The 72,089-nt window shown below is 44.7% G+C and overlaps 1 protein-coding gene and 3 pseudogenes across 1 annotated transcript; 2 read left to right on the top strand and 2 right to left on the bottom strand.

Annotated features, from left to right (window-relative positions):
• Positions 1–5,054: 5,054 nt before the first annotated feature.
• On the top strand, positions 5,055–6,291 carry LOC123347321 (annotated as a pseudogene).
• A 13,501-nt stretch (positions 6,292–19,792) lies between these two features.
• LOC123348572 lies at positions 19,793–20,729 on the bottom strand (annotated as a pseudogene).
• A 34,073-nt stretch (positions 20,730–54,802) lies between these two features.
• LOC123347320 (olfactory receptor 14A16-like) lies at positions 54,803–55,387 on the top strand. Its single transcript, XM_044984739.1, has one exon. The coding sequence runs from the start codon at positions 54,803–54,805 to the stop codon at positions 55,385–55,387; it is 585 nt and encodes a 194-aa protein (XP_044840674.1).
• Positions 55,388–61,891: 6,504 nt separating this feature from the next.
• LOC123348864 lies at positions 61,892–62,826 on the bottom strand (annotated as a pseudogene).
• Between the last annotated feature and the right edge of the window lie 9,263 nt (positions 62,827–72,089).

The raw sequence follows: 72,089 nt of genomic DNA, 5'->3' as shown, positions 1-72,089 counted from the left end.
GGCACCTGACCAGAAGGACCAATGAGGAAAGAAGATACTTTCAAATCTGGGGGGGAAGGTTTTGTTTGTGCTCTCTCTTTGTTGTTCCCTCTCCGGACGGAGGGAGAGACCAAGCAAGAAATTGATTGTGTGTTTTAAATATTTTTATTTATCCTGTAAAGTTACCTTCCATCCTGATTTTGCAGGGGTGCTTCTTTTACTTTTATTTCTAAATAAAGTTCTTCTTTTATGAACCTGATTGATTTTCAGTGTCCTGAAGACAAAGGGTCTGGTCTGTGCTCATATTGCTAACCAATTGGTTGGCATATTATTCTCAAACCTCCCCAGGAAAAGGGGTGAAGGGGCTTGGGGGGATATTTTGGGGGAATAGGGGATTCCAAGTGACCCTTCCCTGAATTTTTGTGTAAATCACTTGGTGGTGGCAGCAATACCGTCCAAGGACAAGGAAAGAAATGTGTGCCTTAGGGAAGTTTTTAACCTAAGCTGGTTAAAAGCTTATATTCTACCAGCTTAGGTTAAAAACTTTCATGTGGGTCCCCACATCTGTACCCCAGAGTTCAGAGTGGGAGGGAACCCTGACAGAGGTTCTAAGTAACGATTATCAGAAATACTGGAACAAGCATGAAATTAGGCATCATGGAACAGATACTCAGGTCACGTGAACTCGATAGCTCCATAGCACTATCGAATTTACACAATGTGGGGATCTGGCCTCATTGACTCTAACTGTACCATGGCAGGTCTACACAAGTTGGGGATTTGGATTTGACCCCTGTGATAAATGAAGTGGGTGGGAGCTCCTTTTATGAACCCAGCCAGCCAGTTAGCTATAAAATCCCTCTTAGTAGCTGTTCTCTATGTGCTTTACCTGTAAAGAGTTAAAAATCTCACTGTGCTGCATAGGTAAAAGGAAGGGAGTTGGCACCTAGCCAAAAGAGCCAATGGGACGGCTAGAACTTTTTACAATTGAAACAAGACTCCCCTTTTGTCTGTCTGTTGTTGTTCTCAGGGAGAGGCAGACATGGCTGCAACTATGATGTAAGAAACTTGGGGCCAGGTATGAAAAATCATCGGTATCATACCTAGAAACCACTCATTTGAAACTCCCAGATATGTAAGTAGATCAGGAAATGTCTAGGAAGACGTGATCAGGTTTATCTCCTTTTATTTCTTTATGGCTTGTGGACTCCGCTGTGCTAACCCCAAATGCTTTTGTTTTGCTTGTAACATTTAAGCTGGACCACAAGAAAGTTATTCTTGATGCTTAATCCTTTTTTTTTAAGTCTAGCAATAGTCTGAGTTTCCAGATGCATTTTCTTTCTTTTTTGTTTTTAATAACATTTACCTTTTTTAAGAACAGGATTGGATTTTTGTGTACTAAAATATTTGTGCACATATTGTTTAATTGGCTGGTGGCAACCGCTGATTTCCTTTGTTTTTCTTTCTCAGCTCTTCCCCAGAGTGGGGATGAAAGGGCTTGAGGGTACCCCACATGAAGGAATTCCCAAGTGCGCCTTCCTGGGTCCTCAAAGGGGTTTTGCACTTGGGTGGTGGCAGCATCTTCACTCAAAGAGAAGCTGTAACCTTGGGAGTTTAATACAAGCCTGGAGTGGCCAGTATTAATTGTTAGAATCCTTGTGGGCCCCACCTTCTGCACTCAAAGTGCCAAAGGGGGAATCAGCCTTGACAACCCAATTGACTCCAATGGAGCTACAACTGATTTGCACCAGATGGGGATCTGACCCTTCATATATGTTCAGTCTCTCTGACATATCTACAACTAGTATGAATTAAACAGCTGGAAGATATCATGTGGCATGGCACCTGCAGCCTCATGAGCCTTTTATTTTATTGTTGTCTGCAGGAAGAAAACTTATAATGGCTGAGAAAGAAAGAAAGAAAGAAAGAAAGAAAGAAAGAAAGAAAGACAGAAAGTTGGTCCATTCATCCCAGTAGAAGTTGAAAATCAGATACAGAAAATCTCTGCAACACTGAATTCCTCCAACGTTCTGTCCCCAGTGGGAATGAATGTCTCTGTAGACATTAAAAGTTACACTCTTGCAATCAATCCCATTGGGCAAATTACTAAGTTTGGAACTTTTGTCTCATCTTCAGTTCAGATTCAGAGGCAAAGAATATGGATTAGAAACTGTGCAATGGACCAGATCCCCAGCTGGTGTAAATCAGACATAGCTCCATTGGAGTTAATGAGGCCAGTTGTCCAGCTGGTCAAAACTGATGTAGCTCCAAGGCAGTCTTGGGGTCAGAGCCTCAGCTAATGTAAATTAGAATAGCGCCAATGAAATCAAAGGGGCAAGTATCCACATGGCGTAAACAGCACGAACTACTCGGAACTCAATGGAACTGTATCAATTTACACCAGTTTAGGAGGTTGCACTGAGATTTTAGTGTTTCCCTCTGGGTACCTCTTAGTGACCAACATCAAACAGCCAGGCAGCCTGAGCTGTGGGTTCCTCTGGTGGCTGCATCCCAAGAGCTGCTGATGTAACACAGGGGAAAAACATCTCTGCTCTCTCAGAGTTGATTATGTGGCGTTAATGAAGAAACCAGCTCTGGTGGCACTGGATTCCATGTCTGTGCTACAAATATATAGTTCATTCTGCAGTTTCCTTTACACAGAGTTTGGGCATCAGTCCTGCCTTGTTTTTAGCCACAGATCCATCCATAGTTGCTGCCATTGTGTGCAACAATGGCAGATGCTGTTTTCCCACTGTAGGATTGGGCTCAGCTTGGGCAGGTGTCAGGGTGGTTTGCTCCAGAGCTGAGATCAGAGCTGGGCTCACAGCCCTGGAGATGGAATTCAGCTATTTAGCCCCAGGGCAGATACATCCTGAGCTGTGACCCTGTCTTGAAGCCTGCAGAAGCCAGGATACATTTCAGAGCTGGGAGTGGCTTTCTGCCTCAATCCTATTTAGTCCTTCACCTCTCACCAAGCCTGCCTGAAGAAGGGAGCAGGGAGTGTCCATCTCTGGAGTGGATCCCTGCCTGCAAGGAACTGCAGAGAGACCCAGCAACTCAGGAAATATGATGAAGAGGCAGGGAAATGGATGTTGGATAATACAGAGATGGGGGCATTATTGACAGATCTATAGATAGATAATGACTGAAGAATCCTGGCAGTGGACTGTCAAATGCACCACAGACTGGAAACATTCCACAAAGACCAGCTTTGTAAGTTTGCAATTTCAGTTAAATATTTGTGGGTATTATGATGTTGCAGAAATTTAATTCTAAAACTACGAATTACAATTGAAACTCTTAAAGTCTTTTACTATCATTTAATCAAATATTTAGAGCTCCTCTTTTTTTTTCTGACAGGTTGCAGAGTAGCAGCCGTGTTAGTCTGTATCCGCAAAAAGAACAGGAGTACTTGTGGCACCTTAGAGACTAACTATGCTCAAATAAATTTGTTAGTCTCAAAGGTGCCACAAGTACTCCTCGTTCTTTTTTTTCTGCAGCAGAAAAAAAATCAATTTTTGTAGAAATTGCGAAACCAAACATTTTTTGTTTGTGTTAACTGAGAACCAAACAATTGCTGGTAAAAACTGTGTAAATCTGGAAATTTTTCACTGAAGTAATTGAATTTTTTTTTCTTCCCAATACATATGTTATTTTTAAGGATAGAAGAGACGTCCTATGAAAATGTCTTCAGTTCAAATCCCAGTTTTCTTTTGAAATAATTTAAACCAAAATATCTGAATACCCCAGATTGGAAATTTAGAATTAAGCCAGGGTGGGAACATTAATATTGTCCAATAACACCACTCTTCTGAACCCATTCACTCTATTGCAATCCCTTTTACGGCTGTTTCGAAGGGATACTTGCAGGATAGTAAAACTGAGTAAACAGCATAAGCTGATACCCACAGGATATGCTTTATACATACAGGGGCCTTTAAACTGAAGCACAGAGAGCTGAAGCCCCCAGCCAAAGCTTGTCTCTAACCAAGGACATAGAGGAGGGCAATGGAACTAGACCCCAGCTCTCCTGCTCTAGCACCATATCCTTTGTCCCACGCTGATACCTGCTAAACAGAAATGCTCTTAACAGGTGGACAGAGCAAACACACAGTAAGACACAGTCTATGCCCCAGAGAGTTTATAATCGAAGAAGACAAGATAGAGAAAGGGAGGGAGGGGAAACAGAGGCTCAGGGAGGGGAAGTGACTGGCCCAAGGTCACACAGCAGGTCAGTGGCAGAATCAAGAATAGAAACCAAAGCTCCTGACAGCCACTGGCTGTGGCTGTCAGGAGCTTTGGTTTCTATTCTTGATTCTGCCACTGACCCGCACAGCACAGACATAAAGTCAGAGGGAAATGACACAACATAGAATTAGCTGAGCGATGCTATTAGTCGCTCATCACCCAGAGATGAAATGCAGCTGGGATTTGGGTCCATCAATCAGTTTTGGAAACAGGTAGCAGGCCGTCTGTGTGGTGTTGCAGTGGAATCCTTACAAATGAGCTGTCATATTGGATGCTTTGTGTGCCCATGTCATATTTCCCTGGAAAGTAGAAATCAGGCAGCACTAGCTTTTTAGTATTTTAGCTTCATAACTAAGTTTGCAGCCTGCTGTCTGGAGCAATAGGGGAGTTATCTTGACTGGATCATTGGGGTTGGATGTGCTTTGCTCCATCTTTCATACTGTATTTTATCAAGCCACATCCTGAGCCAGATCTTCAGATAGTGCAAACTGATGCAGTTCCATTGACTTTAAGGGACCTGTGCCAATTTACACGTGTGTTAACGTTCCACTCCTTGTTAATGGCAATGGTGAGTGATGGGCACAATTGACACTTTTATTGAGAGATATTAATGAGGGGAATCAGGGCCATTCCCTCTGTAGCTCTAATCCTGACCATTGTCTTTCTCCTTCCTTCTGCAGCCATCACACAATGAACTGAGAAAGAAAATGTCCAATCGAACCACCCTGACCGAGTTCCTTCTCCTGGGATTCTCTGATGTTCGGGAGTTGCAGATTTTGCACTTTATGGTGTTTTTAGTGATTTACCTGTCAGCCCTGATGGGGAATCTTCTCATCATCACAGCCGTAGCCCTTGACTCCCATCTTCACACCCCCATGTACTTCTTCCTGGTGAATCTGTCCATCCTAGACCTTGGCTCCGTCTTCATCATCATCCCCAAGTCCATGGCCAATTCCCTCATGAACACCAGGGTGATAAGTGCTGTTCATCGTTGACACTCACATCATGAGATATTTCAGCGTGGAATCAGTGGCACTCCCTCTCTCACTGTAATCCCCACCACTATCTTAGTGCTTCTCTCCACAGCCGTCATACAATGAAATGAGAAAGAAAATGTCCAACCGAACCACCCTGACCGAGTTCCTTCTCCTGGGATTCTCTGACACTCGGGAGCTGCAGATTTTGCACTTTGTGGTATTTCTAGTGATTTATCTGGTAGGCCTGATGGGGAATCTTCTCATCATCACAGTCGTAGCCCTTGACCACCATCTTCACACCCCCATGTACTTCTTCCTGATGAATCTGTCCATTATAGACCTCGGCTCCATCTCTGTCACCATCCCGAAATCCATGATCAATTCCCTCATGAACACCAGGTTGATTTCTTATACTGGATGTGTTGCCCAAGTCTTTCTCTTTGTAGTATTCATTGCAGCTGATTTTGCCTTACTCACTATCATGGCGTACGACCGATACGTCGCCATCTGCCAACCACTGCACTATGAGAGAGTGATGAATGGGAGATCTTGTGTCCAAATGGCAGCCAGTGCCTGGATTACTGGTATTGTCTACTCTGCAATGCACACCGGGAACACCTTCAAGTTACCCTTCTGCCAGTCCAATGTCATCAACCAGTTCTTCTGTGAAATCCCCCAGCTACTCAAGATCACCTGCTCTGATTCGTACCTCAGTGAAGTTGGGCTTCTTGCCTTTAGCGTGTTTTTAGGTTTAAACTGTTTTGTTTTTATTATTGTTTCTTATGTTCACATCTTCAAAGCAGTGCTGAGAATCCGCTCTGAGCAGGGCCGGCGTAAAGCCTTCTCCACCTGTCTTCCTCACCTCATTGTGGTCTGTTTGTCACTTTGCACTGGCTCCTTTGAGTACATGAAACCCTCCTCCAGCTCAGCATCAGGTCTGGATCTCATGGTGGCTGTTCTCTATTCTGTGGTACCTCCAGTGATGAATCCAATCATCTACAGCATGAGGAACAAGGAGATCAAATCTGCATTAAAGAAACTGATTGTGTGGAGATAATTCACCAACAAAAAAAATGTCCGTCATTGATCTTTGACTGTGATTTCATTCTGGGCTTCTTTATAGTAATAACCAATTGATGACAAAGTTGTTCCCTTGAGAAAATAAGGTGCAATCTGTTTATGATGTCATAAAATATGCACTAACTCCATGGAAGTCAAATTAGTAAAATTAGGATTACACCATGTAAATAATATCAGAATCTATATGTCTATCCATAAATCTACATAGACGTGTATCTATTTGCCTTAGGGATTTATACTGCAACCATCACCATACTATCTGAGCGTGCTGCACAGAATATCTATAGCTATTGCTAAATCACTAGTGGACTTTGTGATCTCTCTTCCTCTTTTTTTGGGATAAAAATTGTGCTTTGGTTTGAGAGGTTTGGCTTGTGTGTTTGATTGATTGCTTCTTTTTCATGTTGCTGATTCATTGGTTGACTTTGTTTCTTTGTTCCAAGTGGTTTTTGGGGTAGGAATTTGCAGGGTGGAACATGTTGGATGAAATGGGGTGAGTGTGATAAATGAGAGGGTGAGAGGTAGCTCCCTTTTGTGGACACCCAACCAGCCAGTTAGCTATAGAATCGCTCTTGGTAGATGTTCTCGACTTGTTTTACCTGTAAAGGGTTAAAAAGTCTGACTGAATGCATAGGTAAAGGGAAGTGATTGGGCACCTGACCAAAAGAGCCAATGGGAGAGGTTAGAACTTTTTAAAATTGGGAAAAAAATCTTTCCCGTTGTCTGTTTGTTCTTGTTCTCTGGAGATAGGAGACACTGTTATAAGATGCTTTAAGCCAGGTATGGAAAATCATCAGATCATACCTAGAACTACTTATTTGAATCCCATATATGTAAGTAAATCAGGGAATGTCTAGGAAGATGTGATTAGGATTATTTCTTTTATTTCTTATTGGCTTGTGGACTCCTCTGTGCTAACCCCAAATATTTTTGTTTTACTTGTAACCTTTAAGCTGAACCTCAAGAGAGCTATCTTGATGCTTAATTGTTTTTTTTTTTAAGATCTAGCAAAAAGCCTAAATTCCAGATGCATTTTTTTCTTTTTGTTTTTAATAAAATTAACCCTTTTTTAAGAACAGCATTGGATTTTTTGTGTCCTAAAAGGTTTGTGCATATGTTGTTTAATAAGTTGGTGGCAATAGCTGATTTCCTTTGTTTTGGTTCTCAGCTCTTCCCCAGAGGTAGGGGTTAAAGGGCTTAATGGTACCCCACAGGAAGGAATTCCCAAGTGCTCCTTCCTGGTTTCTCAAAAAGTGTGTGTGTGGGTGGGGGGGGGGTTGCACTTGTGTGGTGGCAGCATCTACCCATCCAAGGTCAGAGAAAAGTTTAATGCCAACCTGGAGTGGCCAGTATTAATTTTTAGAATCTTTGCAGGCCCCCACCTTCTGCACTTGAAGTGACAGAGTGGGGAATCAGCCTTGACAGGGGATATCAGTTCATTTTGTCACTTATTCAAGGTGTCAATGTCATAATCTCTTTAAAGGGGGTTTCTGAGAGACATGAAGTTTTTCTTTCCCAAATGATAAAGAATTGAAAAAAAGTTTTTTTTCAGGTGTCTGAATATCTGAGTTTTTCTTCAAATGATTATTTTAATGCTAATGGGATTTTCTTGTCTTATTTATGATGTGGTAGGGCATATAGGGCCTTATATAGTTATATGTAGTATTATTTTTTATTTTTTTTAAAAATAATTACCTGCTATGGTGGAAAGTTATTTTGGAAGAGAAAGCTATTGCAATGTTTCAAAAAGACAAACTGAGTTTGAGTAATAAACCCAACTTTTTATCCCGCCAAATTACTGCAGTGATGGATCTAGAACTGCTCATATTTTCTTTTATGTTATGCTTTGTTCCTATAGTGATAAATAAATCATACTTGGTATGGTGAAGTCTGGCTAGTCACTCAACTTACTATGGGTCACAACTTCTGTGAGAAGACCTGCAGGTACCAAACATGGTTGGAGAACTCATTTGTTTGTGCACAAGTTGCTATATCCTGGGACCCAGTTGGAGGGTGGGAGAATCACACGATTCCACCCTAAGAGAGAGACAGGCACAAAGCTGCGACCTGAGGGTTTGCACTAAGAGACCAGACCAAGGAGAAGAGGTTCAGCTAACCTTATATTCATAACAACTGAGATATAGCCATTTACTTCAAAGGTGGATTTGGCCAATGGTCTCTCATCCACACAAGGATCCAAATGTATCTAGATCACAGAAGTTGGCTGTTGTCATTATTATTATTATTATTATTATTATTAACCATGTTTGTGCATGGTTGTGTATACTACATACAATAGATAAAAGAAGAGCAGGTAGATAGATAGATAGATCATGAATAATCAACGCCAATTTATTTTGCCTCTTTTTCTGTCTATGACTCTTGATTTCCAAATCATGATTTCCCTGAGAGTACTTATTATTCATTGATATTTCTGTGAATATTTCTTACTCCATAGCTTTTTAACAAGAACTTCATCATCTGCATTGTCTGTGAGCTTTGAGCCATTTTGACTAGCTATATTTTAATGGGCTCTGATTCTTTTGCCTTATTGGATACATTGGATTATTATAATGGGAGTTTTCTTAAAAACAAAGGTACAGCTCCTCATATGGTCTAAATCATCATTGCTCCTTGTCCAAACACTCGGTGATTATGAATTAAATCTCAATTCCTTTGAATATTCTGAACTGAGGCACTGATCTGGAAAAAACAAATAAGCCAGAAGTCCCATTGAAGTTTTACAGCTGAATTTATGCTTAAGTGATTCCCCATCAGACACACACACACACTTTGAGTTAGGGAGGAAGGATGTGATTTTCAGCTGGACCTACAGCAATTAGTCATTCAACTCTTATTGACTTTCAGTGAGAGTTGAGTGCCCAAATCCCTTGGGCCCCTTTTGTAAAAATCCTATCCCAGTTGGTTCAAGTTTACCGTTACCATGTATTTGACTAGGAGGGTGGTGAAGCACTGGAATGAGTTACCTAGGGAGGTGGTAGAATCAGGGGCGGCTCTAGGAATCCCGCCGCCGCCAAGCAGAGCGGCGTGCCGCAGGGCATGCTGCCGGTTGCCGGTCCCGCGGCTCCTGGGGACCTCTGGCAGACATGCCTGTGGAGGTTCCGCTGGTCCCGCGGCTCCGGTGTAGCATCCGCTGGCATGCCTGCGGGAGGTCCACCCGAGCCGCGGGACCAGCAAACCCTCCGCAGTCATGCCTGCGGGAGGTCCACTGGTCCCGCGCCTCTGGTCGACCTCCCGCAGGCATGACTGCGGAAGGTCCGCCGGAGCCGGCTGCTGCCCTGCCGGCAAAATGCCGCCCCAAGCGCGCGCTTGGCGCGCTGGGGTCTGGAGCCGGCCCTGGGTAGAATCTCCATCCTTTGCATCTTTTAAGGCCTGGCTTGACAAAGCCCTGGCTGGGATGATTTAGTTGAGGCTGGTCCTGCTTTGAGCAGGGGGTTGGACTAGATGACCTCTTGAGGTCTCTTCCAACCCATATCTTCTATGATTATATGATAACCCACCACAATATTTGATTGGCAACAATTGCCCATTTTGATGGATTCATTATCTCCATGGAAAGAACATGAAGTGACTGGCACTGGGAGATAGAACTACCTTCGCCCACTTCTGAGGTGGTCCCTTCAGATCAGGGATGGTCCCTGGTCTCTGCTGAGGCTATTCACATGGGTTTGACTGGTTCCAATTTGGATGTTTGGTATGTCTGTTGAGTGCTCATGACATGTCCAAGGAGTTGAGGCACAACACCAATAATTGTACTTGTATTTCTAATTCTTCCTTTTTATTCCCCATACCTCTTGCATTAAGAAACATACATCTAAGATCCTGTCTCACCACACAGTTTTGTCAACAAAAGTCAGGTTTCATTGACAAAACAGTGGAGGTGTACACACTACAATTATCCTTCGGCTGACTGCTTTGCTGACAAAATAAAACCACCTCAACAAGAGGTGTAGAGCTTTTGGCGGTAAAAGTTATATTGATAAAGTGTTATTATAGACACCGTGCTTGGATATGTTACTGTTAATGGCCTCCAGGATGTGTCCCACAATGCCCATCTTGAGCGTTCCGGTCAGCAGTTTGAACTCTGCTTCCCTGCAGCCAGGTAAACAGACATCTGCCCATTCCCCTTTAAAGGCCAGGGAATTTTTGAATCTCCAATTCCTGTTTTCTCAGTGTGGAGAGCTCACATCGCATCTTCCCAGCTGACCATGGTGGCTCTGCGCAGCAAACGATCTCTTGCTTGGAGCTCACCTGAGTTGTTGGATCTGCTGGGACTGTTGGGTGAGGAGGCTGTCCAGTCCCAGCTCCATTCCAGCCGTAGGAACTTCAGTACCTACAGTTATATTTTTTGTGGCTTGTTGGAGAAGGGTTACAAACAGGACACGCAGCAGAGCTGAGCTAAGATAGGCATACCATAAGGCAAGGGAGGCACACCGTTGCTCTGGTGCAGCGCCAAAGAGCTGCTTCTTCTACAAGGATCTGGACAGTATCCTCAGTGTAACGGGTCAGACTCACCCCCGTGGCGCCTCCTGCTGGTGACTCCTGAGAATTAGCTCTGTTCCAGCGTTCAGAGCACCCTCTGCAGGCTGGTGATCCACCTGTCTTCAGGCCCCCATGTCCCTCCCTGGACCCGGTGCCCTTTTACATGGGGTGCTGCCCCCTAGCAGTAACCCCGTTCTCTCTGGGTCTCCCCTTCTGTCTCAGGGAACCCCCACCCTCTATCCCTACCTTGCCTCAGTATTTGGCTACTGCCAGTCATTGTCTAGCCCCACACTCTGGGGCAGACTGTAGTATCAGCCTACTCATCACTGGCAAGGAGGGTTTGGACCTGCTGCCTTGGCCTACCCCTGGGCTGCCCTCTGCAACCCCCAGTACCTGTTGGCCCTTTGCTAGGCCGCAGCCTGGGGCTTTCTAGGCTGGAGCTCCCCAGCTCCTCAGCCTTCCCCAGCCCTGCTTCACTCAGGTATCCAGTCTCAAGCTCCTAAGCAGCCAGGCCCATCTCTCTCTATAGCCAGAGAGAGACTGTCTGGCTTCTGGCTTCCCTGGCCTTTTTCTAAGGCCTGGGGCTCAGTTTGGGGCAGGGCCTCACCTGCAGCCACTTCCCCAATCAGCCCAGGCTAAAGGCTGTCTTCTCAAGCCCTGCCAGGCCACTTTTTAAACCCCTCCGGGCCGGAGCGGGGTCCACCCCGCTACATACCCCCCACCTCAAGAACCCCTCCACCGGGGGGCAGGTGGGGTGCTCTACCGGCCCAGCTTTCTCCTCAACTGGGCCCGCAGAGAATCTCTTTCTTCTCGCAGGCTCTCCAGCACTTGGAGCAGCCTGCTTCCTTCCTCCAGGGTTTGGGTTCCCATGGTAGCCTTTTCAGCTCCTCCATGGGATCCCCGGTTTGTCTGGGGCCTCTCTGCCCCTGCCAGGCCCCTCTTTTGGGTCTTGGCCATCACAGCCCCCTCCTTTGGGGCAGTCTTGGACCTGGCCTGGTCCTCTGGCCGCCTCCAACTTCTCTGGGGACTAGGCTTCTTGTGCCCCTTGTGGCAGAAGCAGCACCTCCAGTGCCTACCCCTAACCACCTCAGGGCTAGTCTGGGCCCTGTGAGTCCCCTGAGGACATTCCCTCTTCCTGTGCCCTGGTTCCCCACAGGCCCAACACATTTTGAGCCCCCCTGTTGACTTCACAGGGGGCACTCGAGTCTGTCCACGGTCTGTCTCCAGTGCAGCCCTTCCTCCAGGACTCGCCTGTGCCCTGTGAGTCCTATACCGGCACTCCCTCTTCTGGTGCCCCAGCCGCCCACAGGCCCAACAAGTCTGGGCCCCCCCTGTTACCCTCACAGGGGGTGCCTCTTCTGGGCAGGGCCTCCTTGCACTCTCCTGATGGGGGCACTCTCTTTTCAAGTGCCCTTGTTGCACACAGGCAAAACAGTCTTTAAGTCCAGGCCCTGGTCTCTCGCCCCCAGCACCTGGTCTCATACAAGGGCCGGGTGCCCACACCCGTAGCAGCCAGAGCAATGTCCTTTGCCGCTCGGCTAGATGGGCTGCCCAGGCCCTCCAGTAACTGCTCCTCTTCTCCACCATTGTGAACTCAGCTCTTCTTCTGGGCAACTGTCCCACAGTCCTTGCCCTGGCCCCTTGTATCAGGGGCGGACCGCAACTGCTCGCATTCTCCACCACGTGTAATGGGTCGGACTCACCCCCGCGGCGCCTCCTGCTGGTGACTCCTGAGAATTAGCTATGTTCCAGCGTTTGGAGCGCCCTCTGCAGGCTGGTGATCCACCTGTCTTCAGGCCCCCGTGTCTCTCCCTGGACCCGGTGCCCTTTTACATGGGGTGCTGCCCCCTAGCAGTAACCCCGTTCTCTCTGGGTCTCCCCTTCTGTCTCAGGGAACCCCCACCCTCTATCCCTACCTTGCCTCAGTATTTGGCTACTGCCAGTCATTGTCTAGCCCCACACTCTGGGGCAGACTGCAGTATCAGCCTACTCATCACTGGCAAGGAGGGTTTGGACCTGCTGCCTTGGCCTACCCCTGGGCTGCCCTCTGCAACCCCCAGTACCTGTTGGCCCTTTGCTAGGCCGCAGCCTGGGGCTTTCTAGGCTGGAGCTCCCCAGCTCCTCAGCCTTCCCCAGCCCTGCTTCACTCAGGTATCCAGTCTCAAGCTCCTAAGCAGCCAGGCCCATCTCTCTCTATAGCCAGAGAGAGACTGTCTGGCTTCTGGCTTCCCTGGCCTTTTTATAAGGCCTGGGGCTCAGTTTGGGGCGTGGCCTCACCTGCAGCCACTTCCCCAATCAGCCCAGGCTAAAGGCTGTCTTCTCAAGCCCTGCCAGGCCACTTTTTAAACCCCTCCGGGCCGGAGCGGGGTCCACCCCGCTACACTCAGCAACAATGTCACCTCCACTGCCAAGAGCTCTCTGAATACTTTGGTGGGACTGGTGGCGACAGACAGGGGACACGACCCCGAGGACAAAACTGTGGATGAGGAGGTCGAGTTGGAGGATGGTGCGGACACATGTCAGTGTCATCTAGTGGCGAGGTGAGTCAGGAGCTCTTTTTCATTGTGGAGTGGTCTAGCCAGTCCTAAAAGCCTATCGCTGGCGCGCATGATGCAGGCAAGGAGTAAGTGATCTTTTTGAGTTGATGCTGCTTTGTGATATGAGGTAGAGCTCTCCTTCGCTCTGTATATTGTAGAAGTGGGCAAAGGGATAGACATTTATAAGGCTAGCTTTGTTTGCATGTATTCCACATTTTCTTGTGAAGCTAAGCCATTCAGTGAAATAGTGTGTTAATGCACACTGAGATTTCATGAGAATCCTCTAGAGAGATCTCTAGGAAACTTTCCTGGAGGTACTCGCCAATCCTCTGCTGAAGGTTCCTTGGCAGAGCTGCTCTGTTCCTTCCCCCACTGCAGGAAACTTACTGAATGAGGGAAGCAACCTAGTCACAGAGGATGTGGAAAAAGCTAATGTACTCAATGATTCTTTTGCCTCTGTCTCCAGCTCCCAGACTGCTGCAATGGGCAGCACAGCCTGGGGAGGAAGTGACGAACCCTCTGTGGAGAAAGAAGTGGTTCATGACTATTTAGAAAAGCTGGACAAGCACAAGTCCATGGGGCCGGATGCATTGCATCTGAGGGTACTAAAGGAGTTGGTGGATGTGATTGCAGAGCCATTGGCCATTATCTTTGAAAACTCATGGCAACTGAGGGAGATCCCGGATGACTGGAAAAACGCTAATGTAGTGCCCATCTTTTAAAAAGGGAAGAAGGAGGATCTGGGAACTGCAGGCTAGTCAGCCTCACCTCAGTCCCAGGAAAAGTCATAGAGCAGGTCCACAAGGAAACAATTCTGAAGCACTTGGAGGACAGGGAAGTGATCAGGAACAGTCAATATGGATTCACCAAGGGCAAGTTATGCCTGACTATCCTAATTGCCTTCTGTGAGGAGATAACTGGCTCCATAGATGAGGAGAAAGCAGTGAATGTGTTATTCCTTGACTTTAGCAAAGCTTTTGATACAGTCTCCCACAGTATTCTTGCCGCCAAGTTAAAGAAGTGTGGGTTGGATAAATGGACTATAAGGTGGATAGAAAGCTGGCTAGATTGTCGGGCTCAACTGATAGTGATCAATGGCTCCATGTCTAGCTGGTAGCCGGTTTCAAGCAGAGTACCCAAGGGTCGGTCCTGGGGCCAGTTTTGTTCAATATCTTCATTAATGATCTGGAGGATGGCGTGGACTGCACCATCAGCAAGTTTGCAGATGCCAATAAACTTGGAGGAGTGGAAGATATGCTGTAGGGTAGGGATAGGATACAGAGGTACCTAGATTAGAGGATTGGTCCAAAATAAATCTGATGACGTTCAACAAGGGGAAGTGCAGAGTTCTGCGCTTAGGATGGAAGAATCCCATGCACTGCTACAGACTAGGGACCGAATGGCTAGGCAGCAGTTTTGCAGAAAAGGACCTGGGGTTACAGTGGATGGGAAACTGGATATGAGTCGACAGTGTGCCCTTGTTGCCAAGAAGGCTAATGCCATTTTGGGCTGTATAAGTAGGGGCATTGCAAGCAGATCAAGGGGTGTGATCATTCCCTCTATTTGACATTGGTGAGACCTCATCTGGAGTACTGTGTCCAGTTTTGGGCCCCACACTATAAGAAGGATGTGGAAAAATTGGAAGAGTCCAGAAGAGGACAACAAAAATGATTAGGGGCTGGAACACATGATTTATGAGAGGCTGAGGGAACTGGGATTGTTTAGTCTGCAGAAGAGAAGAATGAGGGGAGATTTGATAGCTGTTTTCAACTACCTGAAAGGGGGTTCCAAATAGGTTGGATCTAGACTGTTCTCAATGGTCTAGATGACTTCATGACTTTTCCTGGGACTGAGGTGAGGCTGACTAGCTTACAAGAAGTGGAAGATTGGACAAATAACCAGGGAGGAGTATAAAAGTATTGTTCAGGCATGCAGGTGTGAAATCAGGAAGGCCAAATCACACTTGGAGTTGCAGCTAGCCGGAGATGTTAGGAGTAACAAGAAGGGTTTCTTTAGGTATGTTAGCAACAGGAAGAAAGTCAAGGAAAGTGTGGGCCCCTTGCTGAATGAGGGAGGGAACCTAGTGACAGAGGATGTGGAGAAAGCTAGTGTACTCAATGCTTTTTTTGCCTCTGTCTTCACAGACAAGGTCAGCTCCCAGACAGCTGCACTCTGCAGCACGGTATGGGGAGGAGGTGACCAGCTCTCTGTGGAGAAAGAAGTAGTTCGGGGCTATTTAGGAAAGCTGGACGAGCACAAGTCCATGGGGCCAGATGCGCTGCATCCGAGGGTGCTAAAGGAGTTGGCCGATGAGATTGCAGAGCCATTGGCCATTATCTTTGAAAAATCATGGCGATCGGGGGAGGTCCCGGATGACTGGAAAAAAGCTAATGTAGTGCCCATCTTTAAAAAAGGGAAGAAGGAAGATCCAGGGAACTACAGGCCAGTCAGTCTCACCTCAGTCCCTGGAAAAATCATGGAACAGGTCCTCAAGGAATCAATCCTGAACCACTTAAAGGAGGGGAAAGTGATCAGGAACAGTCAGCATGGATTCACCAAGGGCAAATCATGCCTGACTAACCTAATTGCCTTCTATGACAAGATAACTGGCTCTGTGGATGAGGGGAAAGCAGTGGATGTACTATTTCTGGACTTTAGCAAAGCTTTTGATACAGTCTCCCACAGTATTCTTGCCAGCAAGTTAAAGAAGTCTGGGCTGGATGAATGGACGGTAAGGTGGATAGAAAACTGGCTAGATGGTCGGGCTCAACGGGTAGTGATCAATGGGTCCATGTCTAGTTGGCAGCCAGTATCAGGTGGAGTGCCCCAAGGGTCGGTGCTGGGGCCGGTTTTGTTCAATATCTTCATTAACGATCTGGAGGATGGTGTGGACTGCACCCTTAGCAAGTTTGCAGATGACACTAAACTGGGAGGAGTGGTTGATACGCTGGAGGGTAGGGATAGAATACAGAGGGACCTAGACAAATTAGAGGATTGGGACAAAAGAAATATAATGAGGTTCAACAAGGACAAGTGCAGAGTCCTGCACTTAGGACGGAAGAATCCCATGCACTGTTACAGACTAGGGACCGAATGGCTGGGCAGCAGTTCTGCAGAAAAGGAACTAGGGGTTACGGTGGACGAAAAGCTGAATATGAGTCAACAGTGTGCCCTTGTTGCCAAGAAGGCTAATGGCATTTTGGTTTGTATAAGAAGGGGCACTTCCAGCAGATCAAGGGATGTGATCATTCCCCTCTACTCAGCACTGGTGAGGCCTCATTTGGAGTACTGTGTCCAGTTTTGGCCCCCACACTACAAGAAGGATGTGGATAAATTGGAGAGAGTCCAGCGGAGGGCAACAAAAATGATTAGGGGGCTGGAGCACATGACTTATGAGGCGAGGCTGAGGGAACTGGGATTGTTTAGTCTGCAGAAGAGAAGAATAAGGCGGGATTTGATAGCTGCTTTCAACTACCTGAAAGGGGGTTCCAAAGAGGATGGATCTAGACTGTTCTCAGTGGTAGAAGATGACAGAACAAGGAGTAATGGTCTCAAGTTGCAGAGGGGGAGGTTTAGGTTGGATATTAGGAAAAACTTTTTCACTAGTAGGGTGGTGAAGAACTGGAATGGGTTACCTAGGGAGGTAGTGGAATCTCCTTCCTTAGAGGTTTTTAAGGTCAGGCTTGACAAAGCCCTGGCTGGGATGATTTAGTTGGTGTTGGTCCTGCTTTGAGCAGGGGGTTGCACTAGATGACCTCCTGAGGTCCCTTCCAACCCTGAGATTCTATGATTCTATGATTCTATGTAGCAGATGACAGAACAAGGAGTAATGGTCTCAAGTTGCATTGGGGGAGGTTTAGGTTGGATATTAGGAAAAACTTTTTCAGTAGGAGGGTGGTGAAGCACTGGAAGGGGTTACCTAGGTAGGTGGTGGAATCTCCTTCCTTAGAGGTTTTTAAGGTCAGGCTTGACAAAGCCCTGGCTGGAATAATTTAGTTGGGAATTGGTCCTCCTTTCAGAAGGGGGTTGAACTAGATTACCTTCTGAGGTCCCTTCCAAACCAGATAGTCAATGATTCGGTGATTCTATGCTCCCTCAGCAGTACCCAGGGTAGTAAGTGGAGGCAAGGTATGAGGCCCTGAGATATAAATCTTGGTATTAGAGGCCCGGTATGAGGCCTAAGGCCTGAACTAAAGTAATGGTCAAGACTTTGCTAACATCAAGCAAAGTTAAGCTATGAGCCAGAGGCAGATCCTGTTCACAGAAGCTGGCAAAAAAAAGGCTGATGTTGCATAAACATATACATACAATGTATTGGTTACTAGAGATATAAACGTATGGTACCAGAACACTCTGATACTTGCACATTCCACACTGATAACAGGGAACATGCTGACCCATCCTAAAGTCAGGGTCAAAAGGATAATATGATGGATAGAGTTGTTTTGTTTGAAGCAACATGTACAAGGTGAGAGGCGGCACCTTATTGCATAGGGGGTTGTACCTTGCTACATAGAAGGGTTGCACCTCAATACGTCAGGAGTGATGTGTAACTTGTTTGTACCTGTGTATAAGAATGCATCCCTGGGGCGGTATCTTTGTCTGGCCTAGGGGGCAATGGGAAGTCCCGCCACTGACTGAGCCGGTCCATTGTCAGGGAGCACATATGTGCTAGTTAGCAGAACCTTGGATATCTAACCTGGGGAGCTAGAGACTGTGTTTCTCTTCAACAATAAACCTGGACCGGGTGCCTTCGTACCTCATCGGAATCTTTGGTTATTGGGGGTTCTCTCGGGGTCTGCTGTGCCAGCGATCTGCAGAGCTGGGGCAGCACACAGAGGGAACACACACATGCAGCAGACTGATATCAACACTGAGCAGAGCAGAGCACCACACCGGTGGCCATCTGATGACACCCAGAAGTCACCTATTAGAGGATAGGCCCAACAAGGAAAATAACAGAACACCACTGGCCATCACATACAACCCCCAGCTAAGACCTCTCCAGCGCATCATCAACGATCTACAACCTATCCTGGAAAACGATCCCCCACTCTCATGGGCCTTGGGAGGCAGGCCAGTCCTCCCTTACAGATAGCCCCCCCACCTGAAGCAAATACTCTCCAGCAACTACACACCACGCCACAGAAACACTAACCCAGGAACCAATCCTGTAACAAACCCCGTTGCTTTTACTGTCCCCATATCTACTCTAGGACCATCATAGGACCCAACCACACCATCAGGGGCTCATTCACCTGCATATCTACTAACGTGATCTATGTCATCATGTGCCAGCAATGCCCATCTGCCATGTACATTGGCCAAACTGGACAGTCTCTACGTAAAAGGATAAATGGACACAAATCAGACATCAGGAATGGTAACATACAAAAGTCAGTAGGAGAACATTTCAATCTTCCTGGACACTCAATAACAGATTTAAAAATAGCCATTCTTCAACAAAATAACTTCAAAAACAGATTTCAAGGAGAGACTGTTGAGCTACAATTCTTTTGCAAACTTAACACCATCGATTTGGGCTTGAATAGGGACTGGGAGTGGCTGGCTCATGTACAAAACAATTTTCCCTCACTTGGTATTGACACCTCCTCATCAATTATTGGGAGTGGAAAACATCCATCCTGACTAAATTGGCCCTCATCATTGTTTCGCCACTTGTAAGGTAACTCCCTTCTCTTCATGTGCCAATATATATTTATGCCTGTATCTGTAATTTTCACTCCATGCATCTGAAGAAGTGTATTTTGTTACCCACGAAAGCTTATGCTCAAATACATCTGTTAGTCTTTAATGTGCCACTGGACTCCTCATTGTTTTTGTGAAAAAGAAATAAAGACAATAATTAACCATGCAGTCTTTAAGTGGCATGAATTTAGCACTAGACAATTGACCCATGACCAAAATTCCTTCCATGTTTTAACATAACTAATACAAGCAATGATCATTTCCTGAGTATTAATTATTATTAACCAGGACTGGCACCATATTCAGATATAAAATAGAATGAGCTAATTTCTTTTCTCAGTTATAGCAGTGTAAACTCTTGAGTTACTCCATAGATATTCCACAGATCCTCTATTGATATTACACATTCATGATATAGTTACTCCATAGAAAGTACGGTGTAAACCAATGCACTCCATAGAGTGGCTGCATTTAACCACAGGCTCCTTTCACAGCTACTGTAGACTTACTCATGCGAGTTACTACATAGATGCTACAGATTTACTAATTACTCAACAGATTGTACAGGGATTTCAATATATACTACAGACATATTCCATAGATACTACAGATTTACTATAAAGTTATTTAACAGATTCAAGTTGCTCAATAGATACTACAGCATAACTACAGAGTTTCTCCAGTGTATCTAAAAGCAAAATGGAGCCCTGCACATAGAAAATTATTCACAGTTTGATACTAGTTTATTCTGGCTTCCATTTACTTCCCACCCCAATGGCTGTATCTGATCATCAGTCTCTTCATGGCACTGATGATCTCCTTGTTCCTGAGTGTGTAGATCATGGGGTTCAGTAGTGGGAAGACCACGGTGTGGAACAGGGACACCACCTTGTCCAGGGGGAAGCTGCGGAAGGGGCGGGCATAGATGTAGAGGGCGGGGACAAACATGATGAAGACCACGATGATGTGAGTGACACAGGTGGAGGCTGCTTTGTTCTTCCCGCATAGGGACTGAATCCTGAGCTTGACCAGCAGGATGGTGTAGGAGATGAGGAGGAGGACAAAACACACCAAGGTGACCAAGCCGCTGTTGGAGAACATCAGCACCTCCACCACGTAGGTGTCGGTGCAGGCCAGCTTGATCACCTGAGGCACATCGCAGAAGAAGTTGTCCAGCTTGTTGGGGCCGCAGAAGGGCAACCTGATGGTCAAAGCCACCTGGAATATGGAGTGCATGAAGCCCCCCACCCAGGCAGCCCCAACCAGGGCACAGCAGACCCCCCCTGCTCACAATGCTGGCATAGTGCAAAGGTTTACAGATGGCCACATAACGATCATAGGCCATAATAATCAGCAGGAAGATCTCAGCTGCTCCCAGGAAGTGGATGAAGAAGAGCTGGGCCATGCAGCCCCCGTAGGAGATGGTCTTGCGGTGGGAGAAGAAGTCAGCCACCATCTTTGGGGGAGTAACAGAGCAGTAGCAAATGTCTAGGAAGGCCAGGTTGGCCAGAAGGAAGTACATGGGGGAGCCCAGGCAGGGGTCACTTCGGATGGTGAGGATGATTAGGACATTGCCTGGGAGGATGACTATGTAGAAAAGCAGGAAGAGGAAGAAGAGGAAAAGCTGGACCCTGTAGGCCTCGGATAGCCCCAGCAGCATGAATTCCGTCACCCATGTGAGGTTCCCATGCTCCATCCCATCAGTGTGGATCCCTGTAGCACACACAGGATGGAGAGAGAGGAGGAGATTATAGTGGCCACCGTGAACGATCACTTCCACATACAATAGCACAGTGCGCCGAGCCGAGACATGTCGGCCAGGCACAGAGGATCCTCATTATGAGGATGGGAGGAGAATGGAGCCTCCACTGAGGTAACTTACACACTGAGGGCTAGACTCTGCATGCAGGTGCATGGCTGCAGGTTCTGCTGATTTCCTCAAATGCAGATCTGCAATATAGACGGCCACACTTAGCTGAATGGAGTGCTGACAATTCACACCAGCGGTGAATCTGACTCATTGACTCCAATGATGCTACTGTCAGTTGATGCCAGTTGGGGATCTGGCACTGAGCATATAAATAGACTTATGGAGTTGGTGGTAGAACATCTATACTCATGGTAGCATTCAGATTTTCACTTAAAACATGGAGTTTTGCACTGTGTGAAGAATATAGTGTAATCTCCCCAAATTCACAGCATGTAATTGATGAATAAAGACTGAATTTCAGATTCTCTCATTTTCTAGTCCAGATTGTAAATCAAGTGATTACAAATTGGCCCCTTCTAAAATTTGAAATGTAGAAGGTGTGTGGATTTGGGGGGGGGGCACCCCCTAGCAAATTTTTTACTGATTTTTTATATTAGCAAAATCATTCACCTTTGGTGATTTCATCATAGGCAACTTTTGAAGTTTCATAATCTGTCACTTTTAAGACTGGTTGAAAATTAGCCATCAAATCTCTCTCTCCCTCTCTCTTTTTTCTAGAGAGAATTTGGTTTCTGATTTTTTTTTTAAATGTGGGAAGGGTTTTCTTTCCAATTTTTTTTTAAATTAAGTTAGAAGACTGGATATCAAAAATATTTCAAGCTTCTGATATTTTTGTCGGTGGTTCTTTTTAGCAGTTTTTGGCCATTTTTTGGTTTGTTAGTGGCTGATTGTGTTTGATTTTTTTTAAAGGTTTAATTGGCCAAAAAGAAAAAAATATATTTTGTTTCTTGACAAAAACCTCAAGTTTTCACACCCCCGCCAAAAAACAAACAAAAACCAACAAACAAAAAACAAAAAACAAAGAAACTCACAAAAAGAACAGAAAAAAATCTGACCAGCTCTAGTCATTTAAAATATATATTCACAATTATATAGAATAACATTCTGTGCTAAAAGAAAGTTCTTTATGTTTTAAAGCCAAGCACTTAAAATTTCAGGATAGCAATAGCTCTTTTTTTCCCTCACAGTGTCACACTGGGAGCTCATGTTCAGCTGATTATCCACCATGACCCCCCCCCAATTTTTTTCTAAGTCATTGCTTCCCAGGGTAAAGGCCCCCATCCTGTGAGTATGGTGTACATTCTTTGTTCCTAGATATGTGCATTTACATTTAGCTGTATTAAAATGTGTATTGTTTGCTTTTGCCCAGTTTACCAAGCAACCCAGGGCCAAAACATAGGAACAAAAACTGATCCCCGTGGGACTCATAGGCGTAGTTTGACTTCCAATGGGACCATGCTGGGGGTGGGGGATTCCATGTATGCCCAAGGCTTGCAGTTGGGGGGTGGGCAATGCTCCCCGCTCATTCTCCAAACTACACTCATGGTGTAGAATCACACCCGCTCAATAATGATTCCCTATTTGCATACAGTTTGGGTATAGATACACTGCAATTGGGATATCTGATTGCAATTTAGACATACATTTTGAGACCTAGACAGTTTTAAAATAATTTAATTTGTCATGTTAATTTTGCATCTTTCTAATTTCTTAATAAAAATATGGTATGGTTCCTTCTGTCCTGTCCTCTCTGCATTAGAAAGGCAAGGTGGGTGAGCTGATAACTTTTATTGGACTAACTTCTGTTGCTCAAAGAGACAAGCTTTCAAGCTACACAGAGCTCCTCTTCAGGTCCTTGGACTAATACAACTATAACAATACTGCAAACAATTCTTAGGCATTGATATTATGATACAGTGTAATTACGTGATCATAAACTATATTTTCCTGCTTTATTCAGTGCACAGGATGGAGAGGAATATAAATCCCTCTGCTCAGAGCTCTTGTTCCCAGTGTTTAAAATTAATGAAATTCCTCTTTTTTCTCAGCTGTTCAGCCAGGCTCCAGTGGTTCCTCGTGATTGTCTAGGACACAGAAGAAAAACCCAGATGTCGAGCTGCTCAGAAAATGGGATTTCCATCCCGTGGAAAATTCCAAAATGTCGACAATAGCTTCCATCATGAATTGGGATGAAAAGTGAAAAGGAAAAGCTCAGAAAGATTTAAATTCAGAAAGGTCAAAACAAAACATTTCCCATCACAATACAACGTTGAAATATTGAAGCAATAGTGCAGATTTGTTTAAGTACTTGTGCGTGTGTTTAAGAGAGTATCATTGGAAATCAAGAGATTTCATTTGGAATCAATTGCTGGCTGAAAATGTGGATTCAAAATGAAACATGCCATTTCAAATATCATTCGGTACATTTGTTGTTTCAATTTTCATGACAGAAAATCAAAAATGGAATTGAAATCAGCAATGTTAACAATTTCTAGAAAGAAAGAAAGAAAGAAAGAAAGAAAGAAAGAAAGAAAGAAAGAAAGAAAGAAAGAAAGGAGAGGGATGGAAAATGAAAAGAAGATTTAAGGAGGAAAGGAAGCACCTAACTGCAGACAGAAGGAAGGAAGGAAGGAGAGTACATCAGCTTGGGTTTCCTCCCTGTAAAGCAGCTTCTGTCTCCGTTGCTCAGATAGGTTGGCCAAGAGGGGCAGAGAGCAACTTACTGGATGGGATCCCTGCTGCGCCAGCAGTAGCTGAAAATTGCCCCTGTATGATGAGGCTATGGTATGTCTCCATCCAATACCCAGCTGCTCCCATGACACTGAAAGCACCACCTCAGTTGTCAGCCTCAGCTGAGAAGTGAATGCGCTCCCTTTCCTGCCTTGGCAGGCAGGGCCAGGCTGATGTTAATGTGAATACAGCTATGCCATGAAACTAGGACATCTGCCTCCTGGCACTCAGTTCACCCCAACACATGGCACCTAGCCCAGCCAAGACTCTGGCCCTGTCACCCACCTTCAGAGGAGCAGGGAGGTTATCTCAGCAAGGGCCCATCTCTGCTCAGCCGCCTCCCAGTGAGGTGCTGGGAACGCTGTCCATGTGATTGTGGGGAGCCAGGGGATGAGATGCCTAGCTCAGAGCCAAGGGCCTTTGTTATAGGTAGTGCAGATCCAGTCCCTAAGGGGTGCGGCAGCAGCTGGGGGAGGTGCCAGACAGTCGCTTGGCAGGAGAGAAGGGGTAGTGATGGACAGGCTGAGAGGGTTACTGTAGAACAATATTTCTCACAGCAGGTGTGATGCCAGTCACAGTGCTTCAATGCATGAATCCAGAGATCCAAAGACCACTAAAAAAGGGGGAAAGGTGAGTCTGACTGTGACAGTGTACCCCATAAGGCTTTATGGGGGGGTGCTTATAAATGTATGTATGATATAACTGAAATAGGGCTTTGCTACATATGCCATGTAACATATCTATGTAAAGGTTATGATCTGCTGGTTATGTTCATCCTAGTTGTATGCAGGCACCATTTGTGTGTTCAAAGTTATGAACATTGGCTGTATACTTGCTTGATTTCTAAGTAGCCTTAGTTAGAACATTTGGTCATTTCTTGGAAAAGGCATGTGCAAGTTAAGCTCTCAATCAGGAAGCACTTAACAGACAAAAGAGCTTGGAAGATTCCAATCCACATAAGAAGTCTATCTCAGGACATTCAAAGTAGCATGTGGGTAATGGCTGCTACCTGCAAGTCCTGAGTCATGCATGGGCATGTGACTTGTGACTTGCCCATGTGATTCTAAATTTCCATTTTGTGACTGGATTCTACACAGAGGGAGGGAGGGGTGTCTACCCAGAAGAGAAAGTCTATTTAAACCCTTGGGAAACCCCTCCATTTTGTCTTCCGCTGGCTAAAGAGAGAGTCTCTCTGCCCCTCCCCATACTAAAAGAAACTGGAATGAAAGACAGAGACTGCAAGGGGTGTGAGGGATTGCTGGACTCAAGCTAAAAGGAGATTAGTCTGTAAAAGGGAGCATTCTGGAACTGGTGAGATTATCTGTATTCAGTTTGATGAGACATAGATTTGCGCATTTTATTTTATTTTCCTGTTGACTTTGTTCTGTCTGTTACTACTTGGATCCACTTAAATCCTACTTTCTGTATTTAATAAAATCACTTTTTACTTATTATTTAACTCAGAGTATGTGTTAATACCTGGGGGAAGCAAACAACTGTGCATATCTCTCTGTCAGTGTTATAGAGGGCAAACAATTTATGAGTTTACCCTGCATAAGCTTTATACAGGGTAAAATGGATTTATTTGGGTTTAGACCACATTGGGAGTTGCGCATCTGAGTGTCAAAGACAGGAACACTTCTGTGAGCTGCTTTCAGGTATACCTGCAGCTTTGGGTCAAGTAATTCAGACCCTGGGTCTGTCAGGGAGCAGATGGGTGCGTCTGGCTCAGCAAGACAGGGTGCTGAAATCCCAGGCTGGCAGAGGGACAGCAGGAGTAGAAGTAGTCTTGGCACATCAGGTGGCGGATCCCCAGGGGGTTTCTATGATCCAACCCATCACACTGACCACCCCCATTTTATAGATGAGGAAACTGAGGCACAGAGAGCCATGGAAGTGATTTGCTCATGGTCACTGTAGATGTGCGGACTCACCCCTGCAGTGCCTCCTGCTGGTCTCTCAGGGAATTAGCTCGATTTCCAGCCTGGAGCACCCTCTGCAGGCCAGTGATCTGCCACAGCTTGGCCCCAAGTGTCCTTCCCAGAACACTGGTGCCCATTTAACTGGGTGCTGCCCCCCCTGGAAGTACCCTCACAGTTCTGGGTCTCCCCCTCCCAGGGGAACCCCTACCCACTATCCCCACCTCACCTCAGTTTAAGGCCACTGCCAGTCATCGTCTAGCCCCCATGCCCTGGGGCAGACTGCAGTGTCAGCCGACTCATCACTGACAAGGTTGGGTTTGGACCTGTTGCCTGGGTTTGGACCTGGGCTGCCCTCTGAAACCCCTAGTACTCCTTAGCTTTTTGCTAGGCTGAAGCCTGGGGCTTTCCAGGCTAGAGCTCCAGTGGATATAGTGTACTTAGATTTTCAGAAAAGCCTTTGACACGGTCTCTCACCAAAGGCTCTTATGCAAAGTAAGCTGCCACGGGATAAGAGGAAACATAAGAACATAAGAACGGCCATACCGGGTCAGAACACAGGTCCATCTAGCCCAGTATCTGTCTACCGACAGTGGACAATGCCAGGTGCCCCAGAGGGAGTGAACCTAACAGGCAATGATTAAGTGATGTCTCTGTTGCCATCCAGCTCCATCCTCTGACAAACAGAGGCTAGGGACACCATTCCTTACCCATCCTGGCTAATGCCATTTATGGACTTAGCCACCATGAATTTATCCAGTCCCCTTTTAAACATTGTTATAGTCCTAGCCTTCACAACCTCCTCAGGTAAGGAGTTCCACAAGTTGACTGTGCCCTGCGTGAAGAAGAACTTCCTTGTATTTGTTTTAAACCTGCTGCCTATTAATTTCATTTGGTGACGCCTAGTTCTTGTATTATGGGAATAAGTAAATAACTTTTCCTTATCCACTTTCTCAACATCAAAGGTGCTCTCATGGATTGCTATCTGGTTAAAAGATAGGAAACAAGGGGGAAAAAATGGTCAATTCTCAGAATGGAGAGAGGTAAATAGTGTTGTCCCCCAGGGATCTATACTGGGCCCAGTCCTATTCAACATATTCATAAATGATCTGGAAAAAGGGGTAAACAGTGAGGTGGCAAAATTTGCCGATGGTACAAAATTACTAAAGATAGTTAAGACCCAGGCAGACTGTGAAGAGCCACAAAAGGATCTCTCAAAACTAGGTGACTGGGCAACAAAAAGGTAGATGAAATTTAATGTTGTTCAATGCAAAATAATGCACATTGGAAAACATAATCCCAACTATACTGTAGCGAGTCGGTGTGGCTCCCCTCCGGCCCAGCAGAGGGAGCTCCTTGCCAGACGCCACTTCCTGTCCCCGCCCCCCAGAAATCAAGGGGCGGGACAGGAAGTATAAAAGGAAGTCGCCAGAGCTCAGTCAGGAGCCAACAGCCGCCAGGAGCAGACGTGCCGGCGGGAGCTCCTGCCTGGGAGCCTTCTAGGAACCAAGGCAGCTGCCCAGACTGGCCTCCGCTTCCCCGCGCCCACTACGAGGAGGAGCCGCCAGAGCCGCCCCGTGACAGGTACTGGGACCACCCGCCGGACCGCCCCTGCGTCCCCCCCGAAGAGGAGCTGCCGGGGCTTCCCCGGCCCTGCTTCCCGGAGGAACCGCCGGAGCAGGCCTGGCCGGACTTTCCGGAGGCACTACCCGACCTCCCCCCAAGCCCGGACCCGGAGGAGCCGAGGCCATTTGACTGGCCCGAACCTGATCCAAGTGTGCAGGTAGGCCCCGAGGGGGATATGGAGTGTAGCCCGGGGATAGCCGACCCCTGTCAGGCTACGGACACTGAGGTCCCCATGTCAGTGTGTTGCGGTCAGGACCCCACTGACCAGCGGCCGTGAGAGCCGCTAATAGGGCCCCGGGCTGGAACACAGTGGAGTGGGCGGGCCTGTGTTCCCCCTGCCACCCCACTCGCGGGTGGCAGTTTCCCCCTCACCTCAGCGCTCAGGCACGGAAGCCTGCAATTGACTTTGCTGTTGCTCAGCCCCTGCTCCAGAGGCCTGAGCCTATATTGACTTTGCTGTTGCTCAGCCCCTGCTCCAGAGGTCTGAGCCTATATTGACTTTGCTGTTGCTCAGCCCCTGCTCCAGAGGCCTGAGCCTATATTGACTTTGCTGTTGCTCAGCCCCTGCTCCAGAGGCCTGAGCCTATATTGACTTTGCTGTTGCTCAGCCCCTGCTCCAGAGGCCTGAGCCTATATTGACTTTGCTGTTGCTCAGCCCCTGCTCCAGAGGCCTGAGCCTATATTGACTTTGCTGTTGCTCAGCCCCTGCTCCAGAGGCCTGAGCCTATATTGACTTTGCTGTTGCTCAGCCCCTGCTCCAGAGGCCTGAGCCTATATTGACTTTGCTGTTGCTCAGCCCCTGCTCCAGAGGCCTGAGCCTATATTGACTTTGCTGTGGCTCAGCCCCTGCTCCAGAGGCCTGAGCCTATATTGACTTTGCTGTTGCTCAGCCCCTGCTCCAGAGGCCTGAGCCTATATTGACTTTGCTGTTGCTCAGCCCCTGCTCCAGAGGCCTGAGCCTATATTGACTTTGCTGTTGCTCAGCCCCTGCTCCAGAGGCCTGAGCCTATATTGACTTTGCTGTGGCTCAGCCCCTGCTCCAGAGGCCTGAGCCTATATTGACTTTGCTGTGGCTCAGCCCCTGCTCCAGAGGCCTTGGCCTATATTGACTTTGCTGTTGCTCAGCCCCTGCTCCAGAGGTCTGAGCCCAAGGACTGCTGTCCGGCTGCCCGCCCTAACTGAGGGCCGGGGCGTATACTTAGTGACTGTGTGCCTTGTGCGGCCCCTGCCTGAGGGTCTGGACCTGGACTCATATTGAGACTGATTGCCGTTATCCAGCCCCCCTGCTCCAGAGGGACTGGACTTATATTGAGACTGATTGCCGTTATCCAGCCCCCCGGCTCCAGAGGGACTGGACTCATATTGAGACTGATTGCTGTTATCCAGCCCCCCTGCTCCAGAGGGTCTGGACTTCCCACGTAGAGGGGACAAGGAGCGAGTCGGTGTGGCTCCCCTCCGGCCCAGCAGGAGGGTTGAGCCCCGACGCGCCAGCTTACATATATATATAAATGATGGGGTCTAAATTATCTGTTACCACTCAAGAAAGAGATCTGGGAGTCATTGTGGATAGTTCTCTGAAAACATCCACTCAATGTGCAGTGGCAGTCAAAAAAAGCGAACAGAATGCTGGGAATAATAATAATAATAAAAAAGGATAGATAATGAGACAGAAAATATCATGTTGCCTCTCTATACATTCATGGTATGCCCACATCTTGACTACTGGGTGTGGATGTGGTCACCCCATCTCAAGGTTCAGAAAAGGGTGACACAAATGATTAGGGGTATGGGACGGCGTCAATATGAGGAGAAATTAATAAGATTGGGACTTTTCAGTTTGGAAAAGAGATAGCTAAGGGGAGATATGATTGAGGTCTATAAAATCATGACTGGTGTAGAGAAAGTAGATAAGGAAGTGTTGTTTACTACTTCTCATAACACAAGAACTAGGAGGTCACCAAATGAAATTAATAGGCAGCAGGTTTAAAACAAATAAAAGGAAGTATTTGTTCACATGACACACAGTCAACCTGTGGAACTCCTGCCAGAGGATGTTGTGAAGACCATAACAGGATTCAAAAAAGAACTAAATAATTCATGGAGGATAGATCCATCAATGGCGCCTAGCCAGGATGGGCAGGAATGTGTCCCCAGACTCTGTTTGCCAGAAGCTGGGAATGAGCGACAGCGGATGGATCACTTGATAATTACCTGTTCTGTTCATTCCCTGTGAGGCACCTGGCAGTGGCGACTGTTGGGAGAAAGGATACTGGGCTAGATGGACCTTTGGTCTGATTCAATAGGACCAGTCTTATGTTCTCATGTTCTTATGTGAGAGAAATATGGTGACATTCAATAGTACAAAGTGCAAGTTCATGCACTGAGGGTCTAATAATGAGAATTTCTGCTACCAGCTGGCAGCTCACAGCAGGCTCAGCTGTAAGCATTCTGGGGCAGGCCTTAGCCATCCCATTGGGAGGTTTTACCTCTGAACCCCTCGGCCTCCTGATTATCTTTGGGCATCACAGGGGCTTAGCTGGAGGCACGTCCATTCTGCTTTGCAACTCACTTTTCACTCTGTCTGGCTCCCCATCACATGGCTCTGCCTCCTGATGGCTCTCTGTGACTGGGATCCCAGAGTGCCACACTGGAGTTACTCAGTTAGGGTGAACTGCAAAGAATGGGGCAGACAATCCCCAAAGCTGGTGGATATTTCAATACTTAGCACAACCAGCACAAAACAGCTTCTATAATACCTTACTGGTTACCCAGAAGCCACCCAGCCTTAGGCATCTACCCAGACACCCAAATCAGATATGATGAGGATTACTGAAAATCTTATTCATCATATAAGAAAGTTCTACCAACCCCAAAGGATCAGACATATTACCTTCTAGGTTAATGAATATTCCAGATCTTACTCAAATACATGGTTACAGCCAATTTTTTAAAACTAAACTAAAATTTATTAAAAAGAAAAGAGAGAGAGTATTGGCTAAAAGATCAGTATACATATAGACATCAGTTCAATTCTTGACATTCAGATTCATAGTAGAGATGGTGAGTTTTGTAGTTGCAAAGAGTTGTTTCAGAATTAGTTCATAGGTTATAATCCAATGTTTATATTCAGGATGATTGCAGATTAGTGCTAGAGATCTCAGCTTTGTGGTTTAAACTTCCCCAGCACGAAGCATCAAACAGATATGAGATGAAAGGATCAAGGCCCAAGAGTCTTTTACACAGTTTTCAGGCTTTCTTTGACAGGTTGGAGTCCTTAGGCAAACAATAGGCAGGTTGGAGTCCTTAGGTAAATCTCCTTCCTTACAGGTTTCTAAGATCAGGCTTGACAAAGCCCTGGCTGGAATGATTTAGTTGGGGATTGGCCCTGCTTTAAGCAGAGGGTTGGAAGGGATCTCAGGAGGTCTTCTAGTCCAACCCCCTACTTAAACAGGGCCAATCCCCAACTAAATCATCCCAGCCAGGGCTTTGTCAAGCCTGACCTTAAAAACTCTAAGGAAGGAGATTCTACCACCTCCCTAGGTAACCCATTCCAGTGCTAAAGGAAAAAGGATGGCTCAACACCTTAGAATCAAAAGAATTTCTTTGTACAGGACAACACCAGTTTTCCCAAGAGCTCTGGAAATATCAAAACACCTTAAGGGAAAACGAGGTTTTAGATAAAGACAGAGCATTTCACACCAAGTATTGTTGCTCTGGATGCAGATGACAATGGGCTAACCAGGGATCACTGAGTTGTATGGTACAAGACTCTACTCGGTTTGGCCTGTAGGAGGTCATCGAACATTACACAAAAGAAAACCTCAAACTTTGGATACCGACCCACTCCCGAAACGCACACTCATATCCACCATAGATTGCATTAGTATCCAAGTCTGGGACAGACTGACAAAGGACATGACCTAGGTAGCGACAGTGCTGAATCCAGAACTTCATCTACGAAGGTTATCTCCCAGCCCCATAAAGCACCCCAAACAATTATGATTGTGAGTCATAGCAGCCCAGCCTGCAATCAGTGCAGACGGCAGAGCAGGACCCACATCCTGACCAAGGCCGGGGCTGAGCTGCCGGTTACAGCAGGACTGAGCCTCCCAACCCTGCAGAGTGCAGCCTCCCTGCTCACCACCAAACCCTGCCCCCGCTACATGGAAACGGGGCCCAGGAGTCCGCGCCCACCCCCACATGCCCTCCAGCACAAAAGAACCCACAAACTCAGGAGAGCTACAGGTCAAGGGGCAAACCCAGCCTGGCCAGTATCCCCTGTCAAGAGCTGCAGATGGAGGAGAGCCAACCACACCCTTGCAGGGACCCGGGAGGGACCCAGTGGCTGGGGAGATGGGCAAGGTGACTCCTTCCCACCTCCCTCCCCGGGACCCCAGTGCCGGTATTTCCTAAGCATCACCGGTAGTTAGCTATAAGGATTAACCTAAGGCAATTTATCCATTAGGCAGTCTATCACAAACTTTAAAGAGACATAGACAATGACATTATTTCACCCAAGAATTCATCTAAATGTTAATATTCAATTTGATCTCTGAATCAATATCTATAGTAATAGACAGGGGCTGTCTGTTTACATGGCTAACATTTAACAAGATATGAGTACACACATACAATTAGTATCACCTCTAATTTCTAACAATATACCGTAGGTTTGCATTTCAAAGTTTTAGCCTATCTACCATGGAATGGACCCAATTACCATTGATGTACTTTTCTAACATGTCTCTACAGGTTGATTCTGGGTCATTTAGCCTGCAGGATGCTTAGCCTTTTCTGGCTGTGCATCACACTTTGTATAAAATTCATTGCAATTATATAACTGTGGTAGCAACAATGACTTGCATGGTCATATTTTAATCAGCTAATGTCACATTCTCAAAGACTGAAGACTAGATGTCTCAAGGTGGGCAGCCAAAACTAGCAGCCACCACACTAGAAACTTTAGGCCCAAATTCTTGGGGAGTCCCTTCTATACAGAGCTCTGTTGAGTTTTAATCACTTCATGGGTGTCCATTCAACATGGCCTAGATTAATAGATTCCAAGGGCAGAAGGAAATTATTGGGAAAAAATTCCTTCCCTTTGAAGAACATGCCCATGTCCCTGGTGACTCAGCAGCTGGCTGTAATGACACCAACCCACATTGCAGGTAAAAGAGCACTCCTGTATTTTGTCAATATGTTACATGACCCTAAAAATGTCACCAGAAAAACAAAGTTCCAGGGTTTTAATTTTGAAACTATGGGTGGAGATTTTCAAAGGCCACATAAGGCTTTGGGTTGCCCAATCTCCTTTAAAATTATATGTAATTTGATAGCCAAATTACCAAGGCAACCTTGAAAATCTCATTGATGATCACACTGACTCCAACATAAGCATAAAACCAGGATGGACTGTCCAGGGTGATGGTTTCTTCTTTGGTTGTTGCAAAGCCCTGGTCAGGAATTTATTCCCATCAGATGTTACCACGTTTGAGAAACAGTGGCCTACTTTAATAAGACAGAGACTGAGATGCATGATTATGAGTTGTGGCCTAATTCAACGAAAAATCTCCCTGAATCTATTTCACTAGAGTTAGTGAAACCAATGTAGCTTGAAGGGATCATAATCTTCCCACAAGTTAAAATAACACAAAGTTTCTTTAAAGAATTCATAGACATTTAGAATGTTAAAACAAAAACAAGAAAACTCTACAATTTTGGTGAGGATTTTGGCAACACTTTGTTTTCATCTTACAGGGAATCAAAATTAGAAGCTTCTGCTGGAAAATGTTGAGTTAGTGCTACTAATTTTTGTGAATTTTTATTGAAAGACTTTTTTTTTTGTGCATTTGACAAACATTTTCACAAAAAAAATCCAATATCAAAAAATGTTGACTGTATGTTAGTAATATTTAAATGCTTTTTTTTTTTTACATTGAATGCTGGGGAAAATATGTTGCATCGCAGGCGTATATGAACAAAGCTCAACAATCAGTGTGATTTGCAGCAAAGTCATTTATTTCTCTCCAGCATGCTCTTATATACAATTAAGGTCAAGCAATCAAGCAATTGCTAATTGGTTAATAAGGTACACACAGGCACAACTGTAACTTCATTGGGTAATTGCCATTCTGTCTAACCTTCTAATTTATTATCCTGTTACTGCCTACCAGCAGATAAGAACTAGCCTCATCCTTGAAACTTGCATGTCAGTTTCTCACACTCTCATGCAAAACAATCCCACACCTCCCCCCTTTTCTCATAATAAAAAAGGGAAGGCACAGCAAAACATTCCCAGCTCATAGCATCACATTACTACAATCTATTACACAGCAAAACTAAAAGCAAATCTAAACACCAGCTGCCTAACTAAACCGTAACAATATCTTCCGCAGTGCCCTACTTTTACCTATACATCCTTCCTCCAGGTAACGCAAGTGGCCCAAGGGGCCAGGAGGGTTCTGCCAATGTGCAAACAGCCACAAAGCAGATTTCCAATAAGGGCTTCCACTGCAGCAACATGGGGCAAGCAAAAGGCCGTAGTATTTATGGCACTCTGCGCCAAAATCAGCCAAGGCCGGACCCACTTCGCCGGAATCCACCTTGCTTACTGAATTCCCATTTCCCATGCAACTTATCTGATCCCAGTTAGGCCACCTGGCATTTGCCTCGCTCTGGCAGTTCCCTACTTTCTCATAACAACTTTATCTCATCCCTCTGTTCTTGTGACCACGCTGCTGTAATTTTCCACCAAGGCAGCATAGGGAAGATGCAACCGGACATCTCCCCCCTATTCTTAAACACAACAAAAAAAAATTAAAAACATCCAATAAACTACACCAAACTTATAGCAAAAGGCGTGCAAAACAAACAAACAACAAATAATCTATCTTATGCTATAGGGCTCACCTATAACCATGCAATTCTCAACATATAACACCAACAACATCAAACACAACAAACATAAAGTAACAAGGGTAAAACAAAAAAAAAACGGTGTAAAGTCTGCAGGGTTCCCCCATTCTCTATTGCACACCAAATTGTGACAAAATTTCTATTACCAATCCATCCCTCATGTGTCAGGTGATCAGACTGACACTGAGGGGGGGGATTCACAGCAGAAAACACAACATAAACCACATAAACATCTCAACAACACCACAACAATTCTGGCCAGAAAACACATATCACAAACAAACATAAAACATAAATGTAAACTCTATAAATAAATGCATGGTACATTAAATGCTATGCAGCTAACACCAATTTTCTTTAATATCTAAAAAACAAAAACAAAACTACCCCTACTGGGCAAGCAATCATTACATACAATATACAAATACCCTTATTACTATCAGGCAAAAAAAAAGGGAAATTACATCATCAATTAAATCATTTACAATAATACAATTGCTTCCTAGCTTACCTCTAAAATCCAAAGCTAATCACAGCTTAAAATTTCTTACTATTAACTTCTGCTTTTAAACACTAAAAAAAAACATCACCACTTATATGCCCATAAAACCTAATACAATCTCAATTACATAGCACTATATACATTCTTCAGCTAAGGCAACAAAACTAATTTCTTTGCCTAAAATTTATTTACAAACATTCCAAAACACCAAAAACTTTACTCTTTAGCATCTTTACAAAATTCAACTGCTATTCCCTCTAGCAATCACAGAGTTAACTTTTTACTCTGCCTTAAATTACTCGCTTGTATTTCAACAACCACCTGTCTCAACTAAATCACCATTCCAAGTATCCCCCTGAATATTTGAAATTCCCAAGTTTGTTGTCTGTTGTCCGCCGCCTGGGCCCGATCCTTTTTTCCTCTTGCTAAACCGTTCTTTTCATAAATACCAACTTATCCCACTATCAATTTAGCTAGGGGGGTGTACTTCTTAACTAGCCCCCACCCTTCGAGTCTCTACTACAAGCAATTATCTGTACTTTCCCACCATGGGGGCCACATCTAATATCAAGCAGTCTACAACGGCCAATAATCAGCACATAACACAAAATTAACAAAAATCTAATAAGGCTAACAAAAGCACTTTACATAAAGGTACTTTGGGTCACATAAATTCAAAGCCATTCTCCCAAATTACCTAAATTTATGCCTAAATAACCCACAACTCCCCCCTTGAGAATACTCAGCAAACCTTTTGGCTGAGTTTTCTCAAACTTGAAAAACAACAAACAATTAAACTCTAGAAAGCTGGGGTAATTAGTTCCACAATCATCCTCCCCATGAACCCGGCAGGGGTTCAGTATGTGAGAGCCCTCACCCCCCAACCCAACCGGTCCACATGCTGGGGTTAGTAATGGGGGGGGGTAATATCATTCACAATCCAATTGGGGGGGGGCAATACATGCTAAAAAAAAATGTATCCAAAACACAGGGCGCAGCCTGTAAAATAAATCCCAAGATCCAATTGACATCACATTTCTCAGCAGGAGTCCCAAATTTCTTCCTGCCAGTGTACAATTCTTTGTTTCTTCACCAGGGTCAGTTCTCAATGTCTTTTTAATCAGGAATTTCTGGACTTTGACAATATCAACAACGTGAATGTTTTTTCTTCTTTTCCACCACCGTCGTGGTTCAGCTTCTACGGGGGAAACTTACCAGGACATCATCCTGTAGTAATTTTGCTTCTTTCAAAAAACAACAAAAAAAAAAATCCAATAACACAATGGGGGCTGCAGCGGACAAGGGAGAGGTTAACCAGCACGTTACCTTGTCCTTTTTTCCTGCTGTTTAAAAGCACAATAAAACTAAAAAATAATTAGGCCAATCATCAGTAGAAAAATTCTCCTGATGTGAAGGGGTCCTTTGCAATAAAATCATGGGTCCAGGCAGTCAGTCTCCTGGTTGCAAAATTGGCAGGGCTGCTAGGATCTTTGGGCAGCTCTTCCATACCTGTGAAAGGAGACAGCTAACACATTCCGTTAGTGCCTGGCAGGATTTTGCAGCTCTCATTAGCTTTTTTGGGCCCAGTCAAGCTCTCTTTAGTCTGGGCTGTTCGCCAAGTCTTAGCTGTCCTTGACTGGGGCGAGAAAAGAATGAGCTTTTCTTCGGTTAAATCATTTTGTTCTCTCTCCTTCCCTGCTTGGCTTCTTTTAATCTGTGCAGCCTGTGTCAGAACACCCAGCTGTTGCTGCTCATACCGGAGAAGCATAACGGTTTTCCCGGCACTGTCCCCGGCTCAGACCAGCCAGCGTGGGACGCCTTCTCCGGGCTCCTGCCAAAACAACTTACTTGCTTGTAGGTCCGAACGACCTCCAGGGCCACGGCACGAGCCTCTGCCTGCGCCATGCACTCCAAAGTTTTCCCGTCCAGGGCTCGCTTGCAGCGGAGCACCTCCTCACGTGCCTCTGCCTGCTCCCCCTCTTTCCACAATGATCCAGCTGGAAGACCTTGCATTTGATTTAACTTATTATAAATGGCCTGCAGCTGTTGACCCTGGCACTCCATTTTCTTATAAAAGACATTAAACTGGGTAAACTGAATAGGCGTAGTCAAATTGGGATAGACCTGTGATGGCACGTGTCTCACCCGAGCCTCCTTTATTTCCCCGCATTCGTGACACCCCCAGGTCCCGTGGACACGGCATGGCTTGGGAGGGGGTGCATACGGCAAAGCTGTTTTCATAGGCTCGGGCGTATTGGAGGGTAGTGGAACCATAACAGGGGCAACATTATCCAGGTCGGAAGCCAAAGGTATCACCGTGTCCTTGCTACCGAAAAACTCCCTGGCTCCAACCGACAACACAGAAGGCATTTCGGGCGTTGGGCAGAAAAGCTTAAAAAGGGCCGCCTGCACTCCTGCCTCGGCCACGAGAGTTTTTACTATCTTCTTTGTCTTATTCCATACTGGACTCAGGGAAAAGGCTTCCTTATCGCCCTGAGCCACCGACTTCCAAAGCTTGGAGCCTAGCCGCTCCCACACAGTTTTATTAAAAATTGTACTCGGCTTAACAAAAGGTTCCCTTCTCTGTCCCCACCACAGCAGGCGGGATAACATATCAAAGGGGAGCCTTTCTCCCTGCCGCTTCATAATGTGCAATAAAGGCTTCTGTGTTATCTTTTCTTCAGCTGATACAGAGATACTCACGTTAGCTGCTCTGCCCTTCACCACCGCGGCTTATAGCCGCTCTCCTCAGGGCTCAGGTGCGCCTCTCTTTTCGGACGCCCGGGGGCTTCTCCAGCACTCCCCGTCGCGGCTCCCAGCCGCCCGCCTCTGGGCTCAGGCTCCTGGCCGTTCGCCTCTGGGCTCAGGGCTTCTCCGCCTGGGTCAGGCCACCGACACTTTCATTCGATACGAATCACGTCGGGGTCACCATTTGTTGCATCGCAGGCGTACATGAACAAAGCTCAACAATCAGTGTGATTTGCAGCAAAGTCATTTATTTCTCTCCAGCATGCTCTTATATACAATTAAGGTCAAGCAATCAAGCAATTGCTAATTGGTTAATAAGGTACACACAGGCACAACTGTAACTTCATTGGGTAATTGCCATTCTGTCTAACCTTCTAATTTATTATCCTGTTACTGCCTACCAGCAGATAAGAACTAGCATCATCCTTGAAACTTGCATGTCAGTTTCTCACACTCTCATGCAAAACAATCCCACAAAAATAGTGAAATTTTCATAATTCTCTAGAAAAAAACCCAATAACTGTTGGAAATTTGAATGTTGGAAAAGTTCCTAACAGCTCTAATCTTCTGTCATTGGTCTTTGCCACTCAATACTTAGCGTCCCGGTGTTCTTAGAGAAGTAAAAGCTCCTGTTGAAAGCATCCTTCACCATCTCATGGACCTTTTTGTTCCTCAGGCAGAATATGAAGGGACTGAGGAATGGTGTCAGTATTGTGTTGAGCATGGCAACCCACTTCCTGGGCACCAGTAACGTGCTCTTGGTTGGACGCACATGGAGGATGGTGGGAGTACCATGACCCCAGATGACCATTCTGATGTACATGACACACATGGAGAAGACCTTTGGGCATTCCTCAATGGATAGGATCCTCACAATGGTCACTCTGATGAAGGAAAACACCCCCACCATCTTCAGGAGTGAAGAGAGGATGACGACAGTGACAAAAAGGAAGTTAAGGAGCTCAGTGAGGTTGAAGAGCTATGCACCAATGTAGGTCAGCCTCAGCAAGGGGGCTCTGTTACTGAAGTGAATGATGATAGTGAGATTTTCAAAGTGGACCCAGGAAGTTAGGAGCACATTTCCAGCTGTAAATCAATGGGATTTGGGCACCCATCTCTCTTAGGCCCCTTTGGAAATTCCAGCCTATTTGGATAACATGAGCATGCAGGTACTTTAGATAAAAATCTATAAAGGACAAAAACTCTTCAGCGACAGGGTATAAACCATTGACCACTCGATGGGGGTCAGGGAAAAACTTTCTCATGGACAGATTATTCCAGTGCTGCCCACTGTCAGAGAGAAGATACTGGACTGGATGATCCAGTTAGCTAATCCCTATGATCAAACACAATCAGATTTTTTAAATTAAACACACAATGATCTACTCAAATTCATTCAATTTAATTTAATTGCTCATTACTGAAACTGGTGAAAAATAAGAATTATATTTTTGCAGGATTATATTTTGTGCCATTGTTTTGTTTCCATTGAAATATTCCATGATATTTTTAAGTATCAGAGGGGTAGCCATGTTAGTCTGGATCTGTAAAAGCAGCAAAAAGTCCTTATAGACTAACAGATGTATTGGAGCATGAGCTTTCATGGGTGAGTACCCATTTCGTCGGATGCATGTAGTAGAAATTTCCAGAGGCAGGTATAAATATGCAAGCAAGAGTCAGGCTAGAGATAACAAGGTTAGTTCAATCAGGGAGGATGAGGCCCTCTTCTAGCAGCTGAGGTGTGAACACCAAGGAAGAAGAAACTGCTTTTGTAGTTGGCAAGCCATTCACAGACTTTATTTAATCCTGAGCTGATGGTGTCAAATTTGCAGATGAACTGAAGCTCAGCAGTTTCTATTTGAAGTCTGGTCCTGAAGTTTTTTGCTGCAGGATGGCTACCTTTAAATCTGCTATTGTGTGTCCAGGGAGATTGAAGTGTTCTCCTACAGGTTTTTCTATATTGCCATTCCTAATATCTGATTTGTGTCCTAATTATCCTTTTATGTAGGGACTGTCCAGTTTGGCCGATGTACATAGCAGAGGGGCATTGCTGGCACATGATGGCATATATAACATTAGTAGACATGATATTTTTGATGGGGAAGAAGAAGAAGAAGAAGAAGAAGAAGAAGAAGAAGAAGAAGAAGAAGAAGAAGAAAGGGAAAAAAACAAACTAGAAACTGAAAAGATTTTGGCTTTTGAAAATCATTTCTACGTACTTTTTGGTAAGTATTTTCAACTTGTGGAAAAGATTTCTGTTTTTGAAAAATGTTACTAAACACTGAAATTTTTTTACAAAAGAGTTTTCCATCTCCAGGTTTTCATTACCCCTCTCTCAGAAAATTAAATCCAAAATGATATATTTTCTGCCCCCAAATAACTTTTAGTGAAACCCAATTGTTCATTAAAATTCAGTTTGGATAGACTTTTTTGAACATCTTAACTGATTATGAATTATCTGCCAAACTGTAATTATTATCCCCATTTTACAAATGATGAACTGAGAAATGCTGAGGTCAAGTGACTGAAGAAAGTCAGAGGAATAGCTCAGGATGTACTGGCCCCTAGCCCTTTACAACTACTACTATAATATAATCCCTTAGAATCAGGGAAATGTGAGAGTTACAATATAAGGATTTCGAAGAAGAAGTGAGGACAGATAATACAGATGAATAAGAACCATTCTAAGGACAAAGCTTGACTTGAAGAATTTGATTTAAACCATTAACATGGAAGTGGTACCGATAACTTGGTGCAATGCCTGAGTGATCAAGTGGAATCAAAAGGAAAAGCTAAAAAAGATATCTAAGCAAGACAGCTCCTGGTGATACACAGAGTATTGAATATGAGTCAAGACCCAGACAGGATGTACAGCCAGCGATGCAATGTGTGTGCTGTCTCTGGAAGAAGCAACTGACAATGAAGAATATAACATCAAAATGCATGAGGAGTCTGCCAGAGAAAACAGATCACCTTGTTGCAATACCAATCAATGGGTGAACATGCATCCCAGCCCAAGAAAGCATAAAAGAAGGGGAAAGCAAATCACCAAAGAAATCCTAGAAAGATTTACACAGAAACCAATGCATGGACAGTAGTGGAGACAGATCAAACTCCTTAGCAATAGAAGATTCACAGACTCATGGCTTGTAGAAGGATGCCTTAAAAGAGAGGCAGGGAGCCCCCGTTATGAGTGCACAAGAGCTGTCCTTAAGGCTTAACAACATTTGAAATCAAATTGGCTGAGACAACTGCTCCCCAATCTGCAGAATGTCTTCCAAAAAGGAAGAGATGGTGGAGCACGTGTCGAACACCTGCAGGAGCCTGGCTGGGAGAGAATATATGAACAGACACAATGAGGTTTCCACCTTTCTGCACTGAAGCCTCTCTGGATTTAAATTAACCATATGGTGTTACGATCAATGAATCAAAGACGCTTTAGAGAATGAAAAGGGTCTGGGCTCTGGTAATTGTCGCAGGACAAAGACTGCAGTCAAAGAGACTGGACACAGCTGTTTTAGACAAACAAGCCCATGTTAATTGATACTGCCAGAGGAGCAGACAGAAACATGGAAAAAGAACGAGAGGAGGGCGAAGTTTGAAGATCTCTCCCACAAAGTGCAATGATTATGAGCAAAGATTATCCTGGTGATTACTGGAACCGTCAGAGCGATCCCTAAGGATATGAATGAGCTGATCAAGAATGAAAGACATCACAGTCTATGACCTCCAGCAGACAGTGCTCTTTAGTCAAAGCTAAATGAGGGCATTTGAGCTACTAAAATGCAGGCTTTCTCTGGTGGGTTTAACAAAACTTCTAACCAAAACCTGTGGAGTCTGTCGTGGCCAGGATTCACTGGTGACTCATGGGGATAAATTTTAGACAGTAGTTTTCCCTTTTGTCTGCTTAAACATCTTGTGATCCCAATGGTCCCTTCTGGCCTTGAAATCTGTGAATCTATGAAAGGAAATATAACAAAACAAATTATTATTATTAATAATAACTAACATTCCTATGCTGTAATACTGAGGGGTAACAATAATACAAATCTGTATGATAGTGCCCTTGAGAGCTGTGGCCCACTGCACTAGGTAACACACAAAGAGCTCACAGTCTAAATAGACAAGATGGGCCAAGGGTGGGAAAGGAAACAGAGACCCTGAGTTGAAGGTTGTTGCGTAACTGGAGTGAGTAGAACCCAGTAATCCTAACACAGAAGCTTAGAAACTCCCAGCTCTGTATGGTTTTGCTCTGAGCCCTCTCTGACTTTTGAGTATGAGCATCTTATGGTTTTTGCCTCTTAAGGGGCGCCTCTGCAAACCCCACTTGTATTTCATTGCAACAGCAAACTTACCGTGCCGGTGTGTGTGGAATCCTCCCAACTCTTCTCTCCTCCAACACCAGCCTCCTGGTTTATATGGTATTTATTTTCCTCACGTAGTATGTGTGGGAGTATACACAGAGATGGACCCACTGAGTGTCAAAAGATTATGAGTGTAGACATACAGAATCATTTCCTTTGTTGAGAGAGATTTCTTGTAAAATTTGTATTGGCCATTATACTAGCTGCTGCACAAACACCTAATGAGAGACAGCCTGTGTCACACCGAATTTGTAATCTAAACACAGAATACAAGGGAGGGGAAACTGAGGCACAAAATGACGCAACTTGGGTCAGGTCACACAGCAGGTCAGTGTCAGGGCCAGGGATAAATGCCATGTCTCCTGAGTAGCAGGCCTGTGCCCCTACCAATTGGATCAGACTCATTGTTCTATACCCTACTGCCTCTCTGTAATTGTGATCACTTGAGTTTCTGGAAACTTTCAGGAAAACACAGTACAGTAACTTTGCCTCTGCTCCTGTGCTATGACGAGCTCCAGGGAGTGAGTGCCTGAAAGCCCTTAGGGGAATAGACATGGATAAATATCCTTCCAACAGTTAGACACACACAGCGTGTCTGCAGAGAGCAACAGGTCTCAGTGTATTTCCAGCAGGCGAGGCTCCATGTGAGCAGAGAATGGCCTGTCTTAATACAGTAATAGGAACTGTATTATCTTTAGATTGATAGATAAATAGCCAAAAGGAGGCTGGTGTTGGAGGAGAGAAGAGTTGGGAGGATTCCACACACACCGGCATGGTAAGTTTGCTGTTGCAATGAAATACAAGTGGGGTTTGCAGAGGCGCCCTTTAAGGGGCAAAAATGTAAATGGACACTGTATTTTTTTCAGACTTTGAGTTTGGCTATGGAAGACTAAAGCAGCCCAGATCAGGGGTTACTTTAGGAAAGTGATGATAGAATGTTTGTGCCTCAGTTTCCTCCCATGGAAAGTGGGGGAATTAATCACAATGACTCAGATATTTTTTTAAAAATGGATCAAGAAACCTGAATGAAAATTGCCCATAAGCATTACACACTGGTGTCTTCAGTTTGATAGTTCATGGGAGACATTATGGGGTCCATTTAGCAGAGCAGAGAGGTAGGGAAAGAGGGAACTATTCCAATACACGACAAACAGGGCAGAGATAAAAAAAATAGATCTCTCTCTCTCTCTCTCTCTCTCTCTCTCTCTCTCTCTCTCACTGTCTCTCAGGGACAAATGAAAAACAAATGCAGAATCCATCTATCCACGTATTAATCTAATTATTTATTGTTACTTCTTTCTATTTATCTATATTCTTATTTCTTCTATTCTTTTGTTGCTACTTCTACCTAAGTTGCTAAGTTATCTTCCTTTCTATTAGTCTGATGTACATTATGTTCATTTTGTTGGTATAAATTGTCCCAGAGAGTCAAAGGTGTTGAATTCTTCCTGTCATGGTACAACACTGAACAGTCAAACATGCTTCCAGATTTTGGGTACAGAGACTGCAGCCTGTTTAGTCCCATGGCACATGCTCTGGAAAATCCATGCCAAAGATTGGAAATGTATTGAGTAGGATACACAAGGAAAAGAATCAAAGCAAGACATAAAGCATATTGAAATGGAAACAGAGTGGTTCTGTCAAACAACCGTAATTAAAACTCACCCAAATTCCTTTTTCAGAGAAAGGGTATTAATTAGAGCTTTTCTACGTGGTGCAGTAGTCAACGGGAGACGGGTGTATACTGTACTGTGCACTAGCTCGTCACACTCCCAAAGGATTCTAGGGTACACTGATGTAGTTCTGTTTCAAACAGTACTGTGTTAATGTGCACTAGGGATCTTTAGTGCAGGACAGCAGTGTCCACACGGACCAGTCAGTGCACAGCATGCTCGAGCATTTGCTGAATGTCAAGTGAACCCCTGTGAATGGTGGTTACTTTTTCTGCTTTTGAAAAGACTGACAGACACAAAGTGGGGAAACATAAGATTGGCTATATTGGGTCAGAGCAATAGTCCTTCTAACCCAGTATTCTGCCTTCTGACAGAGGCCGGTGGCAGATGCTTCAGAGAGAATGAACAGGACAGGGCAATTTTCAAGTGCAACTAGATTCCTCATTTTTGAGTAGTTCTCCTGTTTGAAGTTACATGGTACTATGGTGGGCTTCTGTTGTGGTTACCACCCACCAACCTGTGCATATTAAATTCAATTATGCTATGGTCACTATCTCCGAGCAGTTCAGCTATATTCATCTCTTGGAACAGATCGCCACTTAAATCAAGAATTGCCTCTCCCCTTGTGGGTTCCAGGACTAGCTGCTCCAGAAAGCAGTCACTAGTGGGGTTTAGAAACTTTATCTCTGCATCCTGTCCTGAGGTGACATGTACCCAGTCAATATGAAGATAATTTGAAATCCCCCTTCATTACTGAGTTTTCTCTTGTTATAGCCTCTCTAAGTTCCCTGAGTGTTTCACAGTCACTATCACCACCCTAGTCAGGTGGTCTGTAGTATATTTCTACTGCTAAACCCTTATTATTCAAACATGGATTTACTATCTATGCCAATTCTATGGTACAGTTTGATTCATTTAACATTTTTACTCTATTTAAGTCTATACTTTCTTTCACATGTAGTGCCACTCCCCCACCTGCATGACCTACTCTGTCCTTCCCTGATATTTTATACCCTGGTATTACCATGTTCCACTGATTGTCATTGGTCCACCAAGTTTCTGTGATGTCAATTAAATCAATATCCTCCTTTAATACCAGGCATTCAAGTTCACCAATTTTAGTGTTTAGACTTCTAGCATTTGTACAAGAGCGCTTATAAAATTTGTCAGTATTTAGTCATCTGCCTTCATGCGATGTAATTGAATAAGACTCTGATGCTTAGACAGTTGGTCCCAGGGCCGGCTCCAGACCCCAGCGTGCCAAGCGCGCGCTTGGGTTGGCGTCCCGCGGGAGGGCGGCAGGCGGCCCCCGTGGACCTCCCGCAGGCATGCCTGCGGAAGGTCCGCTGACATCGCGACTCTGCAGGCGGGCCTGCGGGTGGAGCCGCGGACTGGAGACCTCCAGAGTGCCCCACGCGGCGCACCGACGCAAATCCTAGAGCCGCCCCTGCCGGCAGCCATGGGTAGCCCAGAGCCTTTTAAATCCCAGCCGCGGCCAGGAGTCAGAGAGCTCTGCACTGCCCGTGGCGGGGAGCCCACAGCCCTTTAAATCCCAGCTGCAGCCGGGAATCAGAGGGCTCTGGGCTGCCGGCAGCCGCGAGGAGTCCAGAGCCCTTTAAATCCCAGCCGGTCCGGGAGTCAGAGGGCTCTTGGCTGCCTGCAACCGCAGGGAGCCCAAAGCCCATTAAATCACAGCAACGGCAGGCAATGAGAGGGCTCAGGGCGGCCAGCAACCGCCCGGAGCCCAGAGCCCTTTAAATCTCAGCCGCGGCTGGGACTCAGAGGGCTCTGGGCTGCCGGCAATCGCGGGGAGCCCAGAGCCCTTTAAATCCCAGCCGCGGCAGGGAATCAGAGGGGTCTGGGCTGCCCGCAGGGGCAGGGAGCCCAGAGCCCTTTAAATCTCAGCCGCGACCGGGAGTCAGAGGGCTCTGGGCTGCCGGCATCCGCGGGGAGCCCAAAGCCCTTTAAATCCAAGCCATGGCGGCGGCTGGGATTTAAAGGGCTCAGGGCTCCCCGCGGCTGCCAGCAGCCCAGAGCCCTTAGAATCCCACTGTCCCCCTTGACATACCTAGGGATGCATGGCCGACTCCACCGAATTGGCCCCGTGGGTGGGGGTGGCGGTCCCTGTGCCCATAGGGCGGCAGGCGCGTTTCCCCAGCGGCGCAAATAAGCGGCAGCTTCTATGTTTAGGTGAATCCGCAGCGGCGAGCGAAACAAATAAGCTGACGCCGAATTGCTGCTGCCGCAGAAACGCAGGCGCCTGGGAGGGGGCAGTCTGTGTGCCCTTAGGGCGGCAGGCACGTTTCCGCGGCAGCGGCAATTCGGCGGCAGCGTCTATGTTTAGCTGTCCGGGGTGGCTTCAGCTAAACATAGAAGCTGCCGCCGAATTGCCACCGCCGCGGAAACACGCTGCTTGGGGCGACAAAAACTGTAGAGCCGGCCCTGGTTGGTCCCCAACCTGTAGCAGTGCATGGGATTCTTCTGTCCTAAGTGCAGGACTCTGTACTTGTCCTCATTGAACCTCATCTGATTTCTTTGCGCCCAATCCTCCAATTTGTCTAGGTCACTCTGGACCCTATCCCTCTCCTCCAGCGTATCTACCTGTCCCCCCAACTTCTATCAACTTTATCAACGTCTATCCTCTCTTCTTTATGAGAGTACAGAGAATCCCCATTAATAAATCCTCCCCTATAGGATGTGTGTCTCCAAACCCTGTACTCCTCTGGTCCTGTTGGCTTTCCCCCAGCCCTTAGTTTAAAAACTTCTCAACAACCTATTTAATTTTACATTCAACAGTCTAGTTCTGTTTTGATTTAGGTGGTGCCCATCGTTCCTGTATAGGCTTCTCCCTTCTCTAAAAGTTGTCTGGTTGCTAATGAACCTAAATTCCTTCTCTGTACAGCATCATCTCATCCACATATTGAGATCCTGTAGTTCTGCCTCTCTCCCTGTCCCTTCGCATGGAATTGGAAACATTTCTGAGAATTCTACATTGGCTCTCCTGGACTTTAATCTCTTACCCACAGCCTCCGTTTGGCTGGCCAGGACCTCTCTCTTTCCTTTGCCTATGTCATTGGTACCTACGTGTACCATGAGCACTGACTCCTCCTCAGCCCTGCATGTAAGTTGCTCTAGATATATTGAAAGGTCCACAGCCTTCACACCTAGCAAGGAGAAGATATAGGCTCATAAAGATGTGGAAAATACACCTCAACATAGCTGGTGGCTGCCCTGTCACAGATGGATGATTTGGGTTGGTGGCAGGTCAGCCAGGACAACTGTTGCTCTGGATTCTGGCTCACTCCCCTGGTCTGGGACATCACATGGTGGGTCTGGTCAGGTCTCTATTTTTTTGCTGATCCTTGTCCGCCTGGGCCGAGCTGGATGGTGCTGTTGGTCTCAGGATCCGGTGAAAAGCCAACAGAGAGGATGATAGTGGGGGAGGGAAATGGAGGGGAAACAAGAGCAGGAGCTCACATCTATTAAGTCTGTGGTCCTCACTGGTCTAGCGCTGATGGCCAGGCATATCCCCTGGTGACTTGTGGTCTGGTTGTACAAGGGCTCATGAACAAAGGACAGAGTCTCTGGAGTTGAAGGAAAGGCCTGTCAGTCTGTCCCCTGGGAATCTCCCAAGAGTCTGTTCCCCAGTTGAGGCCCCCATCTTTTTAAGGATGAAAAAATGGGATTGTGGTCAGACAACCCCATTGGCTTATGATTTTGTCCCCCAGTTAGGTCTAGTTTCCAACACACACATTTTGGTTTCTCTTCAATGAAGTTACAATGCAGTCTTTAATTACATGACCATGTATTACATTTTCCAGGGGACCTCTGCCTTGTTCTGTGCACGGGATGGACAGGGCTCACTGAGTAAGCTGCTTTTCAGTATTTTGTTTTCTCCTCATTCTTCAGTGTGTGGCCTCAGGCCTTATTCACCGCACGCTACTCTAACCTTGCTCCTAAGAGAAAATAATTGATTTTTATCTTGATATTTTCTATGTTGCTCATCAATACAGCATCTGATTGCTTTGTTAGAGAGCTGGTCAGGAACCAGCAAGTCCATTTCATGGGATAGGCTGTGATTTGAAAATTTGTTTCCATTCCAAATTGTAATCAAATTTCAAAATTTCCCTTGGAAAGATTTTTTTTTTTAGTTTGGGTGTCGATTCAAACATTACATTTCAGTAAAATTGAAGCATTTTGTTCAATTTTCAATGTTTTATTTTTTACTTTAAATCTTATTTTAGATTATTTTTATCTCCTTTTTTATTTTGTAAATTGACTCCTCATGCCAAATGTCAACTCCAGTCTCCAAAGCCTGGTCACGCTAGAGCTTAAAATGAGCAAAACAGCTTATTTTTCCCCTGGCTTCATTCTTGGAAATCTCTCAAGTGTTGTGAGCTAGACACCTGACATAGAAAATAGCTACTTCAGTGGTTAAAGTCTGGTAAAGTTATAAGCAACAGAAAACAGGACTTTATAAAGAGAAGTGTCAGGCAACATTAATGAGACAGCATTACCAGCCCTACCTAAAATAATGTCAATCAATACCCAAATGCCAAATAATATTTTGTGTACCCCAATGACTTTAATGGGGGATGGATTGGGTGACCCTGCATATGAGTGTTCCAGAAAGGGTAATCATTAGTCCTTCTGAAATCTCATTTATCTTCTTCCTTGTCGATGCAACTTGTAATTGATTGGGTGGCAGGGAGAGGGAGAAAGGAAAGGATGGTGCTAAATCTTGCAGTTCATACACACGACAGACTATCACTGATATCAAAGGAAGTAAAATGCAGGACAATTCAAGAGAGCCCAGCTCGGTGGTGCCTTGAATCTTGACTGGATATTGATCCTGCAGCATTCTACTACTATTTTTGGTGTCAAATCTGAGGAACTGTCCCAGATTGAGGTGTCATCAGAGGAGGTTTTGTAACAAATTGATAAACGAAACATCAATAAGTCACCAGGACCAGATGGGATTCACCCAAGAGTTTTGAAGGAACTCAAATGTGAAACTGCAGAACAACTAACTGTAGTCTGTAACCTATCATCTATATCAGTTTCTGTACCAAATGACTGGAGGATAGCTAATGTGCTACCCATTTTTTTAAAAGGCTTCAGATGCGATCTTGACAATTACAGGCCAGTAAGCCTAATTTCAGTAATGGGGAAATTGGTTGAAACTATAGAAAAGAACGGAATGATCAGACACATAGATGAATATGATTGGTTGGGGAAGAGTCAACATGATTTTTGAAAAGAGAGATCATGCTTCACCAATCTACTAGAATTCTTTTAGGGAGGTCAACAAACATGTGGACAAAGGGAATCCAGTGGATACAGAGTACTGAGATTTTCATAAAGCTTTTGACAAGGTCCCTCACCAAAGGCTCTTAAGCATAGTAAGCTGTCATGGGATAAGAGGGAAAGTTTTCTCATGGATCAGTAAGAGGTTAAAAGATAGGAAACAAAGGCTAGAAATAAATTGTCAATTTTCAGAATAGAGAGAGGTAAATAGTAGTGTCATCCAGAGGTCTGTATTGGACCAGTCCTATTCAACATATTCATAAATGATCTGGAAAAAAGGATAAATAGTGAGGTGGAAAAATTTGCAGATGATACAAAACTACTCAAGATGCTTAAGTCCAAAGCACACTGTGAAGAGTTACAAAGAAATTAAGGGCAACAAAATGGCAGACGAAATTCAATGTTGATAAACGCAAAGTAATGCATATTGGAAAACACTATACATATAAAATGATGGGATTTAAATTAGCTGTTACCAATCAAAAGAGAACTTGGAGTCATTGAGGATAGTTCTCCTAAAACATCCTCTCAATGTGCAGCAGCAGTCAAAAAAGCGAACAGAATGTTGGGAATAATTAGGAAAAAGATAAGATAATAAGACAGAAAATATCATATAGGCTCTATATAAATCCAGGGCACACCCACATCTTGAATACTACATGCAAATGTGGTCTCCCCATATCAAAAAAAGATATATTGGAAGTGGAAAAGGTTCAGAAAAGGGCAACATAAATGATTAGGGGTATGGAACGCTTTCCGTATGAGGGGAGATTAATAAATCCGGGATTTTTCAGCTTTGAAGAGATGACTAAGGGGGGATATGATAGAGGTCTATAAAATTATGACTATTGTGAAGAAAGTAAAGGAGGAAGTGTTATTTACTCCTTGTCTCATATCACAAGAATTAGGGATCACCCAAAGAAATTCATAGGCAGCAGATTAAAAACAAACAAAAGGAAGGGTTTTTTTCACACAACACACAGTCACCCTGAGGAACTCTTTGTTGTAGGATGTTGTGAAGATGAAGAGTATAACAGGGTTTAAAAAGGAACTAGATATGTTCCTGGAGGATAGGTTCATCAATGGCTATTAGCCAGGATGGGTAGGGGTGGTGTCCCTAGTCTGTGTTTTCCAGAAGCTGGAGAATGGGTGATAGGAGGTGGATCACTTAGAATCATAGAATCATAGAATATAAGGGTTGGAAGGGACCTCAGGAGGTCATCTAGTCCAACCCTCTGCTCAAAGCTGGACCAATCCCCAACTAAAACATCCCAGCCAGGGCTTTGTCAAGCCTGACCTTAAAAACCTCTAAGGAAGGATATCCCACCACCAACCTAGGTAACCCATTCCAGTGCTTCACCACCCTCCTAGTGAAAAAGTTTTTCCTAATATCCAACCTAAACCTCCCCCATTGCAACTTGAGACCATTACTTCTTCTGTCATCTGCTACAACTGAGAACAGCCTAGGTCCATCCACTTTGGAACCCCCTTTCATGTAGTTGAAAGCAGCTATCAAATCCCCTCTCATTCTTCTCTTCTGCAGACTAAATAATCCCAGTTCCTTCAGCCTCTCCTCATTAATCATGTGCTCCAGCCCCCTAATCATTTTTGTTGCCCTCCGCTGGACTCTTTCCAATTTTTCCACATCCTTCTTGTAGTGTGGGGCCCAAAACTGGACACAGTACTCCAGATCAGGCATCGCCAATGCTGAATAGAGGGGAATGATCATGTCCCTCTATCTGCTGGCAGTGCTCCTACTTATACAGCCCAAAATGCCATTTGCCTTCTTGGCAACAAGGGCACAATGTTAACTCAAGTCCAGCTTCTCGTCCACTGTAACCCCTAGGTCCTTTTCTGCAGGACTGCTGTCTAGCTATTCGGTCCCTAGTCTGTAGCAGTGCATGGGATTCTTCCATCCTAAGTGCAGGACTCTGCACTTGTCTTTGTTGAACCTCATCAGATTTATTTTGGCCCAATCCTCTAATTTGTCTCAGTACTCTGTAACCTATCCCTTCCCTCCAGCGTATCTACCGCTCCTCCCAGTTTAGCGTCATCTGCAAACTTGCTGATGGTGCAATCCACGCCATCCTCCAGATCATTAGACAAGATATTGAAAAAAAATGACCCTTGTGGCACTCTGCTTGATACCGGCTGCCAACTAGACATGGAGCCATTGATCATTACCTGTTGATCCTGATGATCTAGACAGCTTTCTATCCACCTTATAGTCCACTCATCCAGCCCATACTTCTTTAACTTGCTGGCAAGAATATTGTGGGAGACAGTATCAAATCTTTGCTAAAGTCAAGGCATAACACATTCACTGCTTTCCCCTCATCCACAGAGCCATATATCTCATTATAGGTTACTCAGGCATGACTTGCCCTTGGTGAATCCATGCTGACTGTTCCTGATCACTTTCCTCTCCTCCAAGTGCTTCAGAATTGATTCCTTGAGGACCTGCTTCATGATTTTTCCAGGGACTGAAGGTGATGCTGACTGGCCTGCTGTTCCCCGGATGCTCCTTCTTCCCTTTTTTAAAGATGGGCACCACATTAGCCTTTTTCCAGTCATCCGGGACCTCCCCTGTTCACACTGAGTTTTCAAAGATAATGGCTAATAGCTCTGCAATCACATCCGCCAACTCCTTTAGCACCTTTGGATGCAGTGCATCCAATCCCATGGACTTGTGCATGTCCTGCTTTTCTAAATAGTCCTGAACCACTTCTTTCTCCACAGAGGGCTGGTCACCTCCTCCTCATACAGTGCTGCCCAGTGCAGCAGTCTGGGAGCTGGCCTTGTTTGTGAAGACAGAGGCAAAAAAATCATTGAGTACATTAGCTTTTTCCACATCCTCTGTCACTAGGGTGCCTCCCACATTCAGTAAGTGGCCAACACTTTCCCTGACCTTCTTCATATTGCTAACATACCTGTAGAAACCCTTCTTGTTATTCTTAACATCCCTTGCTAGTTGTAACTCCATTTCTGATTTGTCCTTCCTGATTTTACTTCTGCATGCCTGAGCAATATTTTTATTCTCCTCCTTGGTCATTTGTCCAAGCTTCCACTGCTGGTAAGCTTCTTTTTTGTGTTGAAGATCAGCAAGGATTTCACTGTTAAGCCAAGCTGTTCGCCTGAGTCATAAACAGATAGCTAAGGGTTAATGCCTGTTTTACCTGTAAAGGGTTAAGAAGTTCACCTAGCCTAGCTGACACCTGACCAAAGGGACCAATGGAGGAACAAGATGATTCAAAAGGAAGGAGGGAAGTTTCCTTTGTTTAGTCAGTTTTCAGTTTCAGCCGGAGTGAAAAAGATCAAGAAACGAGCCTCTTATCAGAGTAGTAAGTTTTAGAAAGGAATAAATAGGTTTATGTTTATTTTCTTTTGTACTTGTCTTGGTGCAAATTAAGGGAATTATCAAATTTGGGTATTCTTGTGTGTATTAAGATTTTTGCCCAGGGGAACATACTGTGTTTTCAAGTTATTGTTTGTGAGATTAGCTGATATGATGTCTCCCAGAGGTTGTTTTTTTCTTTCTTTTACCTTTCTTTTCTTTAATTAAAAGTCTTTTTAAGAACCTGATAGATTTTTCCTTTTTTTTAAGATCTAAGGGGATTGGAACTGGACTCACCAGGAATTGGTGGGGGAAAGAAGGGAGGATGGTTAAATTCTCCTTGTGTTAAGACCCAAGGGATTGGATCTGGACTCACCAGGGAATTGGTGAAGGAGTCTCTCAAGGCTACTCAGGGAGGGGAAGGTTTTGGGGGGAAAAGGAGTGATCCAGACACTGAGCATTCTGGATGGTGGCAGCGATACCAGATCTAAGCTGGTAATTAAGCTTAGAAGTGTCCATGCAGGTCCCCACATCTGTACCCTAAAGTTCAGAATGGGGTGAGACCCATGACAGCATGCCATATTTACTATTCTTTCGACACACTGGGATGGCTTGTTCCTGCAACCTCAATAAGGATTCCCATACTTCTTGTCAAACTGTCTGTACTGGGCTATCTTGATTATCATTTCAAAAGTTTTTTCTCTTACTTAATTGGCCTCTCAGAGTTGGTAAGACAAATCCCACCTTTTCATGCTATCTGTATTAAATATATATCTCCTCACTATATGTTCCATTCTGTGCATCCGAAGAAGTGGGCTGTAACCCATGAAAGCTTATGCTCAAATAAATTTGTTAGTCTCTAAGGTGCCACAAGTACTCCTGTTCTTTTTGCGGATACAGACTAACACGGCTGCTACTCTGAAACCTAAAATACAGCCAGCTCTCCTGGACTCCTTTCCCCCTCATGTTGTTCTCCCTGGGGATCCTATCCATCAGTTCCCTGAGGGAGTTAAAGTCTGCTTTTCTGAAATCCAGGGTCCGTATTCTGCTGCTCTCCTTTCTTCCTTTTGTCAGGATCCTGAACTTGAACATCACATGGTTACTGCCTCCTGGAGTCACATCCACTTTTGCTTCCCCTTCTAATTCTTCCTGGTTTGTGAGCAGCAGGTCAAGAAGATCTGTGCCCCTAGTTGATTCCTCCAGAACTTGCACTTAGAAATTGTCCCCTACACTTTCCAAAAACTTCCTGGATTGTCTGTGCACTGCTGTATTGCTCGGGGTGATTGAAGTCCCCCATGAGAACCAGGGCCTGTGATCTAGTAACTTCTGTTAAGAATCAGAGGGGTAGCCGTGTTAGTCTGGATCTGTAAAAGCAGCAAAGAGTCCTGTGGCACATTATAGACTAACAGACATATTGGAGCATGAGCTTTCATGGGTTAATACATCTGACGAAGTGGGTATTAGTTAGTCTATAAGGTGCCACAGGACTCTTTGCTGCTTTAACTTCTGTTAGTTGCTGGAAGAATGCCTCGTCTACCCCATCCCCCTGCTCTGGTCTGGTCTGGTGGTCTATAGCAGACTTGGTCACTGTAGGAAGACAGGATACAGGGCTAGATGGACCTTTGGTCTGACCCAGTATGGCTGTCCTTATGTACTTCTAATCTTGCTGCTATTAAGAGCACTGTGCAGTTTTTCTGCAATTTTTAACAGTGGAATCGTATGGTGGAGTGATTAGGGTGAGTGGCTTGGAGTCAGGACTTCTTGCTTCTATTCCCAGCTCTGGGCTTAGCATGTAATCCAATGATTATGGGAGGAGTGGGGCAGTATCAGGACTCCTGGGTTCAAATCCACCCCTCTGAGAGAGCATGGGGTCATGGGTGCTATAGGTTATAGAAGCGAGAAAGCAGCCCTGGGACATTTTTGTTCTGTTATGGGTAGATAGTGTTCGGTCATGGCTAAAACAGCTGACTGGGATTCAGGATTTGTCCTGCATTCTGTTCCTGATTCTACAGTCAGTCATTGTATAGCCATGAGTGAGCTCTTTCACCTCCGTGGTAGATGCTACCCCCATTTACAGCAGTGTAAATGCAAAGTAATTCCACTGCTTTCAGTGACATTACCCGAGATTTACACTGTTGTATCTGACAGCACATTCTAGCTCTCTGGTCTGCATTTTCCCCTCTATGAAATGAAGATAAGATTCACCTAACTTTATACTTCATTGAGTGGAAAGGTATACAGACCCCTAAAAAGGAATTGGTCCTTACTCTGTTTTCCTTCAGCTTGGTGTAAATCAGCACTAATCTCATTCGGTCAATGGGCCTGATTATCTTCTCACTCTACCCAGTGTAAATCTGGACTAACTCCACTGGAGTCAGTGGTTCCTCCACTCCCCGTCCCATATTACACCAATCTGCAGAAGCCAAGGGTCTGACCAAGGGTCTCCTTCACAAAAGGAGAATTATTTTACTGATGTAATCCTGACCATTGCCCTTCTCCTTCCCTCCAGAGGCAGCACATGATGTTCTGAGGAAGAAAATGTCCAACCGAACCACCTTGACCCATTTCCTTCTCCTTGGATTCTCAGACATTTGGGAGCTGCAGATTTTGCACTTTGGTGTTCCTGGTGATTTACTTGCAGCCCTGATGGGGAACCTTCTCATCATCACAGCCGTAGCCCTTGACCACCATCTTCACACTCCCATGTACTTCTTCCTGGTGAACCTGTCCATTATAGACCTTGGCTCCATCTCCGTCACCATCCCCAAATCCATGGTCAATTCCCTAATCAACTCCAGATCAATTTCCTATGCTGGATGTGTCACCCAAGTCTTTTTCCTCATCTTCTTCATGGGAACAGATTTTTTCCTTCTCACCATCATGGCATACGACCGATACGTCGCCATCTGCCAACCACTGCACTATGAGAGCGTGATGAACAGGAGAGCTTGTGTCCAAATGGCAGCCAGTGCCTGGATCGGTGGAATTCTTTACGCTGCACTGCACACCGGGAACACATTTGCAGTAACTTTCTGTGCAGGCAACATAGTGGATCAGTTCTTCTGTGAAATCCCCCAGCTCCTCAAACTTTCCTGCTCTGACTTGTATCTCGGTGAAATTGGGGCTCTCATCTTTAGTGCATGCATAGCCTTAAGTTGTTTTGTTTTTATAATTGTGTCGTATGTTCAGATCTTCAACACAGTGCTGAGAATCCCCTCTGAGCAGAGCCGGCATAAAGCCTTCTCCACCTGCCTTCCTCATCTCACTGTGGTCTCCTTGTTTGTTTTCACTGGCATCTTTGCCTACCTGAAACCCACCTCCAGCTCAGCATCAGGTCTGGATCTTGTAATGGCTGTTCTCTATTCTGTGGTACCTCCTATGATGAATCCGGTCATCTACAGCATGAGGAACAAGGAGATCAAATCTTCATTGAGGAGACTGACTGTGGGCAAGTTATTCACATAGAATTAATTTTCTGTCTTTCTCGAATAAATACTCTTTCAGTTTGTGTCTCCCAGTCTATGTCATTTATTTCCATGACAACATAGTTCATGCAGAAGTGGGCTCTCAATTGCCCCCAGTGCAAATCCAGATTAATTCCACTGATGTCAATGTACTTGGGCTGGTTTACATCATCAGAAGATCTGACCCAACCCTGGAGTTAAGATTGTGTGTATTTCATAGGTGGGAAGAATCAGCCTTTCATTCTGTGCCCAAGCAATGCCTATTAAACTGCGTTGCCACTTACACCTGTTCCATGGACAATAGAAAGCAAAGATGGGAGCTTCTTTCCCTTTTGTGTATTAATTAAGGACAAAAGAGACCATCATGATTATCTAATCTGACCTCCTGCACATTGCAGGTCGCAGAACGGCACCCACCCGCTCCTGTAATAGACCGTTAGTCTGTGGCTGAATTAGTGACAAATCATGGTGTAAACAGTTCTAATTACAGAGAATTCACCATTTACACTAGTTTAAACCTACAAGTGACTCATATACCATGCAGCAGAGAAAGGTAAAAATCCCGCAGGCTCTCTGCCAATCTGACTCCAAATATGGCGATCAGTTAGACCCTGAGTATGTGGGCAAGACCCACCTGCAGATTCCTTGGAAACAATTATCTGTAGTAACTCAGACTCTTCCCCATCTAGTGTTCCATCTCCAGAAGTTGGCGATTTTTGCTACTGGTAGTTGCCAATGGCCACATACCATTGTAGGCAGTCTCATCATGCCATCCCCTCCATAAGCTTATCAAGCTCAGTCTTGGAGTCAGTTAGGTTTTTTGCCCCCACTGCTCACCTTGGAAGGCTGTTCCGCATGGCATCAATGGAGTCAGACTGGCATAAAACTGGCATATGTGAGAAAATAATCAGACCTTAACATTTAGGGCTAGATCCTTGACAAACCAGTGTAGTTCTATTCACTTTGATAGCGCTTAACCAATTTACACTCTATGGGGATCTGGATACCTGATTTCAATGGAGATACATCCATTTACATCTATCCTTGATAGAAGCTACGTTGGGGTTGAACACAGGGCCTGTAGATTTTCAAGCAGGATCCCGTACTGCCTACGCTACAAGCAGTAAGTAAACTAGTACAGAGACAAAAACAGACTCATAAGCTGCTGTACAAGCTCTGACCACTAAAGGAGACAATGAGCCACACTGTGTTAGCCTGGGTTACGTGCACATTTCTGGAGTATGAGGATCTGAGTGACCATGTGTACCTGAGAATAAACTGCAATAACGATGACATGAGATTAGTGGGAAGTCTGGCCTCCAGAATGTGTGAGGTGAATTGAGTTCAGATAAAGCAGCCGCACAGAGTAACTTGTACAAATGCCACCCACTGGTCTCTCTGTGTTACAAATCCCCTCTGCGCCCAATCCCCAGAGTCCAGGAGTCTGTCACACCCCTATCAGGGAGCCTGCCTCTTTAGATCAAGCTGCAGAGACTCCCACCCTTACGTCTGGAGATCCCTGGTGCAACCACAAGGTACCAACCAAGATGGTGCAACAGGGGCCCTATTTCTATATTTATCCTAGAATCATAGAATCGTAGGACTAGTCCAGTCCCCTGCACTCATGACAGGACTAAGTATTATCTAGACCATCCCTGACAGGTGTTTGTCTAACTTGCTCTTAAAACTCTCCAATGATGAAGATTCCCTGGGCAATTTATTCCAATAATTAACCACTGTGACAGTTAAGAGGTTTTCCTTACTGTCCACACTAAACCGCCCTTTCTGCAATTTAAACCCATTGATTCTTGTCCTATCCTCTGAGGTTGAGGAGAACAAATTTTCTCCCTCATCCTTCTAACAATCTTTTATGTACTTGAAATCTGCTAACTATGTCCCTGTGACACTCTGTGCTCCAAAACAGTACCCTGGCACCCCCATATTTTCCATGGTGATATGACTATGATAGAAAGCAACAAAGAGTCCTGTGGCACCATATAGACTAACAGACATATTGGAGCATATGCTTTCGTGGGTGATTAACCACTGCGTCTGACGAAGTAGGTATTCACCCATGAAAGCTCATGCTCCAATACGTCTGTTAATCTATAAGGTGCCACAGGACTCTTTGTAGCTTTTTACAGATCCAGACTAACATGGCTACCCCTCTAATACATTATTATGATAGGTTTTGTACAAAATATGCCTTATGAGGTATCATTTAAAAGATCATTAATATCCTGTTGTATTGTATGTGCTATCACTGTATGGGAAGTTATGAAGTTTGCTATGTGTGTGTTACTGAAATATATTGTAAGATTGGAAATCTTACAATCAGCCTTTCAGGTACAACAATGGAGAAACCAGCCAACGTTGATGACCCATTAAGGACTATCACATGATCTGTGTACAATGAAGGCTTTTCAGAGGGAGCACATATGGAATGGATACTGCTTTACTCACATCATAGCAAAGGATCTTTCCAGAAAGCTGGAGAAAGCTATAAAGAGGGGAAATGACCCCGTTGCTTGGTCTCATTCCCCCCACAACTCAATGCCTGGAAAGACATCTCGTGGACAAAGGCTTTGAATGGGGGAGGTGGTCCCAGGCTGAAAAGAGGAATCCCAGTCTGTGTCCGAAGGAACTATACCATCATGGTGAGACAGTGTTTGAGTCAAATTCTTTCTCGTTTGTAGAACTCAGATTGTAATTTTGCTTTTATTTATTGAGTAACCAACTTTGATATGTACGCTTATTACTTATAATCACTTAAAATCTATCTTTCTGTAGTTAATAAATCTGTTTTATGTTTTACCTAAAATGGTGTTTTGCTTGAAATGCTTGGAGAATCTGCTCAGTGTACAGAGGCTGGTACATGTTGACTTTCCTTTGTAGAAGTGGCGGATTGGGTAATAAACTTTCACCGGTGAGGCTTCTGACCAGGTGTGTTGGGATGTACCTAACCTGAACCAGCCCCTAAAGGGTTAACTGTGCTTTTCAGGCTGAGGAAGCCCCGGCTCTCTGACTCTGCTGGGCATGTTCAGCCTGGAGGCAGAGTATAAAAGGAAGCAGCCCAACTCAGTGTGGGCAGACGGCTGAAGGGGGAAGATGCAGACTGCAGGCTCTCTCCAGGGAGCTGCTCCAGGCTCCAGATACAGATCCACAGGATGCAGAGCTTCAGATGGACCCCAGACAGCCTGAGGAGCCCAGAGAAGAGTCTGCTCCGACAGGAGCTATGCCACTTGAGGACCCCAGAGATCCAGGGGAGTCATAGAGCACCGCTGAGGGAGAAAGGGTAGGAAGCAGCCCAGGGGATGTATACTGTTCTCTGGTGAGTGAACTGGGGAAGCAGTCAGCGTGTTTCAGGAGGATGCCCACGGACTCAGTGGTGAGTACACTGACCACCGCCTGAGCCCTGGGGTGGGACCTGGAGAAGAAGGGAGGGCCTGATTCCCCCTACCCTGGGCACCACACACCCCTGAGTGGTGCCTCACTTCCCCAATGGGCCAAGAGGCCACACAATTCCACAGAGTGGGGCAAATTTATTGACTCTGGACATTAGGTCATGCTGCCCTGACTGGAAGGGTCACTTTATTGACCCCCTGCCATCTGCCTGACTGACCTGGCTTCCCAGGAGGTGTACTGTCTGCCAGAGGCCCGTATCTGAGACATTATGGAAGGATTCTCGAGGATCATCCGGCCCTCTGACTACTAGTACTACATCTAAGCGGGAAGTAATGGTATCTGCGAGGTATGAGCCTGAGCAGATGAGCTGTTACTACTGGGTTCTGGAAGTGAGGGTGAAGGAGCTGGGAGCAGGTGGTGTTATCTTTGATCCTCCCAGATGAGGATAGGGGCCCAGGCAGAGACCGACACATTCAGGAGGTGAATGCCTGGCTGCGTGGATGGTGTCGTCAGGAGGGCTTTAACTTCCTCAGCCCTGGATACTGTTCTGAGAAGAAGGACTGCTGAGCAGAATTGGGGTCCGTCTATTGAAGAAAGATAAAAAGTATCTTTGGCTACAGACTGGTAACCTAGTGAGGCTGGCTTTAAACTAAGTTTGAAGGGGGAAGGAAACAAAATACAGAGGTAGTCCGGAACATGGAGACCTCGGTGAAGGGTTGAGATCTGGGGGAAACATGGGACATTGCATCATGAACAAAGGAGACACAAGAGGGAACACAGAGGGGAAATCTTACAGACATCTTAGATGTATGTCTTCTAATGTGAGAGATATGGGGAATAAAAAGGAAGTACTAGAAATACAAGTAAAAAGATTGGTGTTGTGCGTCAACTCCTTGGCATGTCATGAATGTGCTCACCAAACATCCCAACCATCCAAACTGAAACCAGTCAACCCCATATGAGCAGCGTCAGCAGAGACCAAGGACCAGTCCTGATCTGAAGGGAACACCTCAGAAGTGGGAGAGGCTAGTTCAATCTCCCAGTCCCAGTCACTTCATGTTCTCTCCAAGGAGACTGATACCCATCAAAATGGACAATTGTTGCCAATCAAATGTTGTGGTGGGTTATGTAGGGATGAGTTCAAAGCTGGGGCATACAATACATCGGTGTGTTGTGTGACAACTCCAGGTCATTTTAAGGATCCATCAGTGATTGTATTTGATGTCTTCTTGTTATGTCTTCTTGTTATGAAGGCAATATTTGAAATGTTTGGAGTCATATTTGCAAATGTAACCTTTTTCTGCAACCCAAATTACACAATATTTGCACATGCAAATTAAATATTTAGGCTGGAATTTCAAAGGAGGGTGATGTAGTTAGTGCACTAGATAGGAATTCAGAGGAACTTGATTCAGGTCCAGGTCCTCAAAGGTTTTTAGGCATGTAACTCCCATGGGCCTTGGCTCCTTGTTTTGCCACTGGCATATTTAGTGACTTTGGGCAATAGCCAATATCTAAGAGTTGGTAGACTAATTATGATAGGCCTAGCTGAAAATCACATCCATACCCCAAAAGCCCCCCCCCCCCAAAACAACAAACAACAACAACAACATAGGTTTAGCTGTAAGACTTCAATGTGTCTTCCAATATTTAAAGTTAAGCACTCGCTTATGAGTTTTTCAAGATTAGTACCGTAGTTCAGAACATTCAGAGGAGCTGAGTTTTAAATACATATGCAGTATACACAACCATGCACAACCATGGTTTTATAAATGATAAATAATAATAACAATAACAATGCAGCCAAATTCTGTGATCTTGACACAATTGAATCCTTGTGTGGATGGGAGACCGTTGGCCAAATCCCAATCTACCCTTTGAAGCAAATGGCTAAATCCCATTTGTTATGGTTACAAGGTTTGAATAACCTCTGCATTGTGCTCTGGTCTTTGAATGCAAACCCCTATGTCTTCATCTTGCGCTTGTTCCTCTCTTAGAGGTGAATCATGTCATATTCCCTCTCAAACTGGGTCCCAGGCTATAGCAATTTGTGCAATCACCATTATTTCTCCCACCAGGCTTAGTACCTGCAGTTCTTCCCACAGGAGCTGTGACCAGTAGTAAGTTGAGTGACTAGCCCGGCCTTCACCATAAAAAGTACAATTTATTTACCACTATAGGAACAAAGCGTAACATAAGAAAAAATATGAGCAATTCCAGATCTATCACTGCAGTAGTTCGGTAGGATAAACATTTGGGTTTATTACTCAGACTCAGTTTGTCTTTAGGAAATATTGCAATAGCTTTCTCTTCCAAAGTGCCTTTCCACCACAGCAAGAAGAATACAGTATTTATTTATTTAAATAAAAAAGATAATACACATAATTTATATAAGGATGTAGGTTCCCTAACACATCATAAATAAGACAATAAAATCCCATCAGCATTAAAACAATAATTTAAACAGGAACTCAACTATTAACACACCTACAGAAAGTATTTTTAATTCTTCATCACTGAGGAAAGGAAAACTCCAAGTCTCCCAGGAAACCCCTTCAAAGATATTATGACATTGACACCTTGAATAGATGACAAAATAAATGGATATTCACATTTAATCAAACATATTCCACCCTGCAAATTCCTACTTTACTAAAGTCACCTAGAATAAAGAAACAAATCAATCAATGAATCTATAAAATGACACAACATGAAAAAGAAACAAGCAAACAAACAAGCCAAACCCCTCATAGCCCAACCACATTTTTTATCCCAAAAAAGGAGAAGCACCAGAAAGTTAATGAAGTCCACTAGTGACTTAGCTATGGCTATTGATATTCTGTGCAACGTGATATTAGCAGTATAAGGCATATAGATAGGTGTGTATGTACATTTATGGATTGATATTTAGATTCTGATCTTATTTACACTGGTGTAATTCTAAATTATCTCATTTTACTGCAGTGGAGTTAGTCCAGATTTTATAAATTCATAAACAGATTGCACCCTATGTTCTCAAGGAGACAATTTTCTCATCAGTTGATTATATTCATAAAGAAGCTCAGAATGAAATCTCAATCAAGTACCAATGATGGACATTTTAATCTTTGTTGAATAACCTCCAAAAATCAGTTTCTTTAATGCAGCTTTGATCTCCTTGTTTCTCATGCTGTAGATGATTGGATTCATCACTGGAGGCACCAGGGAATAGAGAACACCCATCATGAGATCCAGACCTGATGCTGAGCTGGAGGTGGGTTTCAGGTACTCAAAGAAGCCCGTGCAAAGAAACAAAGAGACCACAATGAGGTGAGGGAGGCAGGTGGAGAAGGCTTTACGCCGGCCCTGCTCAGAGCGGATTCTCAGCACTGCTTTGAAGATGTGAACATAAGACACAATAATAAAAACAAAGCAGTTTAAACTTAAAAACACACTAAAGGCAAGAAGCCCAACTTCACTGAGGTACGAGTCAAAGCAGGTGATCTTGAGTAGCTGGGGGATTTCACAGAAGAACTGGTTGATGACATTGGACTGGCAGAAGGGTAACTTGAAGGTATTTCCAGTGTGCAGTGCAGAGTAGACAATACCAGTAATCCAGGCACTGGCTGCCATATGGACACAAGATCTCCCATTCATCACTCTCTCATAGTGCAGTGGTTGACAGATGGCGACATATCGGTCGTATGCCATGATGGTGAGTAAGGCAAGATCAGCTGCAATGAAGACTACGAAGAGAAAGACTTGGGTGACACATCCAGGATAAGAAATCAACCTGGTGTTCATGAGGGAATTGATCATGGATTTGGGGATGGTGACAGAGATGGAGCCGAGGTCTATAATGGACAGATTCATCAGGAAGAAGTACATGGGGGTGTGAAGATGGTGGTCGAGGGCTACGACTGTGATGATGAGAAGATTCCCCATCAGGCCTACCAGGTAAATCACTAAAAATACTACAAAGTGCAAAATCTGCAGCTCCCGAACGTCAGAGAATCCCAGGAGAAGGAACTCGGTCAGGGTGGTTTGGTTGGACATTTTCTTTCTCAGTTCATTGTATGATGGCTGTGGAGAGAAGCACTAAGATAGTGGTGGGGATTACAGTGAGAGAGGGAGTGCCACTGATTCCATGCTGCAATATCTCATGATGTGAGTGTCAACGATGAACAGCACTTATCACTGCTCTTAACTAGGAGTGGTGAGTTATCATATATGTGCAAATTGGCATGGGTCCCTTAATGTCAATGGAACTGTATCAGTTTACACCATCCAAAGGTCTGGCTCAGGATGTGGCTTGATAAAATGCTGTGTGAAGGAGGGGCAAAGCACCTCCAACCCCAATGATCTAGCAAAGATATTTCCACCATTGGGGAAATATGCAAACTTGGATGTGGAGGTAATGTATTAAAAAGCAAATGGTGCCTGATTTCCAGTTTTTGAGGAGTTATGACATGGAATAATTGAATCTTAGAATATTAGGATTGGAAGAGACTTCAGGAGGTCATCTAATCCAGCCCCCTGCTCAAAGCAGGACCAATCCCCAACTAAATCATCCAAGTCAGGGCTTTCTCAAGCGGGGCCTTAAAAACCTATGAACTCAGAAAGCATCCTCACTGAAGCTCAGTTGAAAGAATTCCACTGCAACACCACATAGACGGCCTCCTGCCTGTTTCCAAAACTGATCTGTGGCACCAAATCCCAGCTGCATTTCCATCTCTGTGTGATGAGGGGCTAATAGCATCACTCAGCTACATCTGTGTTGTGTAATTCCTCTCTGTGACTGTATATCTGGCCTTGGCCATTCAGTGGCCATCAGGAGACTTAGTTTCTATTCTTGGTTCTTCCATGGACCTGCTGTGTTACCTTGGGCCAGTTACTTACCCTCCTCATACCTCTGTTTCCCCTCCCTCCTTTTCTCTGTCCCATCCACTTCAGTTGTAAATTCTCTGGGACATAAGCTGTGTCTTACTATGTCTGTGTGCACTCCACCTGAGTATTTCTGGTTAGCGGGCATCAGTGTGGGACAGAGGATACGGTGGTAGAACAGGAGATCTGGAGTCTAGCCACATTGCCCTCTTCTATGTCATTGAGCAGAGACAGGCTTTGGCTGGGGGCTTCAACTCTCTGTGCCTCAGTTTAAAAGTGACTTCATGTATAAAACATAGTCTGAGGATACTAATATTGCCACTTTCTCAGTTTTACCATCCTGCACAAATCTCTTTGAAACAGCAATAAATGTGATATTGGACAATATCAGTGTTGGCCCACTGGCTTAATTATTAGTTTCCAATCTGGGGAATTCCGATATTTTCTGTTTAAATGATTTCAAAGGAAAAGCGGGCTTTAAACTGAAAACATTTTTATGATAGATATGTGCTATCCTTAAAATCAATGTATGTATTGGAAAAATCTGTTTCTTTTTTCAAAAAACAGTGACAATTTTTAAGTTTTCAGCATTTTTTAAGAGCAATAGTTTGGTTCTCGATTCACAAAACCAAAAAAATGTTTGGTTTCTACAATTTCAACGAAAATAGAAATTTTTATGCTGGAAAAAAATGAGCAGCTCTAGATATTTGATTAACTGATAGTAAAAGTTTCAAAGAGTTACAATTGTAACTCATAGTTCTAGTATTACATTGCTCCAGTATATTAGCACCCAAACATATTTAACTGAAATAGCATACTTACAGTGTTGGTCTTTGTGGACTGTTTCCCAGCCTGTGAAGCACTGGACAGTCCACTGCCAGGATTCTTCTGTCACTGTCTGTCTGTGCACCTGTCAGTAATGCCTCATCACTATGTTATGAAGCTGCTGTCTCCCAGTCCCTTCACAATATTTCTTGAGTTGATGGGTCTCTCTGCAGATCCGAGCAGACAGGGACCCACTCCACAGATGGGTGCTCTCCTCCTTGGGCAGGCTTGGCTGAAATGTGAAGGACTGAATGGCATTGGGGACTGAAAGCCTCTCCCATCTCTGAAATTGATCCTGGCTTGTGCAGGATTCAGACACAGTCATAGCCCAGGATGTACCTTGCCTGGAGCTAAATAGCTGAATCTGGTCTCCAGGGCAGTGAGCCCAGCTCTGATCTCATCTCAGGAACAATCCACCTTGACAACCATCCCTAGCTGATTCTAACCCCACAGAAGGGGAAGAGCTCCCAGCCTGGATCTCACAGGATGGCAGCATCCCTGCAAGGACCCTTGGTTAAAAGCAAGGCAGAGCTGAGTCCCATAAGGCATCCCAAGAAGATTGCAGAATAGAATATATATTGGTAACATGTGACCTACAATAGCTCAGATCCCAGTGGCACCAGAGCCCCAGCTGGCCTGGAATAGCCTGTTCCTTCATTAATGCCACATAAACAGCTCTGGGGGAGTAGAGATTGTTTTTCCTCCTACATTTCGTCAGCAGCTCTTAGGATGCAGCCTCCAGAGGAACCCACAACTCAGACTGCTCTGGGTATTAGATGTTGGTCACTAAGAGGTACCCAGAGGCACACACTAAAAGCTCAGCACAATCTCCTAAAATAGTGTAAATTAATACAGTTCCATTGAGTTCCAAGTAGTTAGGGCTCTTCATACCAAGTGGAGATGTGGTCCTTTGATTTCAATGGAGATACTTAGTTTTACATTAGCTGGGGATCTGGCCCTAAGATGACCATGAAGCTATGCCAGTTTTCACCAGTTAGGAATCAGGCCTCATTAACTCCACCGGAGCTACTATTGATTTACACCAGCTGAGGATCTGTTCCCTTAAACAATTTCAAATCCATTTTATTTGCCCGTGAATCTGAACTGAATGAAAGACAAAAGTTTCTATCCAGTTGGCACTTTCTTAGCTCTTTGCCCTATGGAATTAATTGCCAGAGTGTAACTTTTAATGGTTAAGGAGCAATTCATTCCGAATGGGGACAGAACTTTGGAGGAATTCAGTGTTGCAGAGATTTTCTGTATCTTAATTTCAACTACCATAGGGATGGATGGCCTGACATTCTTTCGTTCTTTCAGCAATTCTATATATATTAGAGCAGACAACATGAAAATAAAAGGCATATTAGACTGCAGGTGCAATGCTGAATGCCATCTTAAAACTGTATATTTCACACTGATCCAGTTACTAATGCTAACATAATATCACTTTTCCATATGAATAATTTCTGTAGTTTGTGCAGGGATTGGAGGGATAGCTCAGTGGTTTGAGCATTGGCCTGCTAAACCCAGGTTTGTGAGCTCAGTCCTTGAGGGGGCCGATTAGGGCAAAAATCCATCTGGGGATTGGTCCTGCTTTGAGCAAGGGGTTAGACTAGATGACTTCCTGAGGTTTCTTCCCAACTCTGATATTCTATGTTATGTGATGTTGAATGGCAATGTGGATAGTCCCCATAATTTTGTCTGGATGGATAGGCAGAGGATCACAAATGAGAAAGGAACCTTCCACAACACAATCTCTCTACTGATGTACAGTCCATATGCTCTAAAAATAGTCTGAGAACTTCAAGACAGAAAAGTCTGCCTAGTTGGGTCGCTTTTCAGGATTGGAAGTAGAGAAAAGCAACATTTTAAAATAGAGCTCAAAATAATTATTGTCTTAATAGTAACAAGATGGCAAATGCTAATGCTGAAGGATACCTAAAAAGACATGGACGGCTGTAGTGTTAAAAGCGTAAAGAAGTCCTTAGACTCCCAAGTTACTAAGGCCAAGTTTTAAAGATATTTAGGTGCCTCTAGGAAATTATTGGGGCACTTTTGAAAATGAATTATAGAATCATAGAATATCAGGGTTGGAAGGGACCTCAGGAGGTCATCTAGTCCATCTCCCTGCTCAAAGCAGGACCAATCCCCAACTAAATAATCCCAGCCAGGGCTTTGTCAAGTCTGACTTAAAAAACCTGTAAAGAAGGAGATTCCACCACCTCCCTAGGTAACCCATTCCAGTGCTTCACCACCCTCCTAGTGAAAAAGTTTTTCCTAATATCCAACCTAAACCTCCCCCACTGCAACTTGAGACCATTACTCCTTCTTCTGTCATCTTCTACCACTGAGAACAGTCTAGATCCAACCTCTTTGGAACCCCCTTTCAGGTAGTTGAAAGCAGCTATCAAATCCCCTCTCATTCTTCTCTTCTGCAGACTAAACAATCCCAGTTCCCTCAGCCTCTCCTCATAAGTCATGTGCTCCAGCCCCCTAATCATTTTTGTTGCCCTCCTCTGGACTCTTTCCCATTTTTCCACATCCTTCTTGTAGTGTGGGGCCCAAAACTGGACACAGTATTCCAGATGAGGCCTCACCAATGTCAAATAGAGGGGAATGATCATGTTCCTCGATCTGCTGGCAATGCCCCTACTTATACAGGCCAAAATGCCCTTAGCCTTCTTGGCAACAAGGGCACACACCGTTGACTCATAGTCGGCTTCTTGTCCACTGTAACCCCTAGGTCTTTTTCTGCAGAACTGTTGCCTAGCCATTCAGTCCCTAGTCTAAATGGGAGCTCAGCTCCTTAAAAGCATTTGAAATTTAAAGTATTAAGTAACACTTTTATTCTAACAACATTCCCTAGCCTCTTTCCCTTTAGCTGAAGAGAGTTTTTAGGAGGAAAAACAAAACAAAGCAAAACAAAACAAAACTTTTCTGACAGTCACCCCTTAACTTTACCTTTGTTAAGCTAAATAGATTGAGCTCCTTGAGTCTATCAATATATGGCATTTCTCCAATCCTTTAATTATTCTCATGGCTCTTCTCTGAACCCTCACAGTTCAAGAAGATGTGCATAAACTGGTGGAGAAGAGAAGAGTATTAGAGCAGCAGTAGCACCACTGCTAAATATACACATGAAACAACTTCTCTATTCCTACTTGAGATTCCCTTATTTCCGCATCCAAGGATTGCATTCACCTCTGTTGTATTGGAAGTTTATGTTCAGTTGAGTATCCACAACCGCCAAATCACAGGATAGAGTTCCCCATCCTGTAAGTACGGCCTAATTCTTTGTTCCTAGATGTTCCTAAACATTTACATTTAGCCATATCAAAAGGAATATTGTTTGCATGTCCAGTTTAGCAAGTTATCCAGATATCAGCGGCCCATCCTCTTAATTATTTACCACATTATTTACTGCAAAGTTTATGAGTCATGTTTTATGTTTCTTCCAGGTCACTGATAAAAATGTTAAGTTGTGTTGGGCCAGGAACCAATCCTTGCAAAATGTTATGCGGTACCACCTCAAATGCCTTCCAGATGTCGAAATATATTATTTCATCAACATCCATCTCTTTATCAACCCAACTTGTAATCTCATCAGAAAAAAGAAATCAGGTTAATTTGACAGGATCTATTTTCCATAACCCGTGTACATTTGCATTAATTATATTAACAACATTAAATTCTTTATTAATTGAGTCCCATATCAGCCATGCTTGGCGAGGATCAATGTCAGGCTGAGAGGCCAATAATTACTTGGGTCACCCTATTTATCCCTTTTAAATATTGGCACAAGATTAGATTATTTCCAGTCTTCTGGAACTTTCCCTGTGTTCCAAGACTCACTACAAAGAAACATTAATGATCCAGTGAGCTCTGCAGACATCTCTTTTAAAACTCTTGGAAACAAGTTGTCTGGATATCCAGATTTAAATAATGTCTGACTGAGGATTCCCTTCTTCACGCCCCTGGACCTCCGCACAGTAACAGACCAGATCTCTGGTAACCCATTCAATTGTTTCACTACCCTCCTAATGAAAAAGTTTTCCCTAATTTCCAACCTAAACCTCCCCCACCTAGAATAATGTCAATCAGTACCCAAATGCCAAATAATATTTTGTGTACCCCAATGACTTTAAGGGGGGATGGACTGGGTGACCTTGCATTTGAGTGTTACAGAATGGGTAATCATTAGTCCTTTCTGAAATTTCATTTATCTTCTTCCTTGTTGATTCATTAATTGATTGCGTGGGAGGGAAAGGGAGAAAGAAAAGGATGGTGCTAAATCTTGCAGTTCATACACAAGACAGACCATCATTGATATCAAAGGAAATAAACTGCAGTACAATTCAAGAGAGCCGAGCTCCATGGTGCCCATCTTGATCCTGAAGCATTCTACTACTATTTTAGGTGACTAATCTGAGGAACTGTCTCAGATTGAGGTGTCATCAGAGGAGGTTTTAAAAAAAAGGATAAACTAAATGTAAATAAGTCACCAAGGCCAGATGGTATTCACACAAGAGTTCTGAAGGAACTCAAATGTGAAATTGCAGAACTACTAACTGTAGTCTGTAACCTATCATTTAAATTAGTGTGGCAGAGCTCTGACCTTGCCCACGTAGGTCCCGAGCTTCTAGGCGGTTTATGCTAGCCTCAGTAGCTCACTGTGACCCTTCACGTAGCCCTTCTCTCTCTAGGGCCGGAATTACAGTCTACTGAGCCCTTTTCATCATAGGCCAGCAAGGAGGTTGGTGAGAGAACTCCCACAGTCTCTATTGTCGCTGAGGGCTTATTTCAGAACAGTTTAGCCTCCTGTCCTGACAGGGGCCTGACTTCTCCTCCCAGGAGATGTTCCTGTAGTGGTGGGTTGGGGGGAACCCAGGCCCGCCCTCTATTCCGGGTTCTGGCCCAGGGACCCTAATGGTAGCAGCTGTTGGCAGACAACCTTTCAATGCCAGAGTTGTTACATTTCCCTGGGCCACTTCCCCACAGCTCTCCTGTTTCTCCCTTCTTCACCCTTACCTTAGGGCTCCCTTACCGATGGTTTGAGGGTGTCTTCATTAACCAGCCCTTCAGCCGCACTTCCTCTCCTCTGGCTTCCTGGCTCTCCCCTGCCTGACTGGAGTGAGCCCTTTTTATAGTATCAGCAGGGCCTTAATTAGAGTCAGGTGTTCTCATTAGCCTGGAGCAGCCCCTGCTCTGGTCAGTCAGGGAACAGTGGCCAGTATATCTGCCTTCTGCTATTCTTCTATTCTGCTGTACCCAACTGGCCTGGGTCTATCACATTAGCTTCTGTACCAAATGACTGGAGGATAGCTAATGTGATGCCAATTTTTTTTAAAAAGACTCCAGATGTGATCTTGACAATTACAGGCTGGTAAGCCTCAATTCAGTACCAGGAAAGTTGGTTGAAACTACAGAAAAGAACAGAATGATTGGACAAATAGATGAACATGATTGATTGGGGTAGTGTCAATGGGATTTTTGTAAAGGCAGATCATGCTTCACTAATCTACTAGAATTATTTGAGAGGGTCAACAAGTATGTGGTCAAGGGAGATCCAGTGGACATAGTGTACTTAGATTTTCAGTGAGCCTTTGACAAAGTCCCTCACCAAAGGCTATTAAGAAAAGTAAGCTGTCATGGGATAAGAGGGAAAATCCTCTCATGGATCAATAAGGGGTTAAAAGAAGAGAAAGAAGGGGTAGAAATAAAAAGTAAATTTCAGAATGGAGAGAGGTAAATAACGGTGTCCCACAGTGCCCGGCTATCAGCAGAAGCTCTAGGGTGGAAAAAGGGGATAGCTATACCATACCCAGAGCTCTACATGGCTGCAGAAATTAAGGGATAAGAAAGGGGCAGTTATAGGGATAGATTCTCAGTTCTAGTAAACCCATAGTTCTGTTTACTTTAATGGGGATACATCAATTTGCATCAGCTGGGGATCTGGCCCATTGACTCCAATGGAGCTACAGTTTATGCCTACCAACTGGGGAACTGGCCCATGGATCCAGCAGAGCTACGTCAATTTATATCAGAGAAGAATGTTGTTCACTAACCCCAATGCATATTCATTGGTTTACACCAGCTGGGGATCTGGCCCACTCACGCCAATGGAGTTAACGTCAATGTAATCCAGCTGGCAATCTGGCCCATTGTTATCACTCCGATAGGAAAACTAGTGCTTCATCATACGGTGAAAGATTTCCCCCCAGAGGCTCATTAGGTTATTTCACTAAATGCAATTACATTTGAGAAAATACAAGTCAGTGGCATGAGGCATTAGTAAAAACAACGCTTTGGAGACATAAAAGCTTAATGGTGATGGGTTGAAGTGAGACCTTATTAAAAGTTTTGGGACTCGATTGTACTTCTTAAAAACTTTGAACTGGACTGGGACTAACAATCTCCCCCACAGGATTTGCAATAAGAAAGAAATTGTTAGTCTTAGGCTTCCCTCAAAACACCAGAGTAATTCAGGGCAAGGTGAGACAGCTTTCCCCAGATGTGGACGATATATTGTGATGCACAAATTCAATGGTTTTATAGACTATGCTAGAATGTTTACGTTAACTGATGTGTGCATACACACAAATGTGCATGTGTTTCTGTCTGCAAAACCCACTATCCTCTTCTGCGTGGTTTTAGACCCTCTAAAGTGTGCTCTTTTTTATATTTTGTAGAACTGATTTTCTTCAGATAATGTAATAGCCAGTACTTCCAAATCCACAATAGTCTTGGAGAGTGTGTGACATTCTATACCTTGGCGTAGCGCACTGTAACCCCCATATTCTTCATTTTCATATAATCGTGATCTCACATATAAAACATGCCTTGTAAGGTATCAGGGAAAAGGTTATTTTATTTTCAATGGAAATAAATTTTTAAAATTATAATACATATAATCCATCAGGTACAAACAGATACATGCATAAGTTGCTCTATATTTCTGCTGGGATTTTTCAAATAATGCCTTGGATTTAGATGTCCATGCTAAAATACAATAGGAGTTAGATGCCTAAGACCCTTAAGCTCCTTTGAAAACCCCAGCCTGAGTCTTTGCCCCATATCTCCTACACAACCAGCCTTCCTCCCCTCCATTTGTCTTAAGGAACTTTGGCCCAGATCCACAAAGGGATGTACAAACGTGTTGAGACACTGAGCTCCCTTACAGCCTGGAGCCTCCCTGGGCTATGGGATATTCAGATGTGGGTCTCCCTCAATCGCTCCTGTCAGAGTGGCTCCACTTTAATTAAATAATAATTGAATAATTACATATTAATTGGGCCATAGAAAGAGCAAGAAGACTTTATAACCCAGAGGTTAGAGCACTCACCTGAGAAGTGGCTGATCCCTCTTCAATCCATTTCCCTCAGCAGGCACAGTGGGAACTGCAATAGAGGTTCTCCCACATCCCAGGTGAGTGCCCGAAACCCAGGGCCAAAGGTTATGAGTGAGAATATAGGTTCCCCGAGGCCTAGATAAAAGCAGCAGTGCACATGTGCAAAGGCAGGAAGATAGGCTCATAGACTTTAAGGTCAGAAGGGACCATTATGATCATCTAGTCTGACCTCCTGTACAATGCAGGCCACAGAATCTCACAC

This window comes from Mauremys mutica, chromosome 13, assembly GCF_020497125.1.
Source record: "Mauremys mutica isolate MM-2020 ecotype Southern chromosome 13, ASM2049712v1, whole genome shotgun sequence".
Taxonomy (NCBI): Eukaryota; Metazoa; Chordata; order Testudines; family Geoemydidae; genus Mauremys; species Mauremys mutica.
This window is presented reverse-complemented; position numbering and strand designations above follow the sequence as displayed.

Excerpts from the sequence above, each read along its gene's own strand:
- LOC123347320 (XM_044984739.1), top strand. The coding sequence starts at position 54,803 with ATGGCATACGACCGATACGTCGCCATCTGCCAACCACTGCACTATGAG.